This window comes from Bufo gargarizans, unplaced genomic scaffold (assembly GCF_014858855.1).
Source record: "Bufo gargarizans isolate SCDJY-AF-19 unplaced genomic scaffold, ASM1485885v1 fragScaff_scaffold_703_pilon:::fragment_4:::debris, whole genome shotgun sequence".
In the NCBI taxonomy this organism is placed as follows: Eukaryota; Metazoa; Chordata; class Amphibia; order Anura; family Bufonidae; genus Bufo; species Bufo gargarizans.
This window is the reverse complement of record NW_025334171.1, coordinates 589,871-661,959: the sequence shown is the minus strand read 5'-3', so window position 1 is coordinate 661,959 and position 72,089 is coordinate 589,871. Positions and strand designations below refer to the sequence as shown.

At 45.2% G+C, this 72,089-nt stretch overlaps 2 protein-coding genes across 3 annotated transcripts in view; both read right to left on the bottom strand.

Annotated features, from left to right (window-relative positions):
- Positions 1 to 6,453, bottom strand: part of CRK (CRK proto-oncogene, adaptor protein) — a 20,586-nt gene extending 14,133 nt beyond the window's left edge. The window contains exons 1-2 of one of the 2 annotated variants that reach the window (XM_044273519.1): positions 6,110 to 6,453; positions 748 to 1,280 (exon numbers count right to left, since the gene is read on the bottom strand). In XM_044273519.1, coding sequence (XP_044129454.1) covers positions 748 to 1,280; positions 6,110 to 6,323 — 747 coding nt within the window. In that variant the 5' untranslated portion in view covers positions 6,324 to 6,453. The remainder of the gene's footprint in view (positions 1 to 747; positions 1,281 to 6,109) is intronic. The other variant, XM_044273520.1, reaches the window with a different exon arrangement.
- Positions 6,454 to 28,819: 22,366 nt separating this feature from the next.
- Positions 28,820 to 66,557, bottom strand: NAGPA (N-acetylglucosamine-1-phosphodiester alpha-N-acetylglucosaminidase). The gene is made up of 11 exons (XM_044273517.1): positions 66,413 to 66,557; positions 63,672 to 64,154; positions 61,902 to 62,041; positions 61,622 to 61,730; positions 48,638 to 48,766; positions 37,030 to 37,235; positions 36,889 to 36,936; positions 34,940 to 35,068; positions 32,753 to 32,884; positions 32,526 to 32,607; positions 28,820 to 29,595 (listed from the first exon to the last, which is right to left on the bottom strand). The coding sequence occupies exons 1-11, from the start codon at positions 66,544 to 66,546 to the stop codon at positions 29,364 to 29,366; spliced, it is 1,824 nt and encodes a 607-aa protein (XP_044129452.1). The 5' UTR covers positions 66,547 to 66,557; the 3' UTR covers positions 28,820 to 29,363.
- Positions 66,558 to 72,089: the final 5,532 nt, after the last annotated feature.

Here is a 72,089-nt window from a genome sequence, read left to right as displayed (position 1 = left end):
CCCACTCATACTCTTGGGACTTCCTTATTTGCCTCTCAACACGCAAGACACAAAGGACTCTGCCATAGTCTCTCATAGGATCCTTTGCTACTTTCCAGAAAATCTAGTCAATAGTCGCACATAGAATTACATAGCGGCAAAGCATGAACCAAGCAGCCCCAATCCACAGCTGCAGGAATCAGTGTTTGCAGGTGTGAAGTATGGCTGGCATCCAACTGAAAAGGACATATGGGAGAATAGTATTATGCCGTCAGCTGTTCTCATTGACTTGGGAGCACCGTCACTGCCGACAGGAGGCTCACACTGCTTCTCCTAAATGTCCTTTGCCGCCAGGTGGCAGGCAGATTATACCCTCCTCCACCCAAACTCAGGCTCTAGGGCTGGGATGGCCAACGTGCGGCTCTCCAGCTGTTGTAAAACTACAACTCCCAGCATGCCCAGACTGTCTACAACCATCAGCCTATAGCAGGGCATGGTGGGAATTGTAGTTTTACAACAGCTGGAGAGCCTCAGGTTGGCCATCCCTGCTCCAGGGGCTATGTACTGGCATTGTGCTTGTGTCTATCAGGTGACCTTACAGATTTATACAGTGCAATTAATTACACAATATTAAGAACTCTGACTAATAACGAGTGGAGCCTCGGTGGTTCTTACACGTAAATACTGAATGGACAGATTATAATTTAGCCTAAAGACAGGAAAATTAATTGGAGATCATTTTCCTTCACAGCTGTACCCATTATATACCTCCAAAGCCAAGGCTGTCTTGTCGTAGGCATTGGGCACTCGCTTCTGGATAACCCTGGCAAAAATGGGCCCATTCTGGAGGTTAGGCAGCGGAGTGTTGACACTGGGCTGGGCATAGGGCCCTGGCTCCGGCCCGCCCAGCTGCTGTGGATGCGAATTTTCCTGGTTACCTCCAATCAGAGCAGACCCGGCAGTTGAGGGCGGCCTGTACTTTTCCACATAAGGGACAGGTATCATGCCCCGTCTTCCTTCGCTGTCCTCAGCATTCCACCACTGCTCCTCAGGTTTATCCCGGATTCTTAGGATGTCTCCCTTCTTAAATGGAAGATCTTCATCATCATTACCATTAAAGTCAAAGAGGGCCCGCACATACTCTGCCTCTTCTTGTCTGTGGATCACTCCGGATTGCTTAGACTTGGAAACGGGCTCTATTAAAGTGGTAGTGTCCAGATAATGGATTTTGTAAAATTCCAATAGCGCGGGTAACGATTCAAACTCTTGATCGCCTATCCTGAACCGGGACTGACTCACCCCTGGGAAGAAAGCAGAAATAATGAACATATTTCTATACAGTACCTTATGTATCAAAAAACATGCACGCTTTACCAGAAGGCTCCTGGAGCGGCCTTGCCTCCTACGGCCAGACCTCTGCCCACCCTCGTGTACCCCAAGCTGCATTACATGATGGCTGAATCTTCAAGCTTAGCCACATTATAAACCATCTGTGACCTCAACCAGCGGCGGATTTTGCTGTAGGAAGCCATGTTTAGGCAGATGGGCAGGTTAATGTGGCATTACATAGCGGACATTCAGATGAATGGCCATCCCTGTAATTCAATGACAGCTTGAGTCCACCAGAACGTGAGCCGCTCGGCTTCTGTCCCAGCACATGGAGGGGGCCCATGTCTTTCAAGTTCATATGGTCCGATAGGCACAACTTTAGGCCCCGTGCACACCACCAAAAATCCTGGATCAGATAATATGGATGCAGCCCATGTTGCATCAGTATTTTTTGTGAACCTATTGATTTCAATGGGTCCTTGGTCAAATAAGGATACTTTCACACTAGCGTTTTTTTTTTCCGGCGCTGAGTTACGTCCTAGGGGCTCAAATCTGGAAAGAACTGATCAGTTTTATCCCCATGCATTCTGAATGGAGAGTTATCCGTTCAGGATGCATCAGGATGTCTTCAGTTCAGTCTTTTTAGAAAACCGTAGCATGTTGTATTTTTACCTCCGGCCAAAAATCCGGAAAACTTCGACTGAACGCCGGATCCGGCCTTTTTCCCATTGATTTGCGTTAACGCCGGATCCGGCGCCGTATGTTCCGTCCAACCTGGATCTGGCTTTTGCGTGTTAAACCCGAAAAATTTGAAAAAAAATAAAAGTTAAAGTCCATAAATGTCGGATCAGTTTTTTCCAATGCATTTTTTCATTGTGATCAAAATCCTGGTCAGGATTCAAATGTAATCCGTTTTCACACGCTTTTCCGGATCCGGCGGGCAGTTCCGGTGTCGGAATTGCACGCCGGATTTAAAGTACAGTACATATTCTGTCTTTTTGCTAAACTGGCATACAAATGCAGAGAGCACACGGATTATCCCTGCGCTTTCCGCGTATGTATATCTGTTCCACAGAAAGACGGACTATGGGGTCATTTATCAAACTGGTGTAAAGACGAACTGGCTTAGTTGCCCATAGCAGCCAATCAGATTCCACCTTTCATTTCTCACAGCTCCTTAGGAAAATAAAAGGAGGAATCTGATTGGTTAGATAAATCTCCCCCTATATCTGCAAAATGTGGACCACAAAACCATTGAAAACAAGGGGTCCACAAATAAAATGCAGGCCGTACACGGACCACATCCTTATTTTACAGACCGCATCGATGGATAAAGTTGTGTGCATGGGGCCTAAGGCAAATAAACTAACACAGAAAGACATTTGAAATACCATAGACTTTCAACAGGCCCACCTTTTTTTGGGTGCGATTGGGCCAATCAAAGGGAGTATTCTCGCAGAAGAATCGTCCAAGGATTTCATAACAAAAATCGCCTCACACCGTTTTCAATGGGAGGCTGCACAGCGGTTCACGTGGCCGGGACAAGAAAGGCCCCATGGGAGGCAGTTTCCCTTAGGACCATGAAAACCCAATGAGTGTGAACTGAGCGTAACAGGGTAAGGACTAGCGCCATGCTTAGGCTGGGTTCACACCAACGTTCTGCTCAGTTTTAGGACAGTATCCGAAACAAACCGCACCCAATGACTATCTGAAACACCAAGAAGACCTGAGTGATCTGGACAGGGGTATACAAGATATATATCCCATTAGACATCACAAGCTGCCATACACACTGACAGAATTACAATGAAGGGCGAGTAACTGCAGTAAACACACACCTGACACATAATACAATACAAAAACGAATGAAGAAAAGCCTCAGTAACAAATCAGATCACTTTTTTTCATTCTCAAAATTCCCACTGTTTGAATACAAGGCAGTGGTGACGTGCAGGTAAGGCTACTTTCACATTTGCATTCAGAGCGGATCTGTCCGAGACGGGTCCGCTCATATAATGCAGCAGACGGTGGCTCCGTCTGCATTATATTGTTAAAAAATTTCTAAGTGTGAAAATAGCCTCAGACGGATCCGTCCAGACTTTACATTGAAAGTCAATGGGGGACGGATCAGTTTGAAAATTGAGCCATAGTGTGTCATATTCAAACGGATCCGTCCCCATTGACTTACATTGTAAGTCTGGACGGATCCGCTTGCCTCCGCACGGCCAGGCGGACACCCGAACGCTGCAAGCAGCGTTCAGGTGTCCGCCTGCTGAGCGGAGCAGAGGCTGAACGCTGCCAGACTGATGCATTCTGAGCGGATCCGCGCGTGAGCCCCTTCAAACGGAGCTCACAAGCGGACACCCGAACGCTAGTGTGAAAGTAGCCTAAATGGTACGTCACTGCTGCAGCCAATCACTGGCCTCAGGGGTGCACTGGAGAGGCCAGGGATGGCTGCAGCAGCCACTTGGGATGTCACTGGAGAGGCCAGGAGAACCAGAGCGATGGCGCAGGATCCATCAGGTAAGGGTACTTTCACACTAGTGTTTTTGTTTTCTGGCACTGAGTTCCATCCTAGGGGCTCAATACTGGAAAAAAAATCTGATCAGTTTTATCCTAATACATTCTGAATGGAGAGCAATCCGTTCAGGATGTATCAGTTCAGTCCCTCTTACGTTTTTTTGGCTGGAGAAAATACCACAGCATGCTGCAGTTCTCTCTCCGGCCGAAAATACTGATCACTTGCTAGAATGCCGGACCCGGCATTAAGTGTTCCGGCAAATCGAATCCAGATTTCCGGTCTGCGCATACCTTTAAAAATGCAAAAAAATTAATACCGGATCAGTTTTTCCAGATGACACCGGAGAGACAGATCCGGTATTGCAATGCATTTATCAGATGGATGCGCCTCACAAATGCATCCGGATTGCCGGTTCCTCTGCCGCAAGTGTGAAAGTAGCCTAAGTAATCATCTGTCCTTTATTACAGGTCAGTTCCCTGAGGCGTCTGGTTTCCTCTTGAAACCGGACAACCCATCTAATGCTGGGTTATTACATGGGGCTGCCACAACCCTGACAATCAGCTGTCAGCTGCACAAATTTGAAGGCAATGAACCTCTCATGAGATATTGGGCCTCATTTTGCCTATAGCAACCAATCAGTGCTCACCTTTCATTTTATCAGAACATCGTAAGAAATTAAAGTTGAGCTCTGACTGGTTGCTATGGGCAACTAAGACAGATTTCCTGTTAGTTTTGATAAATGAGCCTTAATATCTGATAAACCTGCACCGTGGAGACCCAGCCTAAGGCCTCATGCACATGACCAGGTTTCTTATCGACGCGTGTTCTGCATTCTCTGGCAGATAGCACACAGACCCGCGCAGTTCTTTGGGGCCATGCACACATCTGTATCTTTTGTGGATCCATCTGACCATTTCACAAATGATAGAACATGCCCAGTTTTGGCCCGTGATACAAACCAGAATAGTCAATTCTATTGGTGGGAGTGGAAGCCATCCGTATTCTGTCCATGTGCTCTGTGCAGACCGAAATATGGACACGAATGTGTGCACAAAGCCGCAGTACAGCTGAAAGGTGCTACTGACAATCAACATTTAAAGGGGTTATCCCATCACAGACAATGGGGGCATATCACTAGGACATGCCTCCACTGTCTGATAGGTGCAGGACCCATGTCGAGAACGGAGCAGGAAAAGGTGGTGGAGGGTGCAGCAGCCCTCCATTAATTTCTATGGGGCCGCCGAAAAGAGCCGAGTGTTGTCTCAGCTATTTGCGTTGGCCCCATAGAAATGAATGGGAGCGGTGGCTGCACAAGTGCGGGTAGCTCCCATTCATTTGTATGGGGATAGCGCTTGGCGGTGGTCGGACCCTGGGAAACCCGGGTTCCTCCAGGCACCACTCTCCCCACTCACCAATCTACGGCCGGGTTCACAAGACGTAACAAAACCTCTTGTATTAAATACACAGAAAAGCCAGCGGACTACACAGCTGTTCGTCATATGTGAACCCAGCCTAACAACCGCGGTAGGCATCACTGCGCGGGGGTCTTGGTTGCATTGCAGACCTGCGGGAAACGTATGTGCCGCCCCACTTCAGCTGAATGGCACATAACCACCCCATGGCCGCTGTGAGACTTAGGCCCCATGTACCCGACCATAGTCTCGGTCCACATCCGATCCACGTTTTTTTGCAGATCGGATGCGGACCCTTTCATTTCAATGGGGCCATTAAAGATGCAGACAGGAAACCGGAAAAATATAAATAAAACATGTCCTATTCTCCACTTTGAGGACAAGAACAGGCAGTTCTAACAGAGGGCAGGACATCCCAATGTGCAAAAATGCATGCGACGCTTATCTGCGGATCGCAAAAACAGCTACGTGTGCACGAGCCCTTAACTGGAAGGATGAAGTTTTTCTACCTATTGACAGCAAGCAGGGATCTTGAAAATGGTGACACACTGATGCAGAAAGTACTTCTGTCATACATAATCTTTCTGAATCGGTAATGCCCTATTACACCCGCCACATGTATCGCTCTGCTCCGGGGGTGAGCTGCCCCCAGACCCCCCTGTGCAGTCACCCCTAATCCCGCTCTGTCCCTACATCATGTCTCCAGAGGCAGATCCTACCTTAAACTGACCCGTATGTAACATGGAAGCCTGGCCCCCACATTACACACATTCTTATGTACTGGGGCACTGCAGAGGAGTCCTGAGCAGGGTGAGCCCCTCTACCCCCAGACCTCCAGGACCGAGCCCCCCCCGCAGGCCCCACTCACCGGACTGCCGGTTGTTGCTGACGCTGTTGATGATGTAGTGGGAGACCTTGGAGTTCTCGCTGACGGAGAGCACGTAGTCCCCGGGGATGGTGGCGGAGTCCCGCACCAGGAACACTCCGTGCCGCTGCCCCTGCAGCAGATTCACCGCCTCCTGTCGGTTCTGCCTGCCCCAGTACCAGCTCGCTCGGTCTTCAGAGTCGAAGTTGCCGGCCATGGCCTCTGCTCGCTCCCCGATGCGCTTTCCCCGCCTTTTAGGCGCCTACCGACGCCGCCCGCGACAGACACGGCAAACGAGCACCTCAGCCCGATCCCGACCTCACCAAACCCGAAATGGCGGCACAGGAAAGGTCTGACCTCACCTACCGGAAGTGCGTCATCTGCCCGCGACCCGCCCGTAGTCACCGCGCGCCGCCATTTCGCTAAGGTCAGACTGCTGTGGCCAGAGGATGTTACCCCCTCCTGTAGTGGGTGCTTTATGAGACTGCGTAAAACCGCTACGGTTCCCCCCCCCCCCCCCGCCAAATGTAAATACACCCTAATGACTAAAATAAAGAGTAATGATGACAACCAGTCCGTCAACACGTACAACGATATTTCGTTGTCAGAAGACTTTAGATGAGAACCTAAGCATTTTAGAAAAGCTTTGTGTGACTTGGCTGCACAATATAGAAGCACAAAAAATGTTTTGGGAAAATGGATCTGCTCTGCGCATGCGCAGATCTTTAAAAATGGGAAAAAGATAAATACCGGATCTGTTTTTTTCCGGATGACAACCGGAGAGACGGATCTGGTATTAGAATACATTTATGAGAGGGATCCGTCTACAAATGGTATCCGTTTGCACACAGATTGCTGGAATCCAGCGACGCTAGTGTGAAAGTACCCTAAGGCTCTGTTCACATCAGCGTTGTCCAATGTCGGAGGTGCAGGATCGCACCCAATGACCGTTTGGGGGACCCTACTGACTAATAGGGGTCCGTTAGGTTTCCATAACTGTGTCTGTCATTTTACCGGACAAAATAGGGATGGCTACTGTGCTAGTTAAAAGGCGGTTTCTGTCTGACCACCGCTGTGTAATAAAATTATTTATGAATAAATCACATCAAACATCATCAGAAGAGCAGGAATAAAAAAAGTCCAAAAAATGGAATCCTCTGCATATGTGTTAGGTCTCACGCCCATGAACGTAAGGTATCCGTGCCCGTGCTGCGGACCGCCCGCAATGCATTTGTATTGTGTGCTGTCCGCAACTGTACTTGCGTTCCGCTGCGTGCAGAAAAGATAGAAATGCCTATTCTTAATAGGACATGCTCTATCAGAGGACTGGTCGTGTGCGTTCCTCATTTTGCGGTTCGCACACGGGCCGGTATCTGTCTTTTGCAGATCTGCAGTTTGCAGACCACAAAACACATATGGCCGTCTGAATGGACCCTGAAGGTCCTTTTAGGGTACTTTCACACTAGCTTTTTTCTTTTCCGGCACTTAGTTCCATCACAAGGTCTCAATGCCGGAAAAGAACTGATCAGTTTTATCCCCATGCATTCTAAATGGAGAGTAATCCGTTCAGGATGCATCAGGATGTCTTCAGTTCAGTCTTTTTGACTGATCAGGCAAAAGATAAAATCGCAGCATGCTACGGTTTTATCTCCGGCCCAAAAAACTGAAGACTTGCCTAAACGCCGGATCCAGCAATTTTTTCCCATAGGAATGAATTAGTGCCGGATCCGTCCTTTCGGTCTGCGCATGACCGAAAAAAAAGGTGAAAAAAATAAATGTCGGATCCGTTTTGCCGGCTGACACCGGAAAGACGGATCCGGCATTTCAATGCATTTTTCTGACTGATCAGTCTCACAAATGCCATCAGTTGGCATACGTTTTGCCGGATCACTCTGCCGCAAGTGTGAAAGTAGCCTTACACAGACTGATGTGTCAGGCAATTATCTGGAGCGAACAAGACGTTCCCAATAATTGCCTAATTATCAGCAGAGATGAAGCTGCATTTACATACAGCAATCCCCTCCACTGTATGGGGACAAGCCATTGCTACAGTAATTGCTTGTCTCCATTGTAATTCATCGTATCTGGGCGGCAGATCGTTGTTTAGACAGCTGCACAGGAACGATGATTTTTCATGCTGGGAGAACAACATGATCACCTAATGAATGATAGTTTGCAACTGCTTCATGACCCGTAAAGGGGTTGTCTCGCTGCAGCAAATGGCATTTATCATGTAGAAAAGGTAACACAAGGCCCTTACTAATGTATTGTGATTATCCATATTGCTTCCGTTGCTGGCTGGATTAATTTTTCCATCACATTATACACTGCTCGTTTCCATAGATATAACCACCCTGCAATCCAGCAGCGTTGGCCGTACTTACACACTATAGGAAAAAGTGTCTATGCATGGTCCCACTGTCCCGGACAACAGAAAGGCAAGGCAAGCACAGGCAAAGGCAAGCACAGCCACCGTTGGTGGATTGTAGGGTGGTTGTATAATGTGATGGAAAAATCAATGTAGCCAGGAAAGGAAGCAATATGGGCGATCACTATACATTAGTAAGTGCCTTGTATTAACTTTCTCTACACGATAAATGCCATTTGCTGAAGTGAGACAACCCCTTTAATGACAACTTATTAGATCTGATATATATTAAAGATACAGGTAATTAAATATACAGTATTCCTTGCTAGGATTAGCACTGACATATTGTAGCAGACGAGCGCCATCTAGTGAACAAAGTACATTTCTTCATGGTGCAAAAAAATAAATAAATCTGCACACTAAATGAAAATAGTATTTGTGTGTTAAATGTATATAATTTGTTATAAAGTTGATTAAAATTGCAGACTTAGTGGTTTATTAAACCGCCCAGTTCACAACACGTTTTATCCATTTTGTCGTTTGATTTTAGGGTATGTTCACATAGTGGATTTTTCCAATAGAAAAACTCTGAAGCAGAAGACACTTAGACCCCTTTCACACGGGCGAGTTTTCCACGCGGGTGCAATGCGTGTAGTGAACGCATTGCACCCGCACTGAATCCTGACCCATTAATTTCTATGGGGCTGTGCACATGAGCAGTGATTTTCACGCATCACTTTTGCAATGCGTGAAAATCGCAGCATGTTCTATATTTTGCGTTTTTCCCGCAACGCAGGCCTCATAGAAGTGAATGGGGGTGCGTGAAAATCGCAAGCATCCACAAGCAAGTGCTGATGCGATGCGATTTTCACGCACGGTTGCTAGGAGACAATCGGGATGGGGACCCGATCTTTATTATTTCCCCTTATAACATGGTTATAAGGGAAAATAATAGCATTCTGAATACATAGTACAATAGGGCTGGAGGGGTTAAAAAAATAATAATAATTTAGCTCACCTTAATCCACTTGTTCGCGCAGCCGGCATCTCTTCTGTCTTCTTCTGTGAGGAAAAGGACCTTTGATGACGTCACTGCATTCATCACATGATCAATCACCGTGGTGATTGATCATGTGATGGACCATGTGATAAGCGTAGTGACGTCATCAAAGGTCCTATTGCTCACAGATGAAGACAGAAGAGATGCCGGCTGCGCGAACAAGTGGATTAAGGTGAGTTAAATTATTATTTTTTTTTTTTAACCCCTCCAGCCCTATTTTACTTAGCATTCTGTATTCAGAATGCTATTATTTCCGCTTGTAACCATGTTATAAGGGGAAATAATACAATCTACACTACAACTAACCCAAACCTGAACTTCTGCGAAGAAGTTTGGGTCTGGGTACCACAGTCAGTTTTTTTTCACGCGCGTTCAAAACGCATTGCACCAGCGCGATAAAAACTAAACAACGGAACGCAATCGCAGTCAAAACTGATTGCGTACCTACTCGCGCGGGTTTGCCGCAATGCACCAGGACGCATCCGGACCGAATCCAGACACGCCCGTGTGAAAGAGGCCTCAGGTTTCAGGCAAACTTAGCATTTTCAAAACGGTGGATCTGTCCGCAGCTTTAGCCCAATCCAGTGGTGATAATCACCGGTGTCCACGAGAAAACCATGAAGAAAAGCACCATGAATGCTTGAATGGCAGCGCAAACTCCCATTTAAAACAAGGGAAGGTGGTTTCTGCGCAGCTGCAGGTTTCTGCTACCCATTCAGTGGGTTTAATCCATGAGCAGACAACCTCCCAGTTTTCAGCGCTGCCCACATGGAAACCGTGGCAGGAAAGGTAATGTCAGTTTATGCTGTGAATTTGTGCCAGAATTTTTTTGGAGACAATATCACAGCAATATCCATGGCTGAAATTGGTCTTGGGAGAATCCACTTGGGGGTCATTTATGAATATTTTTATGCCAGCTTTTGTAGTGAGAATAGACCCCTTTTTGAGCGGGCGTATTTGCCCTGTCCTCGCTACTTGGCAGTGGTGGGGCAGGGATCTGGAAACAGGCGTAAAAGAGAAATGAAAACTACTCCAGGCGCATGGACTGCCGGCTGTGCACCTAATTTATGACGAGGCTTGAGCCACACAAGGGCTGGACAACCCCTTTGAGCCTCATGCACACGGCTGTAGGCCGTCAGTCTGCGTGCTGTGGACTGCACAAAGCACCTATTCCCTTGAATGGGTCCGCAATCGCTAGGACATACACTATATTTTTGGTGGTGCGAAGGTACGGACAGAAAGCCCACAGAAGCACTACATAGTGCTTCGGAGCTTCAGTTCCATGCCTCCGCACCGTACCTGTCAAATTGCGGACACATTCAAATTAATAGGTCTGCATCCGTAATACGGAGCGCACGCAGCCGATACTCGCACATTGTGGAGTAACCATTTGCGGTCCGCAATATGGACACGGACCGGCTACGGTCACATGCCTGAGGCTTTAATATAATGTTATACTGGGTTCTAGAGACAAATTTGGACAGTCTTGGAGAAAAATTGTCAGTTTATTTCTTATCTTGTGCTTTACAATGATCAATCCAGGATTTTATTTCAAGACACGGAGGCTCCTATTGTTTTAACCCTTTCTTTACTGTCCATCTATAGCAACAAAGAAAAACATGACATAAAGGAAAGAAAACCATGGCAACAAGCCCCTCCCCATCTTGTGCCAGTATAATAGACCCCACATCCTTAAGTCCTTCCTCTTTCTTTGCTGCTGCCACCAAGATAAGTGCACTCCAGACAGTTATTTTTCCTTGTTTGTAAGGAGGCCCGCAATAAGCTACGGGCGGAATGCCCGAGACCCCTGGTGCCTAACAAGGTCTGTGATATCCCAGCGGTAGACCCTAATATGGCACAACTTTTGGCCAAATCAGGTTGGAATCCTCGCAAGGGGGCTGGAATCAGCCTTAAAAGCCTGCCAGGACAAACTCTTGGATGTCTTTGGCCCCTTGGCCAAAATTTTCGAGCTGGCAGAAACCGCTATAGCTGAGGACAGGTAGGTGGACCCTGAGCAACTCCGGGGCTGGGTTCAACGCGCCATTTGTATTACCGGGAGAGTTAATACTTCCCTTTCTTTTGAGAGGCGCAAGGCTATCCTTTTTAAAATTAAACCCAAATTGGCCAACCTCGCCCTTACAGAGGTGGGCAGGGAGGCACAAGGTTTGCTCTTCGGAGATTCTTTTATCAAGCAAGTATATGGGCCGTTTTGTGGGCGCCTTTATGGCATTAGACAAGGCCCAGTCCTCCTTGAAGAGGGTGTTTCAGAATAGGGTTTCTACCAGGGCCGGCAGTTCCAGGAGCCGTCTGTCCGGTCAACTTTCCTGACCCGAGGCATAGGTCGAGGCTCCTTCTCTCAGAGGAACCCCTACCCGGAGGCGAGGCAATCTTCTTCTTCCTTCTTCCCCACTCGTGGTGGATCGGGCCGTTTCAGAGGCTATAGAGGTTCCTCGGGATCAAGACGTCCTTATGGTAAGTCCAACACCTCCTCTGCATTTTTCGGATATTTATGTAAGGGGGAGACTCTGTCTCTTTTCTCATGTTTGGGCTAGCATCACCTCGGACCCGTGGGTTCTTTCCACAGTTCGGGGGTTCCACATAGAGCTGGTAGACAACCCTCCTTTCCTGCCACCACCGCATATCCAGGTCCGCTCCAAACAGGCTCAATCTTTGGTGGATCAGGAGCTGTCAGACCTCTACCGGAAAGAGGCGGTGGAACGGGCCCCAGGCGGACATTCGGGAGTTGTCAGCAGCATTTTCCTAGTGGAAAAGAAAGGAGTGCATATGCCCCCCGTAATCAATATCCGGGCTTTGAATGCGTTTGTCAGGTACCGCCACTTCAAAATGGAAGGGATTCAAATCCTCAGAGATCTTCTACAACAAGATTGGATGGTGAAGCTTGACCTCAAGGATGCATATCTGACGGTTCCGGTGTCAGAGTGTTCCAGAGACCTTCTGCGTTTTTCTTCTGGAAAGAGGACATTTGGCGTTTTACATTTCTCCCCTTTGGTCTCTCTTCAGCTCCCTGGTGCTTCACCAAATTAATGCGTCCAGCTATGGCTTGTTTGCGCTGTCAAGGAGTGCGTCTAATAATCTATCTAGATGACATCCTCTTCATGGCTCAGGACCGATCCATCCTTCTCAGTCATCTAGATTTGACGATGAATCTCCTGTCCCGTCTGGGTTTTCTTCTCAACGGAGAGAAGTCTGTGCTGGTACCATCTTGCATCATGGACTTTCTGGGCTTCTCGGTGGATTCGACCACGTCTACGCTATGCCTCCCTCGGGAAAACATCCATTCCATCCACAAGGAGTTGCGCCGCGCCTTGGCGGCTCCTCAGATCTCACTGCGTCATCTGGCCCCGATTATCGGCCTCCTCTATTCAGGCAGTCTTCCCAGCCCCGCTGCATTACCGGGCCTTGCAACACTTGAAGATTGCCCACCTACATGCGGGGGCTTCATATGCAGATCTCATCTCGCTGGATTCGGATACCAGAGACGAGTTGTTATGGTGGATCCACAATCTCTCAGCCTGGAACGGCAAGGCGATTTTCAGGCCCCAACCGGACTTCACGGTGGAGTTGGACGCCAGTCCTCGAGGTTGGGGTGCTCACTGCGAAGGTGTGACCACCGGAGGATGCTGGTTGGAGTCCCACCTCCACATCAATGCTCTGGAACTTCTGGCGGGATCCTTCGCGATTCGCATTTTTGCAAATCGGGTGGCCAAAGTGTGCATCAGGCTGCGTATGGACGTCTCGGCGGTGAGGTACGTCAACTCCATGGGAGGCACTCATTCAGCTATGCGATTGGAAGTTGCACAAGCAGGTGTTCGCTGCTTTATCATCTCACTGGGGTCCCTTTTTTATCGACCTCTTCGCTTCCCGTTTGAACACTCAGCTTTCCCGTTTTTACAGCTGGCGCCCGGACCCAGACGCAGCGGCGGTGGATGCCTTCCTACAGGACTGGTCGGGGTCACTGATGTACGCTTTTCTGCCGTTTTCCGCAGTTCCCGAGTCAAGTTCGCCAGCAATTGGCCGAGCTCGTTTTGGTGGTCCCCTTCTGGGGCACCCAGTCTTGGTTTCCCCAATTGTTAGAGCTGACAGTCGACACACCCTTCCTCCTGCCTTGCTTTCTGGATCTCTTACGAGGACCGTCGGGGCTTCAACATCCTCTCATACTGGACGGCTCTCTTCGGCTCCTGGCATGCAGAATTTCGAGAACTCCTGGGAAATCCAGGGAGTTTCGGAAACGACTCGACGCATGGGCTCCTGGCACAAGAAGATCTTATAGAGCAGCCTGAAGTTCTCGGTCTAACTGGTGCCTGGCTCGGGACTTGGATCCCTTTTCGGCTCCTGTAGCAGATATTTTTCAGTTTCTTACTTCCTTGTTCGAAGAGGGCAAGGCTTACCGCACAATTAACTTGTTCAGGTCGGCTATCTTCTCCGCTCACCAAGGTTTTGACGGGCGTCCGGCGGGCCGGCACCCCTTGGTGTGTCGTCTACTCCGTGGTTCACGCCTGGCTAGGCTCCCGAGGCCTCGGGTCTACATGACTTGGGATGTCTTTTCTCTACCTGGCCGTCCAACCCATATTTCTCCTTGCGCCAGTTGTCGGCCAAGCTAGTTACACTCCTGTGTCTCATCTTTTGTAAGAGAGTGTCCGATGTCCGGGCTCTGGACTATGATGCCCGTTCGTTCACTCCAGAAGGCATTACCTTCGACATTACGCGTCGCACCAAGATGCACATACACGTGGTACATTATCCTGCTTTCCCTTCTACCCCAGCGCTCTATCCGGTACTCTGCCTCAAGGAATATGAGGCTCGTACGTTAGCATATCGCTCTCCCGCGTCTCCCAAGCTTTTTCTTTCGTTCCGTCGGCCCTTCTCCCCTGTCACCAGCACTACGTTGGCTCGATGGGTTAAGTGGGTCATGTCCTTAGCGGGAGTGGACATGTCAGTCTTCATGGCTCATTCCACCAGAGGGGCGGCGGCCACTTCTATGGCGGTAGCAGGTGCTAATCTGGAAGACGTCATGAGATTGGCAGATTGGTCCAGAGTATCCATCTTCAGGGAATTTTACTTTCGACCGCCACTTCATGCTTTCTCATCTGTTATGGGTCGGCTTTTAACTTAGAATAGGAACCTCCGTGTCTTGAAATAAAATTGCATGATTTTCCTATTCTATGACGTAAAGTCATGATTTTTTGAAAGACATGGAGGCAAGTATTGTCCCACCCTTTTTGCCCACCCTGGCAATCCTTTTAGTGTCATTATGTGATTTCTTTTGCCTTGATTAGTTGCATTGATAATGATATTTATCTTCAGGGATGTTTGCCCCTTTTCTAGGTGTAATTCCGCAATTTCTGTCTTCTTGTTTTGCAGGATAGAATCATCGAGATCATTAGGAGCTGAACAGAGTGGCTCCAGTGCCGAGTTCGCCAGGCCGTGGCGGTGTTTCCAGTTCCGGAGAGTTCAGCGGTTCGCACCGCATCGGTTGAAGAGGAATGTTCCGAATTGTTCCTGTTATTGAGTTGGTGTCACCTCGCTAAGAAAGAGGAATGACTTAAGGATGTGGGGGGTCTATTATACTGGCACAAGATGGGGAGCGGCTTGTTGCCATGGTTTTCTTTCCTTTATGTCATGTTTTTCTTTGCTGCTATTGGTGGACAGTAAAGAAAGGGTTAAAGCAATACTCGCCTCTGTGTCTTTCATAAAATCATGACTTTACGTCATAGAATAGGAAAATCATGGAATTTTTTTATAACTGTGATGTTTAGGTGTTTTCTTCTAAACACAATTTCATCTTTTAAAGGTCTTTGGAAAATAAAAGGGGTGTTCTGGTTTTGCAATTTTCAGCATTTATTAACAGGTGACAACACACGTTATCACTTAGTGATTGTTTACCTGTAATGCCCCATTTTCCTGCACTCTGTTGCGGTCACGTGACATTTTCTGATGTGTTGGTTCCCTATTCTGATGACATCACATCTACACCTGAGGTGTGGCAAAGCTCTGCCCTGTAATACTATAACCAAAAGAACCAACCAATAACCCCCCCAAAAGTTTGAAGAACACTCATAAAATATATGCAGTTTTAATAATACATAAAGTATACACAAGAATAGCATAAGGCACACAGTCATGGGGAGACGGGGAACCCTGTGTAACGGGGAAATGATCCCCACCCTCACACGTACCGCACTAACAAGGAGACAAACCAGAAAATCCCAAAATAGTCAACCACCCACAATGGGTCCAATACATAACATATGACTAGATACATGCCCAAATAAAAAAAAAAAGGCCTCATGCACACGGCTGTTGTTTGAGTCCGGATGCGGACCCATTCATTTCAATAGGGCCGCAAAAGATGCGGACAGCCGTTGCTCCATTCCGTGGCTCCGCAAAAAAAAATATAGCATGTCCTATTCTTGTCCGTCTTGTGGACAAGAATAGGCATGTCTACAATGGGCGGCCCGTTCCATTCCGCAAACTGCGGAAGGCACGCGGGCGGCTTCCGTTTTTTGAGGATCCACGGTTTGCGGTCCACAAAAAACAGCACGGTCTTGTGCATGAGGCCTAACGCATAAAAAAAAATCAATGGCCAGCCTACAATTACTGAAGAGCAAGAGGTCTGGTCACAGCTGTGCAAACATATGATCAGAACAAAGGCACGGCAATGGTAGGTATACTGTAACAATCACTGATACATAATCACACAAGAGACAAACATAGGAATGTATCAATTACCCATGATGTGTGGAAGCACCAGGTGTCTGGGCAGAGCAGTACCCCGACGTGCGTTTGGCCGGCCAGGAAAAGGCTTTGTCAGCTCTGCCCTGTAGACACAACATCATCAGCGGCCTTGTCTCTCAGGGTGGTGTTCTGCTCGCTGTCATAGGCCCTGCCTTGTAGACGTTCTGCCCCCCCCCCCCCCCTTCATTTTTATCTATACTGTTTACCACCACAAATAATATGTTCACCATATTGTATGGGATATTATGATAACAGAGATAAAAATCACAAAACAATATTTATTATTAACTAATACTGTAAGGCATAAAATTCCATTTTTACAGCAGAGCTTTTCTACAGAGGTGTGGGTTAGGCTACTTTCACACTGGCATTTTAAATTCCGTTTGTGAGATCCGTTTCAGGGATCTCACAAACGGTTTAAAACGGATCAGTTCAGCCCCAATGCATTCTGAATAGATAAGGATCCGCTCAGAATGCATCAGTTTGGCTCCGTTCCGCCTCCATTACGCTCTGGATGCAGACACTAAAACGCAGCTTGCAGCGTTTTGGTGTCCGCCTGGCGATGCGGAGCCAAACGGATCCGTCATGACTTACAATGTAAGTCAATTGGGACGGATCCGTTTTCACTGACACAATATGGTGCAATTGAAAACGGATCCGTCCCCCATTGACTTTTTTAAAAGAATAATGCAAACGGATACAGGCGTTTGCATTATAGGTGCGGATCCGTCTGTGCAGATACCAGACGGATCCGTATCTAACACAGATGTGAAAGTAGCCTAAGGCAGCTGTTTACTATACAAAATGTCTGGGGTTTAAATCTCACTAATATCTGGAAAGTTATGGCAGAAAAATAGTTTTTTTTAAAGTCTTTATTTTAATTTGCAAAGACAAAAAGAGAAAAACAGACTAAGGGTACTTTCACACTAGCGTTTTTCTTTTCCGGCACAATACAGGAAAAGAACTGATCAGTTTTATCCCCATGCATTCTGAATGGAGAGAAATCCGTTCAGGATGCATCAGGATGTCTTCAGTTTAGTCACTAAATGGCGTTTTAGAGACGGAGGAAATACCGCAGCATGCTGCGGTATTATCTTCCTCCAAAATTCCAGATCAGCCTCCGGAATTACATTGAAATGTATTAGTGCCGGATCCGGCATTAAAAATACCGCAATGCCGGATTAGTCCGTAAAAATGTGAAAAAAATATATAACGGATCCATTTCTCCGGATGACATCCAGAGATATAGATCCATTCTTGCAATGCATTTGTAAGACGGATCCGCATCCGTCTACAACTGCTTGACGGATAACTGCCGCAAGTATGAAAGTAGCCTCACAATACAAGTCTCAAGACCAGAGTCGATGGAATCGGTAATACATAAACATTAGTACTTGTCATGAAGATATATTTATCTCATATTATTATTCATATTGACTTGTGAACTACCACCCAGCTCCACTGGCTCAAGAGATACAGTGGGATGCGAAAGTTTGGGCAACCTTGTTAATCGTCATGATTTCCCTGTATAAATCGTTGGTTGTTACGATAAAAAATGTCAGTTAAATATATTATATAGGAGACACACACAGTGATATTTGAGAAGTGAAATGAAGTTTATTGGATTTGCAGAAAGTGTGCTATAATTGTTTAAACAGAATTAGGCAGGTGCATAAATTTGGGCACTGTTGTCATTTAATTGATTCCAAAACCTTTAGAACTAATTATTGGAACTCAAATTGGCTTGGTAAGCTCAGTGACCCCTGACCTACATACACAGGTGAATCCAATTATGAGGAAGAGTATTTAAGGGGGTCAATTGTAAGTTTCCCTCCTCTTTTAATTTTCTCTGAAGAGTAGCAACATGGGGGTCTCAAAACAACTCTCAAATGACCTGAAGACGAAGATTGTTCACCATCATGGTTTAGGGAAAGGATACAGAAAGCTGTCTCAGAGATTTCAGCTGTCTGTTTCCACAGTTAGGAACATATTGAGGAAATGGAAGACTACAGGCTCAGCTCAAGTTAAGGCTCGAAGTGGCAGACCAAGAAAAATCTCGGATAGACAGAAGCGATGAATGGTGAGAACAGTCAGAGTCAACCCACAGACCAGCACCAAAGACCTACAACATCATCTTGCTGCAGATGGAGTCACTGTGCATTGTTCCACCATTCGGCGCACTTTACACAAGGAGATTCTGTATGCGAGAGTGATGCAGAGGAAGCCTTTTCTCCACCCACAGCACAAAAAGTGCCGCTTGAGGTGGGCTAAAGCACATTTGGACAAACCAGCTTCATTTTGGAATAAGGTGCTGTGGACTGATGAAACTAAAATTGAGTTATTTGGCCATAACAAGGTGCGTTATGCATGGAGGAAAAAGAACACTGCATTTCAAGAAAAACACCTGCTACCTACAGTAAAATATGGTGGTGGTTCCATCATGCTGTGGGGCTGTGTGGCCAGTGCAGAGACTGGGAATCTTGTCAAAGTTGAAGGATGCATGGATTCCACTCAGTATCAGCAGATTCTAGAGACCAATGTCCAGGAATCAGTGACAAAGCTGAAGCTGCGCCGGGGCTGGATCTTTCAACAAGACAACGACCCTAAACACTGCTCAAAATCCACTAAGACATTTATGCAGAGGAACAAGTACAACGTTCTGGAATGGCCATCTCAGTCCCCAGACCTGAATATAATTGAAAATCTGTGGTGTGACTTAAAGAGAGCTGTCGATGCTCAGAAGCCATCAAACCTGAATGAACTAAAGATGTTTTGTAAAGAGGAATGGTCCAAAATACCTTCAACCAGAATCCAGACTCTCATTGGAACCTACAGGAAGCGTTTACAGGCTGTAATTTCTGCAAAAGGAGGATCTGCTAAATATTGATTTCATTTCTTTTTTGTGGTGCCCAAATTTATGCACCTGCCTAATTTTGTTTAAACAATTATAGCACACTTTCTGTAAATCCAATAAACTTCATTTCACTTCTCAAATATCACTGTGTGTGTCTCCTATATGATATATTTTACTGACATTTTTTATTGTAACAACCAACGATTTATACAGGAAAATCATGACGATTAACAAGGTTGCCCAAACTTTCGCATCCCACTGTAGAACTACCATGCACTCTCACACTCACCGCAGTGCTGCAGTTACCCTTTTCATCACTAAACAATTCGTTTGGTCATCAATTGGCGACTCTGAAATTTCTCCAATGTCTTTGGCCTTTCTTTTGCTGATGAATTTAGTTCCTAGTTCAGCCGTTATTTCCCAGAGCCGGTCGTGTTTAACACACATTCACTTCCACACCTATACCCTTCTCAACATCTCATGTTCTCTCTCATGTTAAATGACAATTGACCTAACCGCCAGCCAGGGCCCCCAATTTTCTCAAATCTCTCTGCGTTACCCCTCGCTATGAAGGTCAATTTGTACATTGGCAAAGAGCCACATCTATAATCTGAGCCCAGTGTTGGACTGTTGGGACTGCCAGAGGTTTCCAGTTTAATAGAATAGATTTCCTTGCATACAACATTAGGAGTCGATAAAGTATCCCAGTATATTTAGTTTGGATTAAATCATTTATGAACCCTAACAAACTATTTGCCGGGGAGCAAACTGCCAGCAATCCCAGTTTCTCATTGAGAAAACCATGTATCTTTGACCAATATTAGTCTATAACCGGACAGCTCCAGATCATGTGAATCAGGGTTCCCCTATCTCCACCGCATCGAGTACACTGAACACTATCCAATTTACGCATGCGTTCCAATCTAACGATGCAACCATTTGGTTTATCAACTGATCTCTGGCGCCGATGACCGTGTTTTCTTTTTCCATGCCTTCCTCCAGTTCTGGGATGTGTGCCTTCCATCAGATCTGGATAATGGTGAGGGGGCTTGCGATAAGAGCTGTATATCCCTTTGAGGACCAAGGGACGTATTTGTCCCATGTTTTTAATTGCCTGTATCATCTAATTAAGAACTTAAAATATATATTTTTTTTTTGTCAAAATATAAGTTAACAACAAATGGATCTAGCTTTTTGCCAGTTATTTCATGAAATGGCTTAGTTACAGCAACTGAAGTGTACGAACTTCAGTTGCCGTAACAAAAAAATGTAGCTTCTTTTGGCCTTCCATTAAAAGTGACCTAAATAGTCACATTTGTCCCGTGTCATAACTCCTCCCCTAAAAATGACACAAGTGTGGAAATGGTTTTATTTATTGTTCAAATACATTCTTAAATGGAAAAAATATATAATTATTTTTATATTGATGACAGTAATCTTATGGTCCTCAAAGGGATACAGAAGGAAGATACTGGCCTATATATCTCTTTTAGTCTTGCAATCTTTTCAATAGCGCTGTATTCTAGTTTAATTGGATCTTTGCCAAATTGTTTTGTGCATGCATGTCTAAGCTGAAAGTATCTAAACAAACTAGATTGTGGCAGCTTGAATTCCTCTTTGAAATCCCTGAACGTTTTAAAAGCAGAAAAATAGAATTTTTACTTTCCAGATTTTTTCTTTTATGGTAAAAAAAATTAACATTTTCTGCAAAGTTACTGTTATAAATAAATAACGAAGCAAGAACCATTAAAGTTTTTGTAATATACCTCATATGACATCACAAATCTGTATTTGGTATCCCGGTAATCATAATTAGCTGTACAACATAGTAAACATTATTTATGGTGATTGATAAATGGCACAATTTTTCCCCCTCATTTCAGTAATATTGTTTATTTAGTGATATGCCAGTAAAGAAAATAGCCCTTTAATGCTTTCGCTACCGGTGCCATATAAGTACTGATCGCTGTAATTAAAGGCTTTAGATGCCGTAATCAAGGGAGATCAAGGCATCTAAATGCGCAAAAAAAAAAAAACTTTGGCCAATGGGGATGCCGGTAATTGGTTTGAATGGGCTCAGCCTCGCTGGGAAGAGGCTGAGAACATTCAAACTACAATTCTTATTTTGGCCACCAGGTGGCAGACCAACACAAGAAATGAGCAATTCTCAATAATAAGTCCAGTTTAAAAATACATGATTGTTCACAATTAAAAAAATATATATATAATAAAAATCGATTTTGTAGGCTCATATAGGAGCTTCCAAATAAATTACAAAAAAATAAATAAATAAAAAAAATTTATATATATATATATATATATATATATATATATATATATATATATATATATATATATACACACACACACACACAAAAGTTTAAATCACCCCCCTTTCCGTATAAAAATAAAAACCTAAAAATATAAAAAATAAACATCATGGGTGTCACCGCAACTAAAAAAGCCCGTACTATTAAAATATAAAAAATTTTTTCCAATATGGCATAACAGAACAGAAGGGTCAAAATGGCCAATTTGCCTTTTTTTTTTTGCTTCTATTATCAAAAATGTTTTAATAAAAGGTGATCAAAAAGTCACACACATTAAAAAATTGTATCATTGAAAACTACAGATTGTCCCACAAAAAATGAGCCCCCATTCAGCTCAGTATTTGGAATTTTTTTTACTGATTCCCACTACATTATATGCCATAATTAATAGTTGAATTAGAAAGTACAACTTGTCCCGCAAAAAATAATCCCTGATCCAGCTTTTATGGCTCAAGGAACATAAAGGAAAAAAAATGAAAACGAAAAAAAAAAAAAATCTCTAGTATCCTAAGGGTTAAGCACAAAAAATTCAGCCCTTCTATCAGGTTACGTCTGTAGTGTAAGATTAATTCTTCTACCTGCGATACAGAAGGTCGGGAGTTCAAATCCTGATGAAGACCTGTGAAATGATTTTGTAAAAGTCTTTGTGCTGGAAGACGGCCCCTCCCCCAACACAGCTTTCTTAGTATTCACTACACTGAATACTAAGGACGCTGCGAGCCTTGCATGGATCAGAGGCAGAGGCCTGATGCTACGGACACTCCCCGTGAGTCTTGTGCTAGGATGTAAACGCAGGCTGCGGGTCACCGATTGCAGTTACAGTGGAGGAGTCAAATTCACTTTGAACGTCATCTGATTTATATAATGTAGTGGGGTTCAAGCAGCCATCTGACTTGTTGCTATGAGGAACTCCTCCATTATTTTTTGCAACAGTTTTGACAAATATCCAGTATATGGTTGACAACAGTCCTAAATTGTTTGCAACGAATTTGGCTTGTCCCGGCTTAAAGGGGTATTCCCATCTCAGACAATGGGGGCAAATCGCTAGTATATGCACCTCTAGGACCCGCACCCATCTCGTAAATTGAGCGGGCAAAGTGATGGAAGGCCCACCACACACCCTCCATTTATTTCTATGGGGCCTCCATAAATAGCCAAGCCAGCGCAGTGTGCCCTCCTTTACTTTGCTCAGTTTACGAGATGGGTGTGACCTGCACCTTTCAGACTATGGGAGCATATCCTAGTGATATGCCCCCATTGTCAGATATGGAAATACCCCTTTAAAATGAGATTGGGGTTATCTAAACACTACCCAGAGATGGCTGTTTCCAGGTCGGTATGGGGAGGTCCAAGACAGGGCTTAAATGACCCAAATTTTCCACCAAAAAGGTTGCCAAGTATGCCAACGTCGTGAATAAAGAGCAGGCACTGGTTTACAGTAACATAATGTGGTCTTTTTATTTTGTTTTTATCAAAAGACAAGCAGAGCATTTTCATACAGACAATTTCTTTCAACCTACCCTCAGCCCATTTATTACACTGCAATGTAACATGATGTGCGTATAGCTGGGGGCTGCAGTGCAAGTTTGCTTCTTTATTATGTACCGGTCTACAACATATAATAATTCACTTTAAAATATTCAGACATTCAGGTTATTAAATATGTAAAAAATAGACTGTTTTCCTTTTCAAAGCCCTTTATCACAGTCTCCACAGTTTAAAATTGTATTGCTCGTATTTCCTTTTTTTTTAAAAAAAACATGGATTTCCTAAACTGTATAAAAACTGTAAAAATAGCAGTGTGCTGTATGTATAGTAGCATTACATAAAATACATAATCCCCTTAGTGCTTTATCTGTATGTGACAGCAGTTTTGACTTTGGATAGGATCTTTTTTACCACAGATTTTGCACGCCGATCATGCTGTGGACTTCACATCATGCACTCAACATTGATCTGCAGGATTTCAGAATACGCACCATGCTCATATGCTCCTCGTGGGTGGGGTTTTGAAACCATGTCCACATGTATTGTACTGCAATTTGCCACATCTGAACACACCCATAAAATACTTAGAAAAGGGCTTTAAAGGCTCTGCTCTTTCTCCCTCTCCGCATTGTGGCCCAAAAAAAAAAACAAAAAAAAAAAAACGTGGCAGCACCGTAATTATCTGTTTTTGTGCTAACAAATATCAAAACTCTCCAGAATATGATATTTTCTGTGGCAGCTAATGGATGTGTGCAGTGTTGGAGAAAAAAAAAATCCAAATGTAAAGAACACCTACAAACTCTCGCTCTGGAAGACCTGTCCTACATTACACAGACAACCCATTGATTTAATAGGCACTGTGAATTTCCCCTTTGGTGGCAATGCAGGGAGATGACTACCAGGTTTCCACACAGATAACAGCTGATTTCTGGCAGTTCCAGCTAGGGGACAACGATCTGCTTATTTTTAAGGAATTGATTGAACAAGCAGATATTTCCAAAGTGGGGAGGACCTGTTGTATCTAATATCGGAACCACCTCTACGTGGCTTCTGCCACACTGCAGATTCCACCTCAGTTTTGGTTCTCGTTGCCACAACCTCCTCCATTTCACAGCAATCAGTGCCATTAGTTTCAGCTCCTAATATGCTATTGTGCACTGTGAACAGGGGCAGACTGGCCATAGACCCCACAGGGAAATCTCCTGGTGGGCCGATACCCACGGGGCCGCCTGAGCCCTCCTCACGGCCGCTGGCCAGGTACATAACAATGTGATGCTCTCGGCATGAATTAATACTAGGAGCATCAGTTACTTATGCACCTGGCCAGTACCCCCAGGTCCCTTACTGAATTCACCATCCTCAGAATAGTGATACAGCTGAATATCGTGGTGGCAGTATTTTGTGCTGCACTATGGTATTGCTGCCCCAACCTACATCTGTTGTACCTCTTTCTGTCAATTTGGACCCGCTTATAACATGGGGTCACTTTTAGGCTTTTTCCAGGGCCACTTTAGGTTCCCAGTCCACCCCTGACTGTCTTAAAGGGGAGTCATTCTTAATGAGGAGTGAGCCAGAGCTCTGGCACTGTCCAGGCGGCGCAGACCGCGCCACAGCTCCGGTTTACACCCCGTTGAGAGTGACGCCCCCTTGATCGCAATAGCGTTTCAGGAGCTGAAACTAAACGGCACAGACTGCTCAAGAACAGAATCTGTAGAGCCACGGGCAAGGAAAGGATGGATGATACGACCAGTATAATGATACTGGAAGATCTCAACTGTTATGTTGGGATCTTGTAAAAAGTATGGAGCCTGCGATTACGACCAACTGCCCCTGAAATCTCATACAGTTCGCATCCAGTATTGGTAGCGGGTAATGACCACATTAGGTAGTGACAACTCAAGCGGATGTCCATAAGCCAAAGCAAAGCAGAATCTTATTACGACATCACGATTGACAGTTACTACGGGTTCAGCATTATCAGCTTGGCTCACAGACGTAGTTCCTGTCCCCTCACACATCATGCCGGCTTCTATCAAACGCATTTAATACAGGTATATGGCGCATTTCATACAGGTATATTGCTTACGACACGAGTGGGCAATTACAAGAACAGGACAAAAATGAACAAATATAAAAATATAGATTTTATTTTATGTTATTCTGGCAGCATCATGTGAAATGTTTTTCCCATCCTCGCATGAACTGATCAGGGGTTGATAAAAGTTTAACCCCTTACCGGGAATCCATCGCCACACTCTTGGACTACTACATGAGTAAAACTGAAGATCAGGAGATCACTTTTTTTTTTTTTTTCTTACTGCCTCTCGTTCCCCCCACTGTCAGTGTTTAAAGCTATGCTAAAACATTGTCAGGACTGCTGTGCATGCGCACACGAGTCCACTCCATTATGTTAGTACAGCACAGTAGTCTGGACTGTGTATTTCAGGGCAGCTTCAAGTGCTAACAGCGTGGGAACGAGGGGCAGTAGGGAAATAAAAAAATTGCGGTCTGGACTCACATGCAGGACTTAAATCAGATAACAGTCCAGAAACGTGGTGACAGATTCCCTTTAAGGACAGGGCGATATTAGTTTTTTTTGCATTTTCTTTTCTTTACTGTCAGCCTTCCAGGAGCCATAAGTTTATTTTTCCGTTCACATAGCCATATAAGGACTTATTGTTTGTGGCACAAGTACTTTCTAATGGCACGATTTTTATACTACATACAATATAGTGAGAAAGGTGGGCGATATATAAATAATGCAATTCTACCAGTTTTATGCGTTTCGTTTTTATGGCGTTAACTTTGCAGTAAAACTGGGGCAGTACGATTACAGCAATACCATATACAATTTTTGGAAAACATTCTTTTTTTTGTATCACCATTTTCTGATCTTGATAACTTTTTTTTTTTTTATAGTAACAGAGCTGCGTGGGGGCTCATTTTTTTGCAGGACTGTAGTTTTTTTGGGCGCATGTATAACTTTTTTGGGGAGGTGAATTGATGACAAAGCAGTGGCCATTTAATTTTTTTTCCCCCATTACAGCGTTCACCATACTGGATATATATGTTTAGATTTTAAAAATAACATGGGTGTTTTTGGGCACGGCCGTGTAAATGATAAATATTTTTTTTATGGTTAGGGGACTTTAACAAGGAATTGTTAGATCGATTGCACCATAGACTGCAAACTGTCACCTGCAGACCTCCCTAGAACTACTGCTGTGGTAGCCTCAGATCCTTGAGAGGGACCGAGGCTACCACAAGGAATGAACAGCAATCCCAGTCGCCACATTGGGGAGCTGTTCCGGCACCAGGAGCGCAGCACTCCTGGGAAAAGCTACTTCAGATGCTGTGTGTACAATTGACCACGGCATCTGAGGGGTTAAATGTCTGAGATCTGCGTTATCGCCAATCTCGATATGTCGCTCGCTGCCCGCAGGAGCCAATTTTAAAGAACAGACATCCGCTGTATGTCCCGAAGGGGTTAAAGCACTTGTGCACAAACTATCTCTCTAGTGCCACCTACTGGATGACTACTCTATAAATGAAAGTTTGTCTCTTTTAAAACAGGACTTGGAACTTGATTTAGGAATCTAAAAAGTTAGAGCCAGAATCTTTTCCATAAGAAAAAGACCCCCATATGTAATTTCTGGGTTTATGCCCCTCATTAGAGCAGAGCAGGGTACTAGTTGGTGGCTGTGTGGGACGCTGCAGGCCCTCACACATGCATTATTTTCAATACGTGTGTTTTTCTGTCATTTAGGGTACAGTCACATGTCACATGCCATCTCCCACACTAGGGTTTCGGCTTAGGCAGTTTTAGGTGTACTGCTACTTTGGCTCCTGACGAAGTGCACGAGATATGTGCACAGAAACGCGTTGAGCCGTAGCCAAGTGTTACCAGGGACTGCTGGTTGCTGGTGGTACAACAGCCGGAACCAGCCATCACCTGTTATTGTTGTGCACCGCACGAGTGTCAGTGGTTGAGGGATGGTACAGTGCACAGCCATCCCGCTTGCTGACCATAACTGCCCAGTGACTGATTTTGTACTGGACAGTTTGGTAATGCTGTGAATGTTATCCCACCGGGCTCCTCTTTGTGAGATATTACATCTCTGAATACACCTGGTAATCCCAGTGGTTATACCATTCAACCAGCTCATAGCTAGTGCAGTGGCATCACGCTGCTCTTTGGATGATTACAGCCAATCACCAGTAGCGGTGGGATTTGTATACATTATTATCCGGGTCCGTATCAAATATGGGGTGTCCACAGTGTTCCCCCACATTATACACTGAGTGGGCATTGCGACCACATTTCTGTGCACCCTATTGAGTATTACTGGACTGGTTTTTGGCCCAACACTACTATTTTTAGGTTATTCACCTGTACATGTTTCTACGTTATGCATTGAATAAAACTATTTTTTTGCTCATTTTAACGTCCCTCCATATATTTGCTTTTTTTTTTGTTTACAGTCCCATGTGGCATAAATGCTATAACAAATATTTTGTGCAGAAAATCCACAGCATTTACAGTACAAGGAAGATTTCAGAAATGTCATCCACACACTGTGTTGACTTGTGCTGTTGGTTTTCAAGCAGTGAAGTGTCTCTGCGATGCTGGCAGAAATGCCGCTGCTAATACCAGCCCATTTCAGGCGTTTTTGTTTGCGGTAGCAGATTTCAGCCTCATCCTCTGCGGGAGCAGACTTGCTACATGTGGCACATACCAAGCCACAAAATGCATATGCTACAAATGAGAATGACAAGAAACCTGTTACAAAACCTGCATGTATGAGTGCACCCTTGTAGGCCAGTGCTGCATACTGAATTTTTCTCCCACTGCATTTAAGTTGCAGTCAATTCACAAACTTGCCGACTGTTTCCATTCTAATTGTGAATACAGCTCTGCACTATTGTAACAGGCTGTAACAGGGCACTGCAATGTACTTGCAGTATTACTCCATTTTTTTTTTATTCTATTCATCTATATGGCTAAATGGATTTCAGAAGGTGAACAACATAATGCAAGTGCCCCCTCTGAATAATCACGTACTGATGTCACCTGCTACTATGTATACGATCGGGAGAAGGCCTTGGATAATATAGATGATCAAGCATTTTGTTTGTACTGAAGCAGGGATGCCCAACCTGCAGCCCTCCTGCTGTGGCGAAACCACAACTCCCAACGTGCCCTGCTAGCCTGTAGGCTGTCTGTGAATACTGGGAGTTGTAGTTTTGCAACATCTGGAGGGACGCAGATTGGGTATCCCTGTACTAAAGCATGCCATACACACAAGATCATTCTGTCACCTACCCAATTGCTTTGCTTCAATAGCGATGAGGTAGGCGACAGATTCCCTTTAATGTCAGACGATTAATCTGACCACATAGAAGACGTACACACTTTGATCAGATCCATAAAAAAAAATTGTATTTTGCACATGATCCATCTTGCCTTGTTTTATCCAAGCCTGCTTCCACTTCAGTTAGGCTACTTTCACATTAGCGGTTTTTGCGGATCCGTCATGGGTTGGCAAAAATGCTTCCGTTACAATAATACAACCGCATGCATCAGTCATGAACGGATCCGGTTGTATTATGTCTTCTATAGCCATGACGGATCCATCATGAACACCATAAAACGTCAATGGGGGACGATTTGTTGTCTATTGTGTCAGAGAAAACGGATCCGTCCCCATTGACTTACATTGTGTGTGTCAGGACGGATTCGTCTTGCTCTGTACCACATCGCGGACAGAAAAACACTGGTTGGAGTGGTTTTTCTACCCGCGATGGGGACGCAACCAAACAGAACAGAATGCATTCTGGTGCATTCCATTGCATTCAGTTTTGTCCCCATTGACAATAAATAGGGACAAAACTGAATTGTTTTCTTCCCCTATGGAGATCCTATGACGGATCTCAATAGCGGAATTGAAAGCGCTAATGTGAAAGTAGCCTTAGTCAGGCTGTACTTACGTGCTTTGCTTTATCAACAAATTGGTCATCAAAAGCTCATTACACATGTACCTGGAGGATCCGCAAACCACAAGTTACTAAGTACGTGTTACCTTCCCGATAAAAACTCTGCAATCATACAGTGTGTGAACAAGAAAACTATTAAAAAGGACAAATAATCCAGTGTTGAAAAAAGCACAGCCTCTCTAAAAAAAATAAGGCTATGCAAATATTATTGCACTTTTTTTGTAAAAAAAAAATCAAGAATACTTTTTATAAATACTATACATTGCAATGAGTGTACTGCTAATGTACACATTCATTTCCTTCAAGTTTTACACCCATCTCGCTGGGTGCACACAAGGCACTAGACTGCTGCATAGCACAGCATGCATAGGTGGCGCGGACTAATCCCAGCCCGATTTGCAACGCATTCAATTCCTGGTTTCATTATGTGACGTGTCCACATCAATATCTGAGTGATACAAGTCGTTGGTCTCATACATATCTGGGACATCCACTTTTCCATTCATTTCTCGAAGCCGTTGGTAAGAATAATTCCATTCGTTCCTGGTTTTTCTACGAGGCCAGTGCGGTCTCACATTGAACCCAATGCTAACCACAAGCAGCACCAGGAGAGTACAGCTTAAGCCTGCCCATGAATGCCTGCAAAACACAGATATAGGATCACACATTAAAAATATGCTAAATACACGGGCAGAAATGATGATCAGCTAAGGGGGGCACCTGACACCTCCGGGAGCTCTTATGTCCTACAGAAACAAAGGGCTGGGCGTGTTGAAATATAACATGCCTCATTGTTCTCCCCCCTAGATGCCATGGGAGGGAGGAGGCAATCAGGCTTGACCCATCCACATTACAAATCGGATTATGTGTGGCCAGTTTAAAGTTGGACATACACATTAGATCCCACCAAAGTCGGCAGGTGACATTAATGTGTTTGAGGCCTCCAGACGATAAGGATGATGATCAGGCAGTTGTATTGCAACAGGCCTGATCCTTTCGTTCTCAGGGAGAGGTCTCCCTTTTTCCTGAGAAAATTGCAAATTATAGCACACAACTGATTCGCATAAAAATTTGTGACTTTTCTTGCCCCTCACAGTTCTGAAAAGTAACAAGAGAAGCAGGGGTTTAATGGGAGGGTCAGCAGGTGCAGATTTCATTTTCTGCATTTAGGAGAGTTCAAGATAAAACATTTGCAGCAATTCCCTGCAACTCCTTTCTGTCTAGGTCTTCCCTGAAACGCTGCAGTATTTCTGAGTAAGGGTACTATCACACTTGCGGCAGGACAGATCCGACAGGCTGTTCACCCTGTCGGATCCGTCCTTCCACTATTTTGCTGTGCCGTCCCATTGACTATAATGGGGACGGGGCGGAGCTCCGGCGCAGTACAGCAGTTTGCGTTGAGATGCCGCCGGACTAAAAAGTCGGACATGCAGGACTTTTAGTCCTGCGGCCTTTCGCTGTGCTGTGCCAGAGCTCTGCTCCCGTCCCCATTATAGTCAATGGGGAAGGAGCGGCGGTCCGGCGAAATAGCGGAAGGACGGATACGACAGGGTGAACAGCCTGTTGGATCTGTCCTGCCGCAAGTGTGAAAGTAGCCTCAGGCCTCTTGCACACAACCATATGTATTTTGCGGTCCGCTAAAAACGGATCTGCAAAAAATACAGATGACATCCGTGTGCATTCCGTATTTTGCGGAAACGGAACAGCTGGCCCCTAATAGAACAGTCCTATCCTTGTCCGTAATGCGGATAATAATATGACATGTTCTATTTTTTGGCGGAACGGAAATACAGAAACGGAATGCACACAGAGTATCCAGTGAAATTAATGATTCCGTATACGGTCTGCAAAAAAATAAATAAAAATACAAATATGGAACAGAAACGGAATGAAAATACGTTTGTGTGCAAGAGGCCTAAAACACAGTTCAGTATAGCCAGGGCACCTCCCGCTATAGTTCAATGTTGAAAAAAAAGCACAGTTCCTGTGCAGTTCAGCAGATACCCGGATTATGCAGAACTACAGCAGCAGATGCCCTAACCTGCGATCAGGGCAGTCTTTAACTCTGTACTAATGAAGTGCTTCCATTATAGAAGCGCTTCATTAGTACAGAAGAACCAGGAAGCAGTGAAGGATCTGTACTCACCGCTTCCTGGTCCACGGCTCGGCTATAGACTGTGCAGGGCTGCGCACGGCGCGAGGTCGCTCTGTGACCTCACACTGTGAGCCGCTATACACAGCCAGCCGACAGCAGAATGAAGAGGATCGCGATGGTGACCAGGAGCAGGAGAGGTGTTTTTATTTTATTTTATTTGCACTGGGGGCTGATGGCTGACATGAGGGGCTGACATTGGGGGAGCTTATGGCAGACATTGGGGGGGATGATCTAAGCCATTGGGGGTCTGATCTGAGGTCTGATTAACATTGGGGGTCTGATTGCTGGTCTGACCTGAGGTGTAATGAAAAATATTTTTTTCTTACTGTTCTCCTCTAAAACCTAGATGCATCTTATAGGGCGAAAAATACGGTACAGTGCAGCAGAGACCATAGTCAGTTTATATAGTGTTATATATTTTAATATGCACCTTGTGTTTTGTTACGCGCGTGAACCAGTCAGCCCCTGCCCACCCCCTAAGAGGCCTTAGTGCTATTTCTCAGCTCCCAACCAGCAGGGAACTACAAATTTATTTTGTGCCACAGGGTCCTCTAGCAATTCCTGCTAATTATCTGCTGCCCCCACAGATCATAATGTTATGACACACCCCAGATACATGCCCTAACCTTTTAAGATGGTAATACCACTTTAATTGTTACGTATATGGCTAGCTTAGGGTAACAGTCTCTAAGTGTCAGTTAAAAATTTATTATAATAAAAATAAATTCAATGTGTGATTATCCTCTTGAATATCATCTAGAATTTTAAATGGGGTTTTCTGAGATTATTTAACTTCTCTGGATAGGTCATCAGTATCTGATTGGGGGTCTGACAACCCAGGACCCCTGCCGATCAGCTGTTTGAGAAGGCACCGACGCTCGCAGTAGCACCACGGCCTTCTCGCAGCTTTGTCTAGGCCATATGGCGTCACGTTCATCGGTCACACGCTGTGCTTGGTGAGCTGAGAGAAGGCTGCAGCGCTACTTCAAGTGCTGATGACCCCCACCGATCAGATACTGGCGCCAGTGCCTTCCAGAGGTCATCGGTTGGAAAATCTCAGAAAACCCTTTTAATATGAGATTAAGTAAGGCTACTTTCACACTAGCCTTTTACATTTCCACTATTGAGATCCGTCAAAGGAAGAATACGCTTCAGTTTTGTCCCCGTTCATTGTCAACACATCGCGGACAGAGAAACGCTGCTTGCAGCATTCTGTTCCGTTGCGTCCCCATCGCAGACAGAATAACGCATAATAATAAGACATAATACAACCGGATCCGTTCATGACGGATACATGCGGTTGTATTGTTGTAATGGAAGCGTTTTTGCAGATCCATGACGGATCTGCAAAAACCGCTAGTGTGAAAGTAGCCTAAAATTCACAATGAATTACTAAACCGGAAGAGATTCTTACTCTGTTAGATACGTGACTTTGGCATCAGAGGGCACAGCGTCCCACCAGGAGGAGTTTAACAGAGATTCCATGCAGGAGCCAACTGGAATATTAGAAGAGAATTCATTTATATAGAACTAATGGCAGCAGGAGTTCACTCTTCCCAAGACGCACACGATTAGTAATCTATGTAAAAATATTATATTTATACATATAGCCACAGCCATTATGAGAATGAGAATGAAAACCTTTTGATAAAAGCTCAAGTGTCCTGGGCTCCTGGGTAAAGTTGCAGCTTCCTGTTACTGGATGGCAGTAACACTGTTTCCCACAATGGCAAATCTCCTGGCATCTCAAACCATAAAAACCAAATGGGCACACTACAGGAAAAAATAAATACAGTATTACATACAATATCAGGCTGCACATCTCAGTCGTGCTTACAGTCATACATGGAAATACAATGCAGTGCCGGATCCAACACATGAAGGACACTGGCAGTGACCAATAGATTCTACAGACTAAAGGCTCCATTCACACAGCAATGTGTGTTTTGCGGATCCGCAAAAAACACGGACCCCGGCAACGTGCGTTCCGCATTTTGCGGACCCCACATCGCCGGCACTTAATAGAAAATGTCTAATCTTGTCCGGAATTGCGGACAAAAATAGAACATGTTCTATTTTTTGGGGGGAACGGAATTGTGGACCCGGAATTCCGGATCCGGGCAGCACATAATGCTGCCCTATAGAAATTAATGGCTCCGCAATTCCGTTTCGCAAAATGCGGAACAGAATTGCGGACGTGTGAATGGAGCCTAAGGGCTCATTCACATGAAAGTAAGGGCTCCGTGCCCATGCTGCGGACCACTGGCTGTGTGCACTCTGTGTTGCAGATGAGGGCCCATTGACTTGAATGGGTCTGCAATCCACAAGATATGGCAAAAGATAAGACATGTCCTATCTTTTGTGGTGTGGCGGCACGGAAAGCGTTTCCGCGGGCTTCCGATCTGTGCCTTCGCTTTGCAAAATATAGGACATGTCTTATCTTTTGCCATATCTTGCAAATCGCTGACCCATTCAAGTCAATGTCTCTACAGCACGGAGTGCACACGGCCAGTGCCTGTATATAATGCGGACCAATAATACCACAATACCGGAACGGACCCCTTACGTTTATGTGCACGAGCCCTTAGGCCTCTTTCACACGGGCGTTGCGGGAAAAGATGCGGGTGCGTTCCGGGAACATGCGCGATTTTTCAGTGCGAGTGCAAAACATTGTAATGCGTTTTGCACTCGCGTGAGAAAAATCGGCATGTTTGGTACCCAAACCCGAACTTCTTCACAGAAGTTTGGGTTAGGTGCTGGGTGGATTGTACTATTTTCCCTTATAACATGGTTATAAGGGAAAATAACAGCATTCTGAATACAGAATGCTAAGTAAAATAGCGCTGGAGGGGTTAAAAAAATATATATAAATAATTAAACTCACCTTAATCCACTTGATAGCGCAGCCGACTTCTCTTCTGTCTTTGCTGTGTGCAGGAAAATGACCTGTGGTGACGTCACTCCGGTCATCACATGGTCCATCACCATGGTAAAAGATCATGTGACGGACCATGTGATGACTGGAGTGATGTCACCACAGGTCCTTTTTCTGCACACAGCAAAAAAGAAGACAGAAGAGAAGCCGGGCTGCGCGAGCAAGTGGTTTAAGGTGAGTTTAATAGTTTTTTATTTTTTTTTAACCCCTCCAGCGCTATTTTACTATGCATTCTGTATTCAGAATGCTATTATTTTCCCTTATAACCATGTTATAAGGAAAAATAATAATGATCGGGTCTCCATCCCGATCGTCTCCTAGCAACCGTGCGTGAAAATCGCACCGCATCCACAATTGCTTGCGATTTTCACGCAACCCCATTAATTTCTATGGGGCCTGCGTTACGTGAAAAACGCACAAAGAGGAGCATGCTGCGATTTTCACGCAACGCACAAGTGATGCGTGAAAATCAACGCTCATGTGAACAGCCCCATAGAAATTAATGGGTTGGGATTCAGTGCGGGTGCAATGCGTTCAACTCACGCATCACATCCGCGCTGAATACTCGCCTGTGTAAAAGGGGCCTTATAGTGAGGTTTGTTAGGCTCCCCCAAGCGTCTGCTGGTTTGATGGGAAAACATTTAGGGTCCTTTTACACAGGCAGATTGTCAGTCTATTCACATGCACCAATTGATGATACAGTGTGTAGACTAGCACTTTAAGTGTTGGCAATCACGCTTGGCACAGACACAAACTACTTTGGGGATGTGCATCTTTCTGCAACATTTTTGTCTTGCTGCTTTAAATGGGCAAAAAGTGAAAAAATAAATAAATGTAGATTCATTATTATTCACTCAAGTTCAGACGCAGGGTGACAGAATATAGGGCATTACCTTCCTCACAGTACAGTCCTGTAAACCCTGCTGGGCATTCACAAGTCCCATTAACATGGTGACAGGTCCCATGGTTCTGGCAATGACACACACTGGCACATCCTTCTCCATAGTGTCCATGCTTACAAGCTTAAAAGGAAAAAAATAATACATTTACTGCTGAAATGAAACACTCAACTAAGCGGTCTACATCTGTTTTAGATTGCTTTCACACAGAGCGTTTTTTGGAAAAATGGCACCTCAGTGAAAAAATAAAAACTCCAAGACAGATGCAGAAGTGTTTTTGGGTAAAAAAAAATTAAATAAAAATTTTGATACTGATGACCTATGCTCAGGATAGGTCACTGGTATCTAATCAGTGGGGTCCGACACCCGGGACCCCTGCCGTTCAGCTGAATGTGGTACCCAGACCCGAACCTCTTCACTGAAGTTCAGGTTTGGGTTCGGTGGTGTGTAGATGTAATTATTTTCCCTTATAACATGGTTATAAGGGAAAATAATAGCATTCTTTAATACAGAATGCTTAGTAGAAGGTCAATTGAGGGTAAAAAAAAAAAAAAAAAAAAAAAAAAAAAAAAAAAAAAAACTCCTCCTCTTGATCGCGTAGTTGCCGATCTCTTCTTACTTTAATCATGAGCTGCCGGCTAAAGGACCTGTGGTGACGTCACATTACATGGTACAATCACATGGTCCATCACCTTGGACCATGGACCATGTGATGATCTCAGTGACGTCACCACAGGTCCTTTGACAGGTCCTGAATAAAAATAGGAGGCCGGCAACTACGCAATCAAGAGGAGGAGGCGAGTTAATTTTATTTTTAAACCCTCAATTGACCTTCTACTAAGCATTCTGGATTAAAGAATGCTATTATTTTCCCTTATAACCATGTTATAAGAGAAAATAATTACATCTACACACCACCGAACACAAACCTGAACTTCAGTGAAGAAGTTCGGGTCTGGGTACCACATTCAGGTTTTTATCACGCGCGTACAAATCGCTTTGCACCCGCGCGATAAAAACGGAACGCAATCTCAGTCAAAACTGACTGCAATTGGGTACCTACTCGCGCGGGTTTGCCGCAGTACACCCGGGACGCATCCTGAACAAATCAGTCACGCCCGTGTGAACTCAGCCTTATTCCCCTCTCAGTGCCGACGCCAGTCTCCTGTCGATCTCTACTTCCTGCTGCGTTGATGACCTTGTGAGACAGGGACATGTGACTGCTGCAGCCAATAACTGGCTGTAGTGGGCGACCACTGTAGCCACTAGTTGGCTGCAGCCGTTAAAGGGGTTATCCCACTTTGCATTTTCATACTTACCTGCTGCCAGCGTGCCGTTCACTTCCTGGATTCTGGCTGGGGGGCGGGCTTCATCTTGATTGAAGTTTCCTCCGGGCCGGGCGCTGGACTGAATGCACACGCCGCCGCGCATGCGCCATGGTGACTTATTCCTGGCCAGTATAGTACAGAGCCGGCGTGCACGTTCGCGGCTCTGTACTATTCTGGCCAGGAAGAAGTCACCATCGTGCATGCGCGTTCAGGACAGCGAGCGGCCGGGAGAAAAGAAGAAGTCTTCTGTCCAAGCGCGGTCACTGGGATTCTGGAGAAGAGCGGTGGCCGTAACCAGGGGAGACTGAATGACAACAATGAGGCAAGTGGGATGAATTTTCTCCTAAACGGTGGGAATTGGTTAATCAAGTATATTTACAACAATTATCACTGTCAAATCATTAACAGATTTTCCAGTGATCATCATGATGGGATAACCCCTTTAAACATTCATGTGTAAGGACATCAACAGAGCAGCAGTTAGTAGACAACAGTGGGGAATGGAATCAGTGGGAGATCTCTATGGTGTCTTTTTTAGCTTATTTTCATCCTTTTTACATATATTTTTCCCCCTGTAAAATCCCCTTTGATTATGAGAAATGGAGTGAAGTTTACCACTGCTGCAGTTATTGCCCATCCAGCCAGAGTCACAAACACATCCACCTGCAGATGACAGAGAGCAAGCAGCCATTATAAAAACATTCCAGAGAGGTGACGCCTACAGTAAGTATACCACACATCGGAGGAGATACATACCTGGGGTGCAGGTCCCATGAGAACTGCAGTTTGATGGTCCACAGCTTAGAACTTCACAAGAACTCCCTGTCCAATAGTCTCTACAATGACACTCTCCTGCAATACACTGTCCGTGTCCTCCACAGTCTGAGGGATCACATGAGGGTTCATGGACACACACAATCGTAGACACGCTCCGTGGGCAACGCCACATTGCATCAAACTGACTGTGGACACAAATCAAAACTGTGTCAGATGGACAATAAATAAGAATATGTCACTACATTAATCATCTCAACATGTCTTACAGAAAACACCTACGCTAGAACACTGTTTAAAGGGGTTGTGTTGGCCACTCTTTTTTAGTTGGTCATAGAAGGGGTTTGAACTTAAAGGGGTTGTCCCACAAAAAATATTCAGCAGTTTTCAAACCAGCACATGGATCAAAATACTTTAGCAATTTCATCTAATTAAAAATGTTATATAGCCACTGAGTTACTCAATAAAATATATATGTATTGCATAACCTGCTGTTCTCTCTTTATCTTATTTCTCTGTCCAACTTTCTGAGGTGGACACACATGCTCCATTTCATCCTTCATTTGCCTCCTGATTTGCGATAGGAAAAGAGCTGAAGCAACCAGGACACACGCCCTGAGCTTCAGCAGAAAAGACACCCCCCTGAGCTTCAGCAGAAAGGACACACCCCTGAGCTTCAGCAGAAAGGACACACCCCGAGCTTCAGCAGAAAGGACACACCCCCGAGCTTCAGCAGAAAGGACACACCCCCGAGCTGCCACAGTGATATAAATCTAGCAGATCAAATGGAACAATGAATGAGGGAGCCTGGATTCATGTGCAGTACAGGGCTGGTTCTAGCTTTGTTAGAAAGAGATTATATACTATATCATTAACCCCTTAGTGCTATTTGACGAGTATACCCGTCATGGAGCAGTGTTACTTGATGCTCATGATGGGTACACACGTCATGGCTAGAAACTGTCACCATCTTTTACGTTATGGTGGCAGAGCTGTGATCATAGCTGCCATGAGACTTCATGGACCAATCAGCGCTGGTTTTATTAGAAGCGCAGCGTCTTCAGGGAGATGGGCTGTAACGGAGACTGCAGCGGCGCTCAGACACCCACAAACTGTTATAGGCTGTATGGTCCATACTGTTAGAGGCTCTGATGGTCCCTCCAATGGACCAATCAGAGCTGGAAGGCATCAGGGATCGCTGCTGTCATTGCGCTCTGACAGCCATCCCAGATGCGGATGCCATGTGAACCTTTCACCATGTAGGTGGTGACAGAGCTGTGATTAGCAGCTGTCACAGACAGCTACCAATCACAGTTTGCCAACCCAGGGCCAATCAGGAGACACGAGTCTGGGTAGGTGACTTCACCTCCTCTGATCACCTCAGTTCTGTCAGAGAGTTATTGTCGCTCAGAGCTCCTGTCAGTTGCACAAAATCGCTGAACACATCCCATCCACCTCCCATTACTTTCCAGTGAACCCCATCCTATATATATATATATATATATATATATATATATATATATATATATATATATATATATATCTATATATATATATATATATATACACACACACACACACACACACACACATATACACATATACACACACAGTTGCAAGAAAAAGTATGTGAACCCTTTGGAATTATATGGATTTCTGCACAAATTGGTCATAAAATGTGATCTGATCTTCATCTAAGTCACAACAATAGACAATCGCAGTCTGCTTAAACTAATAACACACAAATAATTAAATGTTACAATGTTTTTATTGAACACGCCATGTAAACATTCACAGTGCAGGTGGAAAAAGTATGTGAACCCTTGAACTTAATAACTGGTTGAACCTCCTTTGGCAGCAATAACTTCCACCAAACATTGCCTGTAGTTGCAGATCAGACGTGCACAACGGTCAGGAGTAATTCTTGACCATTCCTCTTTACAGAACTGTTTCAGTTCAGCAATATTCTTGGGATGTCTGGTGTGAATCGCTTTCTTGAGGTCATGCCACAGCATCTCAATCGGGTTGAGGTCAGGACTCTGACTGGGCCACTCTAGAAGGCGTGTTTTCTTCTGTTTAAAGGGGTTATCCCACTAAGCGTTTTCATACTTACCTGCTGCCGCCGCGCGTTCACTTCCTGGATTCTGGCTGGGGGCGGGCTTCATCTTGATTGAAGTCTTCTCCCGGCCGTGCCGCGCGCTGGACTGAATGCGCACGCCGCCGCGCATGCGCAATGGTGACTTATTCCTACAGAGCCGGCGTGCGCGTTCGCAGCTCTGTACTATTCTGGCCGGGAAGAAGTCACCGTCGCGCATGCGCGGCAGCGTGCGCGTTCAGAACAGCGAGCGGACCGGCCGGGAGAAAAGAAGGAGTCTTCTGGGCAAGCGCGACCTTCCGGCTTTTGGAGAAGAGCGGAGGTCATAACCAGGGGAGACCGAGTCACAACAATCAGGTAAGTGGGGATGAATTTTATCCTAATCGGTGGGGATTTGTTAATAAAGTATATTTACAAAAATGATCACTGTCAAATCATTAACAGATTTAACAGTGATCATTATGATGGGATAACCCCTTTAAGCCATTCGGTTGTTTATTTACCTCTATGCTTTGGGTCGTTGTCCTGTTGCAACACCCATCTTCTGTTGAGCTTCAGCTGGTGGACGGATGGCCTTAAGTTCTCCTGAAAAAGGTCTTGATAAACTTGGGAATTCATTTTTCCTTCAATGATAGCAATCCATCCAGGCCCTGACACAGCAAAGCAGCCCCAAACCATGATGCCCCCACCACCATACTTCACAGTTGGGATGAGGTTTTGATGTTGGTGTACTGTGCCTCTTTCTCCACACATAGTGTTGTGTGTTTCTTCCAAACAACTCAACTTTGGTTTCATCTGTCCACAGAATATTTTGCCAGTACTGCTGTGGAACATCCAGGTGCTCTTGTGCAAACTGTAAACGTGCAGCAATGTTTTTTTGGACAGCAGTGGCTTCCTCTTTGGTATCCTCCCATGAAATCCATTCTTGTTTAGTGTTTTACGTATCGTAGATTCGCTAACAGGGATGTTAGCATATGCCAGAGACTTTTGTAAGTCTTTAGCTGACACTCTAGGATCCTTCATCACCTCATTGAGCAGTCTGCGCTGTGCTCTTGCAGTCATCTTTACAGGATGGCCACTCCTAGGGAGAGTAGCAGCAGTGCTGAACTTTCTCCATTTATAGACAATTTGTCTTACCGTGGACTGATAAACAGCAAGGCTTTTGGAGATACTGTTTCTTTAACCCTTTCCAGCTTTATGCAAGTCAACAAGTCTTAAATCATAGGTCTTCTGAGAGCTCTTTTGTTGCAAGGCATCATTCACATCAGGCAATGCTTCTTGTGAAAAGCAAACCCAGAACTGGTGTGTGTTTTTTATAGGGCAGGGCAGCTGTAACCAACACCTCCAATCTCATCTCATTGATTGGACTCCAGTTGGCTGACACCTCACTCCAATTAGCTTTTGGAGATGTCATTAGTCTAGGGGTTCACATACTTTTTCCACCTGCACTGTGAATGTTTACATGGTGTGTCCAATAAAAACATGGTAACATTTAATTCTTTGTGTGTTATTAGTTTAAGCAGACAGTGATTGTCTATTGTTGTGACTTAGATGAAGATCAGATCACATTTTATGACCAATTTGTGCAGAAATCCATATCATTCCTATGGGTGGGGGTGTATATATATATATATATATATATATATATTTATATTATTATAATATTTTTTTTTTTCAGAGCAAATATTTTTAAATATATATATTTAGTGCCGTTTAGTTTTATAACTTTGTTAGCGGCCCTTTATTGTCCCCTTGATCATCCTCACTGACTAGCATCCACTAGTCCCTGACCCAGTGAGCCCCAGTACACCCAGGGCTCCTGCCAGTCACACAAAGCACTACATATCCCCACCCCGCCCAAATCGACATCCACATTGGCCAACGGCCGCCAGTCACTGACACAGTTTTAGTGTTATTTTAGTAGGTACGCCCAGCACCCCTATCAGAGTCGCATCAAGAACTACATATTTTCTAGAGGGCCTCACCCCCCTTCCCATTGACTAACGGCCATCAGTCACTGACCCAGTGAACCCTAACCCGATCCTATATAAAAAAAAATATTTACAGTTTTTCAGTTATTTTCTTGGATACACACAGACCCATTGCCAGAGTTACACCAAGAATACACACACACACACACACACACACACACACACACACACACACATATACTATTTCATCTTTTACATTTACTGGACTGTTTACTAAAATTCAAATATGGCGCATTGCAGGCGTGTACACCATGATTTGTTCAGACACGGAGTCTGCAAATGAAGGGGAAATTAATTTTATTGCATCATTTTCTTCAAATGAATCCGATGAACCCCCAAGAAGGCGCCAAAGGGTTGATGATCAGTCATTAACCCAATCAAGTGCACCTATTTAGGCACTCCCAGATAACTATGTGGCCCAGATACCCAACTTTACTGCTGATGCAGGTATACATGTGAATACGACTGGGTTTTGAGAAGTTGATTTTTTAAAGCTTTTCTTTATATTATCTGATAATTTTATTTTATTGATGGCTGTGCAAACCAATTTGTATGCAAACCAATTCATTGCCATGAATCCTACAACATTTCATGCCTAGAAAAGGACCCCTATCGACGCTGCGGAGAGGAGTACATTTTGGGGCATTGTATTAAGTATGGGCCTGGTAAAAAACAAAAACAAAAAACACCATCTATAAGAGCATATTGAAGTGAGTACAGATGTACTTTACTACACCCCAATGTACCGTGCAGTCATGTCTACAATGAGATTTGAAGCCATCATGAAATTTATACACTAAAATGATAATACCGGATGCCCACCCCAAGATGATCCCAATTTTGATAGATTGTATAAATTAAGGCCCATAATCACCCATTTCAATTCTAGGTTTGCAGAAATATATACCCCTAAAAAACATTGTTGTTGACGAATCCCTAATAAACTTCAAAGGAAGGCTGCAACTTGTGGTGCACCTTACACAGGTTGCTTATATAATGCATTTATACTTTACAGAAATGCATGCCAAGAGGCAACTTTTCTTGAATTTTAAGAATATGTAATACAGGTCCTCATATATGGGGACCGGGTGGAGGCCAGCTCCAGTACCACTTCTACATGTGCGGCAACAAGGATAGTGCCAGGACAGCACTTCCCCAGTGAAACTTCTCTCACTGCAAAAAAGAGCAAACCGCTAAAACATTGCCGTGTGTGTTGCAAAAATGGTATAAGAAAGTAAACCGGCTATCAACGTGAAACATGTCCATCAAAACCTGGCCTTTGTATGAAAAGATGCTTCAAAATTTACCATACTACTTTTGATGTATAATTTTATACTTTTACTTTCATGAAACTCTTTTTATTCTTTCCTGTTGCCCAGTGAGAATTTATATTGTCGAAAAATTTTAGTCCACCATGCCTAAATTATTCCAACTAAATTTAATGTACAAATTATAATGAAACTAAAAATCCACTATACCTCTAGATGAATACACCCTATGTGTGCTCAAAAACTGATGTATGGGCGCACAGCAGGCGTATAATTTTATACTTTTATGAAACCCTTTTTATTCTTTCCTGTTGCCCAGTGAGAATTTATATTTTCAAAAAATCTTAGTCTACCTTGTCTAAATGATTCCAACTAAATTTAAAGATGTACCCCCCTGCTGATGCTGCCACCCTGCCTGATTTTTTAAAATATCGCCCCTGCACCCCGTTGTGGCCCCCCGCAGATTTTGCGCTCAGTATGCCAATACTGAGCATCGGAACAGGGAGGAGGAGACGCCAGGGTTTCTCAATGGCCCCGCAAGTCCAGGTATTTATCTCCGATAATCCAAACCCAGGAAAGGTCCTCTTTAATGTACAAATTATAATGAAACTAAAAATCCACTATACCTCTAGATGAATACCTTAATGAGAGTAGTTTCCAAAATGTGGTCACTTATTAGGGGTTTCCACTGTGGGGGTACCTCAGGATCTATTCAAGTGAAACAAGGTGCTTGAAAACCATTCCAGCAACATCCGTCCTCCAAAAACCATATGGCGCTCTTTCCTGTCTGAACCCTGCTTTGTGCCAATATATTAGTTTACGAACAAGTACAGGGTGTTGCCATATTCAAGAGTAAACGGTTAAGAAATGGTGGTGCATTTTTTTGTTTTGCTCCATGGGAAATGTAAAAAGCCGGAATTAGACTTACCGGTAATTCATTTTCCACAAATCCACCATGACGGCCCAGAGAGATTGACCCCTGACCTCTGTAGGGGCAGGAACAGAGATAGGTTTAAAAGGACCCCTCCCACCACCATTCACCAGTGAGTTACAGATTATAGTGCTACAACCACCAGTTACAAGTGAGACAACTCAAAGTGTTTTTTTTTTTCCTATATTTTTTTTCTTTCTGGTATTAACTCATACCAAATTTTTTTTTTTTTTTTTTTTTTTTTTTTTTTAGGGCGGGATATCATGCCGTCAAGGTGGATTCGTGGAAAATGAATTACCGGTAAGTCTAATTCCGGCTTTCCACTTCACCACCATGACGGCCCAGAGAGACATAACAGATTATATACGTCTTAGGGTGGGGCAACGGCCTGAAGGACCTTGCGACCAAATGCGAGGTCGGAAGACCTGGATAAGTCGAGCCTATAATGTTTAATGAAGGTGTTAACATTAGACCAGGTTGCAGCCTGGCATATTTGATTTAGGGAAGCTCCTGCCTTTTCAGCGAAAGAGGCAGATATAGCTCTTGTGGAGTGAGCCCGAATGACCTCTGGACAACTGATGCCTTCGATCTTGTAGCAGTCTGTAATAGTCTGTCTTACCCAACGGGCAATGGTAGATCTGGAAGCTGCCTTCCCTTTATTTTTACCACAGAAGAGCACTAGTAAGTTGTCCACCTTCCTCAGGTCTTTAGTGGCCTCTAGGTATTTTAGTACTGTTTGTTTGACGTCTAGCATATGGAAACGTTCCTCTCCAGAATTTTTTGGATTTACACAAAAGGAGGGAAGAATGATCTCCTGGTTTCTATGGAAGTCTGTTACTACCTTTGGGAAAAACGTAGGGTCTAGCCTCAAGGTAATACGATCCTCCTGTATCGTGAGATTTGGTTGTCTTATTGACAATGCTTGGATCTCACTCAGTCTTTTTGCTGATGTTATGGCTATAAGAAAAGCCACCTTCTGAGAAAGATTCTTCAGGGAACTTGCGTCCACGGGTTCATAAGGTGGACCTGTGAGTCCTCTAAGGACAATCAGATTGAAGATCTCGATGTTTAAGGACCATTCTCCCTGGTCTATGGTAGTCCTGCTGAGGAAGTCTGCCGCACAGTTTAGGCTTTCTTTTAAATGAACTGCCGATATTGATCTTACATTTTTTTTTTCCCCAGAGGAAGATTTTTCTGGACAGACCTTCCAGCTTCTGAGACTGTGTGCCCCCCTGATGCTTGAGGTAGGACACGGTCGTTACATTGTCTGAATAGACCTTTATATGTTGGTTCCTTAGTTTTGGAGCGGCTGTTCGTATTGTCTCCCAAACTGCCCTGAGCTCCCTGTAGTTGGAGGACTGAGCTGCAATCTTCGGAGGCCAGTCTCCCTGGTAAAGATCTGAGTAATTTTTGCACCCCATCCTTTTATGCTGGTATCGGTCTGAATATGTACTGCTGGGGTCTTGAACCAGACCATGCCATTTTTTTATATTTTTGTTTGAAGCCACCACCGGACTGAAGATTTTATGTGGCCCGGGATCAGGATCTTTCTGTCCAACGAGGTCAGATTTTTGTCCCATTTTCTTAGAAGCCAGGACTGAAGGGCTCTGTAATGGGCCTGGCACCACGGGACTGCTACAATGCAGGCTGTCATCTGACCTAAAAGGCTCATCGTTTCTCTGAACGAGAAGGAGCAACGTCTCAGGAAGGCCCTGATTGATGACTGTAGGTTCTGGATTCTTTCTGCTGGGGAAGGAAGGTTGTTTGTTTTTCCGAATCCAGCAAAACCCCCAGGAATTTTACCCTGGTATTCGGAACTAGGGAGGACTTCTTTAGGTTTATCACCCAACCTAGATATGTCAGAAGGGAACAGAAGATTTCTCGATCTGCTATAGACTGAACCACCGTGTTTGAAATTAGTAGAAAGTCGTCTAGATAAGGGACGACCGTCACCCCCTGAGGTCTCAGGGAGGCGACCATTTCTACCACCAGCTTCGTGAAAATCCTTGGGGCTGAGGCCAGCCCGAAGGGGAGAGCCACGAACTGGAAGTGGTGAACAGACCCCCTGTGATCCTTTACTGCAAAACGCAGGAACTTCTGAGACTGGGAGTGAATGAGAACATGATAGTATGCGTCCTTCAGGTCGATTGTACAGAGGGACGCATCTTTTTGAATTAAGGGGATGGTAGAATTTAAAGATTCCATCTTGAACCTTTTGTAGATCACAAATTTGTTTAGCCTCTTTAGATTTATGATCATGCGGAAGGAGCCCCCCGGCTTTTTTACCAAGAAAAGGCTGGAGTAGAACCCCCGCCCTCGTTGAAGCTCGGGAACTGGAAGGGGACGCATCTCTGGGTGAAAAGGACCCGCGAGGGAGGCAAAGAATACCACCGATGCGGTCACCCAGGTATTCCAAAATAATAAAACGAGGTCCACTTCACCTCCCTGAAAGCCAGAGAGGACTTTTCTCTGTCCTGGCCACTATAGGGGCAAGAACACACTGGTGAATGGTGGTGGGAGGGGTCCTTTTAAACCTATCTCTGTTCCTGCCCCTACAGAGGTCAGGGGTTAATCTCTCTGGGCCGTCATGGTGGTGAAGTGGAAATGTGGGCCTTAAGCGACATTTTCATGAAAAAAAATTCAATTTTTCATTTTCATGGCCAATTGTTTCTAAATTCTATGAAACACCTGTTAGGCCAAAGTATTCACTACTGCAGAAAAGAGGTCACTTTTTGGGGGTATCCACTGTAGGGGTACCTTAGGGTGTCTTAATATGAGACATGGCACCTGAAAATTAATCCACTGAAATCTGCGATCTAAAACATCATTTTTTTAGCATATATGGGGTGTTAGCGCATTCGGGGGGGGAAATGGGGAACATTTTGTCCTGTTACCACTTGTGAAAGTGAAAAATGTGGGTGTAAAGCAACTTTTTCAGGAAAAAAAATGTAAATTTTAATTTTTCACAGCCAAGTGTTTCCTAAGGGCTGCGATCCCCATGCGCCTGCCCCACGGACCGTGCATTGCGGACCGCAATTTGCGGTCCACAGCATGGGCTTCACACGTTCATGTGAACGAGCCCTAATTCTGTGAAACATCTGATGGGTCAAAGTGCTCACTACACACCTTGAAATATTCCTTGATGGGTGTAGTTTCCGGAATGGGGCAACTTTTTGGGGGTTTCCACTGTAGGGCTACATATGCGACATAGCTCCCAATTACCATTCCAGCTGAATCCTCTCTCCAAAAGCCATATGGCGCTTTTGAGCTTTGTTTGGCTGTTAACCCTTGATGTGTTTCAGAAAAAGGATTAAAATTTAAAAACTACAAAAAAAAGTGAAATTTTAAAATGTAATTCCCATTTTCCTTTATTTCTCGTGGGGCACCTAAAGTGTTAAAGTTTGTAAAATCAGTTTGAATAGTTTGAGGGGTGTAGTTTCTAAAATGGGTGGTTTCTAACATGTAAGCCTCAGAAAGCGACTTCATAACTGAACTGGTCCTGAAAAATTTGGGTTTGGGAAATTCTTTAAATTTTAAGATTTGCTTCTAAACTTCTAATGTCCCAAAAAAATAAAATGTAATTTTCAAAATGATCCAAACATGAAGTAGACATATGGGGAATGTAAAGTAATAACTATTTTTGGAGGTATTGCTATCTATTATAAAAGTAGAGAAATTCAAATTTAAAAATTTGCTAACTTATCCAACTTTGGAAAATTTTGTATTTTTTTTTTAAATAAAATTTTTATATTTTGACTAAATTTTACCACTGTCATGAGATACAATATGTGATGAGAAAACAATCTCAGAATGGCATTTTAAGTTATTACCACATAAAGTGACATGTCAGATTTGCTAAAAATTGCCTGGTCTTTAAGGTGAAAAATGGCTGTGTCATGAAGGGGTTAAAGGGCTTTTCTCACTTCACCAAATGTAGACAAATACAAGGCAATTAATAAAGTATTGTTATTATCCATACTGCCTCCTCTGCTGGTTCGATTTTTTTCCCCCATCACATTATGCACTGCTCGTATCCATGGTTATCCTCTAATCCAGCAGCAGTGGCCGTGGTTTCACAATTTACAAAAAAGTGCCGGCTTATCTGGTGGCTAAGACCTGTGGAGTCCGCATAGCCAGCAATTTTTCTATATTGCGTAAGCACAGCCACAGCTGCTGGATGGTCGTAACCATGGAAACGAGCAGTATATAATGTGATGGAAAACGGAATCCAGCCAGCAAAGGAGGCAATATGGACAATCACAATACATTAGCAAGTGCCTGGTATAAACTTTCTCTACATGATAAATGCCATTTGCTGAATTAAGACAACCCCTTTGGTACATTATAGCGACATATAAAGTGTTTTGATCAGTGTGGGTCCGAGTGCTGAGACTCTCGACGATCTTTTAAACAAAGCCTTAGAAGCACACAGCTGACCACTGCCTCTCCTCGATGATGAAAACAGCTTTAGGCCGTTTTCACATGAGCAAGTTTTGTGTCCGGATGTGATGCATGGTGAACACGGACAGCATCCGTACTGAATCCATTCATTTCAGTGGGTTATGAGCACGAGTGTTGTTTATTACGGATCATCTCTGTGTTCAGGGGGAATAAAAAAAAATAAACGCTGCGTGTTCTATATTGAGTCTTTTTTACGCAGCTCTGGCTCCACAGAAATGAAGGCTTGCGTGAAAACTAGAAGGCATCCAGATGTGTCTGTTTGGTATGCTGAATGTATAACACTGCCCTATTAGTCACAGTAACAGCGGATAACCTCTAGGTAGTTGTAACTGTAGACTGAATAACACAGAGGATGACAATTAGAGATCACAGCGTGTAAGTATAAGAAGGGGTTGTTCGGGTTCAGAGCTGAACCCGGACATACCTCCATTTTCACCCAGGCAGCCCACCTGACTTGAGGTAAATCGTGCAGGGCAAAGGCATTTTCAGGAGTTTTGGTGACAAAACGGGCTCTCCGTGGGGCTGCCAGGAAGCCCGGTGATGTCACCGGCACTGATAAGCAGGCTTTAGCGCTGCTCTGGCCAGTAAAACGGCTATGGCAGCACTAGAGCACGCCTATCAGAGCCTGTGATGTCACCGAACACCGAAGCCTCCGCCCGGCAGTGTGTTATTGAGAACAAAATAGCCCTTGCCCTGCGCGATCTAGCGCAGGGCAAGGGAGCGCATCAGAGCATGAGATGCTCCGATGCTAACATCAGGGGGGCTGCCTGGGTGAAAATATGGGTATGTCCAGCTTCAGCTCTAAACCCGGACAACCCCTTTAAAATCAGATCTTCATACATACCAATGATCGGATGGATAGCTGGCAAGTGTCCCATTAACAACCAGAGTAGCAGATCCTCCACCGTCCAGATTTATGGCATTAACAACTCTTTGCTTCTTTAGAAATTCAGCGACCTCCCACAGGTTCATGCTAAAGAATGGAAAGATATTGAATCCAGAGGAAAATAAAGCAGGCTGAGGTTTGAGAGCTGCATTTATACAGGCAGGCAAATAACGCGAGTTTGGGAGCGTTTGCGTGTTTGAGTTCCAGTGTGTGTTTGTATTAAGTGTGTGACTTTAGATTACGTGACTTCAGTAAGTTAGATTCTTATCACTGCACTATATTGTATTTTTCTCCCTATTAACCCCTTAAGGACTCAGCCCTATTTCACCTTAAGGACTTGGCCATTTTTTGCAAATCTGACCAGTGTCCCTTTAAGTGCTCATAACTTTAAAACACTTTGACTTGTCCAGACCATTCTGAGATTGTTTTTTCGTCACATATTGTACTTCATGACACTGGTAAAATGAAGTCAAAAAAATTATTTTTTTTGCATAAAAAAATACCTAATTTACAAAAAATTTGGAAAAATTTGCAAATTTCAAAGTTTCAGTTTCTCTACTTCTGTAATACATAGTAATACCCCCAAAAATTGTGATGACTTTACATTCCCCATATGTCTACTTCAGGTTGGAATTATTTTGGAAATGATATTTTATTTTTTGGGGATGTTACAAGGTTTAGAACTTTAGAAGCAAATATTGAAATTTTTCAGAAATTTACAAAAACCAAATTTTTAGGGACCACTACAGCTCTGAAGTCACTTTGCGAGGCTTACATAATAGAAACCACCCAAAAATGACCCCATTCTAGAAACTACACCCCTCAAGGTATTCAAAACTGATTTTACAAACTTCGTTAACCCTTTAGGTGTTGCACAAGAGTTATTGGCAAATGGGGATGAAATTTGAGAATTTCATTTTTTGCCTAATTTTCCATTTTAACCCATTTTTTCCACTAACAAAGCAAGGGTTAACAGCCAAACAAGACTGTATCTTTATTGCCCTGACTCTGCCGTTTACAGAAACACCCCATATGTGGCCGTAAACTACTGTACGGCCACACAGCGGGGCGTAGAGTGAAAGGTGCGCCGTTTGGTTTTTGGAAGCCAGATTTTGCTGGACTGGTTTTTTGACACCATGTCCCATTTGAAGCCCCCTGATGCACCCCTAGAGTAGAAACTCCCTAAAAGTGACCCCATCTAAGAAACTACACCCCTCAAGGTATTCAAAACTGATTTTAAAAACTTTGTTAACCCTTTAGGTGTTGCACAAGATATAATGGAAAATAGAGATACAATTTCAAAATTTCACTTTTTTGGCAGATTTTCCATTTTAATATATTTTTTCAAGTAACAAAGCAAGGGTTAACAGCCAAACAAAACTCATTATTTATGGCCCTAATTCTGTAGTTTACAGAAACACCCCATATGTGGTCGTAAACTGCTGTACGGGCACACGACAGGGCGCAGAAGGAAAGGAATGCCATACGGTTTTTGGAAGGCAGATTTTGCTGGACTGGTTTTTTTACACCATGTCCCATTTGAAGCCCCCCTGATGCACCCCTAGAGTAGAAACTCCAAAAAAGTTACCCCATTTTAGAAACTACGGGATAAGGTGGCAGTTTTCTTGGTACTAGTTTAGGGTACATATGATTTTTGGTTGCTCTATATTACACTTTTTGTGCGGCAAGGTAACAAGAAATAGCTTTTTTGGCACCGTTTTTTTTTTTGTTATTTACAACATTCAGCTGAAAGGTTAGATCATGTGGTAATTTTATAGAGCAGGTTGTCACGGACGCGGCGATACCTAATATGTATACTTTTTTTTTATTTATGTAAGTTTTACACAATGATTTCATTGTTAAAACAAAAAAAGTTTTAGTTTCTCCATAGTCCAAGAGCCATAGTTTTTTCAGTTTTTGGGCGATTATCTTATGTAGGGTCTCATTTTTTGCGGGATGAGATGGCTGTTTTATTGGCACTATTTTGGGGTGCGTATGACTTTTTGATCGCTTGCTATTGCACTTTTTGTGACGTAAGATGACAAAAAATTGCTTTTTTTAAACCGTTTTTATTTTTATTTTTTTACGGTGGTCACCTGAGGGGTTAACTCATGGGATATTTTTATAGAGCCGGTCGATACGGACACGGCGATACCTAATATGTATACTTTTTTTTATTTATGTAAGTTTTACACAATGATTTAATTTTTGAAACAAAAAAAATGATGTTTTAGTGTTTCCATAGTCTAAGAGCCATAGTTTTTTCAGTTTTTGGGCGATAATCTTGGGTAGGGTCTCATTTTTTGCGGGATGAGATGCCGGTTTTATTGGCACTATTTTGGCGTACATGCGACTTTTTTGATTACTTTTATTACCTTTTTTGGGAAGTAAGGTGGGCAAAATTTACATTTTCTCATAGTTTTTATTTTTTTATTTTTATGGCGTTCACCGTGCGGGGAAAGTAACATGACCGTTTTATAGATCAGGTCGTTACGGACGCGGCGATACCAAACATGTGTAGGGAATTTTATTTTTTTCATTTTAAATTAGTGATAAATGTGTTTTTGGATTTTCACTTTTTTTTCATTTTTTCTTACTTTTTTTTTGACCCAGACCCACTTGGTTCTTGAAGATCCAGTGGGTCTGGTGTCTGCATAATACAGTACAGAACCTATATAGGGTTCTGTACTGTATTTTACTTACACTGAACAGATCTATGCTTTCAGCACAGATCTTTTCAGCACCATGGACAGCAGGACGCCTGAGCAGGCGTCCTGTTGCCATGGGAACCTTCCCCGTCTGCCACAACTTCGCAGACGGGGAAGGGTAAGGACTGGGGCTTCGGGGGGCTGTCTGGGGGCTCTCTCCCTCTCCCATCGGGGGGCTGCAAAGGCACAGCAGCCCCCCGATGGGAGAGGGAGGGAGCCGCATCTTACTGTTAACTCTTTCCATACAGCGGTCCGTACGGACCGCTGTATGGAAAGGGTTAAACGGCTGACATCCATTCACAGATGTCAGCCGTTTATACCAGGGTGCCAGCAATGTGCTGGCACCCTAGTATACCCACTAGAAGCCAACGATTATTCGGCGGGAGGCGGGCGGGGGATCGCGATCCCGCCTGCCGCACCGCCCGCCTCCCGCACCGCCCACAACACCCCCCCTGCACCTCCCACCAGGCTAAAATCATGCAGGGGTGCAGGGGGGGTGATCACTATAGATTTGTGCCACACTAAAGTTTCTGATCGCCGCGGTCCGGGACCGCGGCGATCAGAAACAGCAGGAATAGCAACAAACCGCAGGTCTGAATTGACCTGCGGTTTGCTGCGATCGCCGATACGGGGGGGTCATATGACCCCCCCCAGGCGTTGTGACAGGATGCCGGCTGAATGATTTCAGCCGGCATCCTGTGCGGATTAACCCCCGAGGCGCCACAATCTCAATTTAAACTCATGACGTACCGGTACGTCATGGGTCCTTAAGGACTCGGGAAACATGCCGTACCGGTACGTCATGGGTCCCTAAGGGGTTAAGTATGTGTTCCATTATTGACAGCACAGTCCAGTGCACATCTTGTCTAATGTATGCAGTCCTGGAACAGCCGTTTGAGGGTGCATATCTTTGTTCAAAATGTGAGCAAATTGCCCGTTTGGAATCGCACATCGAGTATCTAAACAGGCGAATTTCAACACTGAGAAGCGTAATTTGTAAAAGAGTTTGCTGCTCACTGAGCAAGCACTCTATAGGGTAGATGTGGGGGAGGATGGTAGCAAGGAAGCTCAGGAAAGTGAGGTAGCTAGCTGGGTAACAGACAGCGGGGTAGAGGGAAGAGTGCCAGGGAGGCTAGCCCTGATCTGACACACCCCAACAAGTTTGCACGGTTGGCAGATGAGGGGAATGTCAGTCCAGGGACGGCACTGCTGAAGCCGGACACTTCCTCTGCCAGTCAGGGGAATGTCAGCTCCAGTAAGCAGGGGACCAGGAGAGCAGGGCAGGCCAGACAGGTGCTGGTAGTGGGAGACTCAATTATTAGGGGAACAGATAGGGCAATCTGTCACAAAGACAGGGATCGAAGGATGTTGTCTTCCTGGCGCTAGAGTTCGACACATCGCAGATCGGGTTGACAGACTCGGAGGGGCTGGAGAAGATCCAACAGTCATTGTCCATATCGGAACCAATAAAAAAGTTAGAGGTAGGTGGAGCATCCTTTTTAGGGATTTAGGTCAAAAGCTTAGGGCAAGGACCTCAAAAGGTAGTATTTTCCGAAATACTGCCTGTACCACGAGCCACACAAGAAAGGCAGAGGGAGATTAGGGAGGTTAAACAAGTGGCTCAAGAACCATTGTAGGAAGAAGGGGTTTGGGTTCCTGGAGAACTGGGCCGACTTCTCTGTTGGCTACAGGCTCTATCGTAGGGATGGGCTGCACCTCAATGGGGAAGGGGCAGCTGTGTGGGGGAGAAGATGGTTAGAAGGTTGGAGGAGTGTTTAAACTAGGGACCGGGGGGTAATTACATTATAGGATGGGAAGCTAGTGCAGCTAGAGACCGGGGCAAGGTAATGGAATTAGGGGAAAAATGGAAGGAGAGACTATAACAGCACAACAATGGGCCAAGCGTACATTGAATTGCTTCACCAATGCCTCCCAAAATTTAAAATACAAAAAAAACTGATCCCCAGGAAAGGGACAAAGGGAGATAAAACGTAACATTTATTAAATATGCTTAAAATGCAAAACCGCGCTAGCCACGGATAAGTACCCTCAAAATCAAACAATAGAAGAGCCCTGTTTGGGCCAGAACAAACACTGAATGATACAAGTATATAACACCATAAAATAAGGAACGCTCTCGCCCATCAATGGCTGTAGATGTTGGTAAATTATCCCAGTTAGGCCTCATGCACACGACCGTTGTTGTGCCCCGTGTCCGTTGTTCCGTTTTCTGTGATTTTCTGCGGACCCACTGACTTTCAATGGGTCCGTTGAAAACTCGGCTAATGCACCGTTTGTCATCCGCGTCCGTGATCCGCGTTTCCAGTCCATGAAAAAAATACGACCTGTCCTATTTTTTTCACGGACAACGGTTCGCTGACCCATTCAAGTCAATGGGTCCGTGAAAAAACACGGAGGCACACAAGATTGTCATCTGCGTCCGTTTTTTTCCTATCATTTGCATGGCAAACTTGACTTAGATTTTTTTTTAACTTTTCTTCATGTCTGGTGATCCTCCAAAAATAAAGGAGGACACACAGAAACAAAAACGGACACGGATCACGGAGCCCCTTTTTGTGGACCGCAAAAAAATACTGTTGTGTGCAGGAGGCCTTAAGTAGGCTTCCAAGCAGCGGGTTCCCCAGATTGATGTAGAATGCAGGATCAAGTGGACTGAAGTACTATTCAGAGGAGGTGCCAATTATGCAGCTATAGCGTAGATAGGAGTCAGGAATATATGTCCCTAGTACACCCTATCTGAGGGGCGGGGACTAGTGTCAACCTACCCATCTATTCACAGTGCTTGCCCTGCAAGGGGCGACCCCGTCCGGATACCTTTCCCTGATACAGTGTCCCTAGTACACCCTGACTCCTATCTACGCTGAAGCTGCATGATTGGCACCTCCTCTGAATGGTACTTCAGTCCACTTGATCCTGTATTCTACATTAATCTGGGGAACCCACTGCTTGGAAGCCCACTTTGAGAGCGTTCCTTATTTTATGGTGTTATTGTCACGGTCATATTGGTGTTTGACAGTGGCGCTGTTGCCGTGCAGACTGGTTGCCAGGGGCAACGTATGGTTTGCATGTGCACTTCCCCTTTAAGGTGTGCCTCCCTGCTGTTTAGTAAGCAAGGGGTTAATCTTCTGGCTAGTGGGGATTAAGGTGTTTCCTGGGTGTGGCCGCAAGCTTGATATAAACCTGTGGATTGCTGGCTAGGTGCAGTGGTACTACAGCCTTGCTTGGTGTTGGAGCTTTGCTCCATGCCTGGGTGTTCCAGCCCAGTCCTTGAGGGCCACCTTATAGAACATAAATTGTCCTCCCTTTTGTACCCTCCTTGTACCTTCACCCTCACTTGTATGTGTGGTGTGGGTTTATGTTCTGGGTGTGTGTAGCGTATTGTTGGTTGTTACATGCAGGGCCGTTTCTAGGGGCGGGCGGGACGGGCGGCCGCCCGGGGCGCTGTCAGCAGCAGGGGGCGCCCGTTGAGGTAAAAAAAAAAAAAAAAAAAGTCGTCATGAAGGTAAATGATCGGGCGGCCGGCCGGCGGCGCCCCTCATGCTGAGCCTCCTGAGCGGCCGGCTCAGTGCTGCGCAGCCTGCCTGCGCTGCAGACTGCTGAGTTGTTAGTGTAGCGTGGCCGAGCTCTGTTCGGTCTGGCCCGGGGTACAGGAGCATTTGTTTCTTGTACCCGGCCGGACTGAAAGGAAGTGCACACTAAGTGAGCACTTCCTGTCAGCCGGGTACAGGAAACAAAAGCTCCTGTACCGCGGAGCGAACAGAGCTCGGCCACGCTACATTAGAGGTGACAAGGGGGAGGAAATGAGAGTGAGGGGGGGGGGGGGGGGGGGGGAGTAGAATGAGACTAGTGACAAGGGAGGGGGGGAGTAGAATGAGACTAGTGACAAGGGAGGGGGGGGGGGGGAGTAGAATGAGACTAGTGACAAGGGAGGGGGGGGGGGGGAGTAGAATGAGACTAGTGACAAGGGAGGGGGGGGGGGAGTAGAATGAGACTAGTGACAAGGGAGGGGGGGGGGGAGTAGAATGAGACTAGTGACAAGGGAGGGGGGGGGGGAGTAGTAGAATGAGAGTGACAAGGGAGGGGGGGGGAGTAGTAGTAGAATGAGAGTGACAAGGGAGGGGGGGGTGTAGTAGAATGAGAGTGACAAGGGAGGGGGGGGGAGAAGAGAGTGACAAGGGGGGGGGGGAGAAGAGAGTGACAAGGGAGGGGGGGGGAGAAGAGAGTGACAAGGGAGGGGGGGGGGGAAGAGAGTGACAAGGGAGGGGGGGGGGAAGAGAGTGACAAGGGGGGGGGGTGAGAAGAGAGTGACAAGGGGGGGGGGGAAGAAGAGAGTGACAAGGGAGGGGGGGGGAAGAGTGACAAGGGAGGGGGGGGGGAGAGAGTGACAAGGGGGGGGGGGAAGAAGAGAGTGACAAGGGAGGGGGGGGGGAAGAAGAGAGTGACAAGGGAGGGGGGGGGAAGAAGAGAGTGACAAGGGAGGGGGGGGGGAAGAGAGTGACAAGGGAGGGGGGGGGGGGAAGAGAGTGACAAGGGAGGGGGGGGGGGGGAAGAGAGTGACAAGGGGGGGGGGGGGGGGAAGAGAGTGACAAGGGAGGGGGGGGGGAGAGAGTGACAAGGGAGGGGGGGGAGAGAGAGTGACAAGGGAGTCCGCAGAGCCAGACTGCAGCCAGAGACCAGATCATCTAATTGTCCTGGTGGTAAGTAGACAATGCAATATGTGTATTATTTAATTGTTTAGTTATTAATACTACATTTTGCGGACCGCACATTGCCGGCACTAAGAGAATATGCCTATTCTTGTCCGTTATTGGGGACAAGAATAGGACATGTACTATTTTTTTTCAGGTTCGGAATTGCGGATCCGGGTCCGCAATTCCGGATCTGATAAGGGGGGGGGGGCGGGGGTGCCAATTTTTATCTTGCCTAGGGCGGCAAAAATCCTTGCACCGGCCCTGGTCAGACTTACTGACGTCACGCGCCTGCTCCTCCCACTAGGCGGCGCAGGCGCGTGACATACAGTGACTGAGTGAGCGCCGCACTGCCTGCCTGTTACCGCCCGCCCTGAGCCCCTGAGCAGTGCTGATGCCTGCTGTGAGGCGAGTGATGGTCTGGGGGGGCATTAATTACAATGGGGGGGGGGGGCATTAATTACAATGGGGGGGAATTAATTACAATGGGGGGAATTAATTACAATGGGGGGGCCACTGTGGGAGACATGAAAATGGGGGCCACTGTCACTGTGGGGGACATTAAGTTTAATAAGGATCACTATGGACATTATTTAGAATGGAGGCTGCTGTTGGTGTCATTACTCATTATAACTGTATGATGTCTGATAGGCCTAGTCCTGAGCTGAGTTATATTACCCTGCCCATGCCCTGTATAATAATGTACCCATCCCTGATACCCCATAGGCTACTTTCACACTAGCGTTCGGGCGGATCCGTTCTGAACGGATCCGATCATATTAATGCAGACGGAGGCTCCGTTCAGTACGGATCCGTCTGCATTAATAACTTTAAAAAAATTCGCAAGTGCGCAAGTAGCCTGCGCGGATCCGTTCAGACTTTCAATGTAAAGTCAATGGGGGACGGATCCGCTTGAAGATTGAGTCAATTGGTGACATCTTCAAGCGGATCCGTTCCCATTGACTTACATTGTAAGTCTGAACGGATCCGCACGGCCAGGCGGACACCCGAACGCTGCAAGCAGCGTTCAGCTGTCCGCCTGTCCGTGCGGAGGCGAGCGGAGCGGAGGCTGAACGCCGCCAGACTGATGCAGTCTGAGCGGATCCGCTCCATTCAGACTGCATCAGGGCTGGACGGCTGCGTTCGGGTCCGCTCGTGAGCTCCTTCAAACGGAGCTCACGAGCGGACCGACGAACGCTAGTGTGAAAGTAGCCTTAAGTTATATTACCCCGCTGGAGTAATATAACTAAGGGGTATCGGGGTACATTATTATACAGGGCAGGGTAATATAACTCAGGACTAGGCCTATCAGACATTATACAGTTATAATGACATCCACAGCAGCCTCCATTCTAAATAATGTCCATAGTGATCCTTATTAAAAATAATGTCCCCCCACAGGCAGGCAGTGCGGGCGGCGGCGCTCACTCACTGTACCTCACGCACTGCGTGACGTACAGTGAGTGAGGTCAGCACTGCCTGCCTGTTACCGGGGGGGGGGGGGGGGGGGAGTTTTTTTGACACTCGCCCTGAGAGAAATTTTACCTAGAAACTGCACTGGTTACATGTCTGGGCTGTTGTTGGTGTTGGTCCCTGCATGTATGCTATACGTTACCCTGTATGTTGATACCTCCGAAAGGGGGCTAATTTCCCGGAGGGGTTAACCATAAGTCTGGATGCAGTGCTGCCTGGGGCTGCCGTGCTCCTTGCGGCATGGGATCCAGGCAGTACCAGGAGTGCTGGATACCTGTGTTTGGTGTTGTTTGTACGGTGTTCTATTTGGTGTATGGGCACCTGTACTTATGCATGGGTTCCAGTCGTGGTCCCTGCGGCAGGTAAGCGAGTTTCTGGTGTTCTTACCTGCCGATTCAGATGCTGCATATGGTCATCTCCCTTTCCCTGCTTCTAGGCCTTTAGAGACTCCTGTTCCTCCGTGTTGTGGATGAACAGGTTGACTCTCCCCTGCTCCTAAGTGAGGGTTTTCCAGGGCGACTCAGGATATTAGGTATTCAGGGTATGAGCCGTCCCGCCATCAGGGTCCGCTCATACGGTTAGTAGTTAGGGAGAGGATTAGGGACGCAATTAGGAGGTGACCTGATCCCAGCGTCCTGGCCTAGTTGCCACCTTTATCCCTTTTCATTGTATGGTGGGGGGTTTCCCTCACTCCCCACTGTGACAGTATGTTCCATATAGACATCTCTGTTTTGCCTTTGGAAGAGGGCGCAGCATGTGTCGCCTGCCGTTTTCTGGCGCACATGCTGATCCTCAGGAGGGAGGGTGAAAGGGGAATCCTGTTAACAGTGCGGTTCTCTGTAACAGTGGTTGCAGTTGGTGTGAACCAGCACTTGATTTTGGGACTCCCCTCGTCCATGTCTCAGTGGTTCTGTTGTGGTAGCTGGCTGCATTCCTTGTTGAACTGGCTTTGGTGTATGCTGGAGGGGGATGCATGCTGGCAGCGACTTGGTGTGAACCGTGTCTGAGTGTGGACGCAGTGATCAGTGCGGTCTCTCCTGGCTGTTTGGTGGCTGGCGCCCTGGTTCCTGTGTGTTGCTCCAGGGGCTGGCAGCAGTTCTGGGGAGACTCTCTTGCGCCGACACCGATTCAGCAGCTTTTTTTTTCCCTTCCCCCATCCCTGTTTGTGGGTTCCTCACTAGCTTCCCCTTTTCTGTTGGGGGGGGGGCTTTGAGGGGTGGGAGTGTCACAGTCATATTTGTGTTTGGCAACGTGTGGTTTGCACGTGCACTTCCCCTTTAAGGTGTGCCTCCCTGCTGTTTGGTGAGCAAGGGGTTAATCTTCTGGCTAGTGGGGATTAAGGTGTTTCCTGGGTGTAGCCGCAAGCTTGATATAAACCTGTGGCTTGCTGGCTGGGTGCAGTGGTACTACAGCCTTGCTTGGTGGAGCTTTGCTCCATGCCTGGGTGTTCCAGCCCAGTCCTTGAGGGCCACCTTATGGAACATAAATTGTCCTCCCTTTTGTACCCTCCTTGTACCTTCACCCTCACTTGTATGTGTGGTGTGGGTTTATGTTCTGGGTGTGTGTAGCGTTTTGTTGGTGGTTACATGTCTGGGCTGTTGTTGGTCCCTGCATGTATGCTATACGTTACCCTGTATGTTGATACCTCCGAAAGGGGGCTGGTTTCCCGGAGGGGGTTAACCATAAGTCTGGATGCAGTGCTGCCGTGCTCCTTGCGGCATGGCGTCCAGGCAGTATCAGGAGTGCTGGATACCTGTGTGTGGTGGTGTTTGTACGGTGTCCTATTTGGTGTGTGGGCACCTATACTTATGCGCAGGTTCCAGTCGTGGTCGCTGCGGCAGATGTGTTTCTGGTGTTCTTACCTGCTGATCCAGATGCTGCATATGTTTACTACTGTTACTAGGCAGCTGGAGACTCCGGTTCGTCTGAGTCCCTGAGGAACCGGTTGTCTCCTAATCCTGACCCGTATGCCAGGGACCGTCGGGGTCAGCAGGATCCAGTGCATGAGCCCTCCCACCTTCAGGGTTTGCTCATGCTGTCAGGAGATCAGGGTCAGGATTAGGGTGGCTGTAGGTAGTGGCCTGCTCCCTTCATTGTTGTCTGGCCTAGTAACAGCTCCCATTATACGGTGGGGGGTTTCCCCCACTCCCCACCGTGAAAGTTATATACTGGTATCATTCAGTGTTTGTTTGTTCTGGCCCAAACAGGGCTCTTCTATTGTTTGATTTTGAAGGTACTTATCCGTGGCTAGGGCGGTTTAGCATTTTAAGCATATTTAATAAATATTAAGTTTTATCTCGCTTTGTCCCTTTCCTGGGGATCAGTTTTTTGGTAGGGACATAATTTTAGTGGACAGCAAACGAAGCTGTAAAAACCAGTGTCAGGCAGCTGCTGCCAAGGCCAATAAGATAATGGGTTGCATCAAAAGGGGCATAGATGCCCGTGATGAGAGCATAGTCCTACCACTTTACAAAATCATTAGTCAGAGCACACGGAGTACTGTGTACAGTTCTGGGCTCCTGTCAACAAGGCAGACAGACATAGCAGAGCTGGAGAGGGTACAGAGGAGGGCAACTAAAGTAATAACTGGAATGGGGGGGGGGGGGGGGGACTACAGTACCCTGAAAGCTTATCAACATTAGGGTTATTCACTTTAGGCTCCATTCACTGCCCGGCACCCCTATAGAAATGCCTATTCTTGTCCGCAGCTGCGGACAAGAATAGGACATGTTCTATCTTTTCCGGAGCTGCGGACCCGAAGTTTGAGGCCGCACTCCACAAATGCGGATGCAGACAGCACAATGTGTGCTGTCCGCATCCATTCCGTCTCCATAGAAAATGAATAGGTCCGCACCCGTTCCTCAAAACTGCGTAACAGATGCGGACCCATTTGCGGACGTGTGAATGGACCCTTAGAAAAAAAGACGACTGAGGGGAGATCTAATTACTATGTATATATCAGGGGTTAGTGCAGAGATCTCTCCCATCATCTAATTATCCCCAGGACTGTGACGAGGGGACATCCTCTGCGTCTGGAGGAAAGAAGGTTTGTACACAAACATAGAAGAGGATTCTTTACGGTAAGAGCAGTGAGACTATGGAACTCTCTGCCTGAGAAGGTGGTGATGGTGAGTACAATAAAGGAATTCAAGAGGGGCCTGGATGTATTTCTGGAGTGTAATAATATTACAGGCCATAGCTACTAGTGAGGGATCGTTGATCCAGGGAGTTATTCTGATTGCCTGATTGGAGTCGGGAAGGAATTTTTTTTCCCCCTTAAGTGAGGAAAATTGGCTTCTACCTCACAGTTTTTTGTTTTTTTCCCTTCCTCTGGATCAACTTGCAGGATAACAGGCCGAACTGGATGGACAAATGTCTTTTTTTGGCCTTATATACTATGTTACTATGTATTTCCTGTGTTGTAAAATTATTTTTATTGTACAACACTATGAACAATTTGCAAAAACAAATATGCCGCAACACATGGCAATTTAGATAGTCAGTCAAAACATTACACTTTTACAGAATAAAGTTACAATGCCGTATCAAAAATCAGTTTCTCAGATTTGTGAAATACCAAGGAGCAAGGCATAGCTACATAACAGTAGATGAGGAACCTTCGTAACCGGGGAAAGGGAGGGAGAAGGAATGAGGAACCTTCGTAACCGGGGGAAGGGAGGGAGAAGGGAATAAGGAAAGGAAGTGGGTTATAAAATTAATTGGAACCCCTCAGGTTTCATTCATTATCTTGCTGGAATGTGAAGATATAGCATAACTGTAGCACTGCACTTAAAAGGAATACGTGGTATGTATTTCCTGTGAAATTATATTACAATAAGTGTTTTTGGACATTAGGGACAGGTTAACAAAAATGTATACAAATGTTTGTAAAAGGAAATACATTTTTTGTTGTTGTAATACAAAGATAATCTTAATAAAATTTAAAAAAAGCAAACATGACATGCTTTTAATACCGACTACCAACTGTAAACTATACAAGAACTAAAGGTCGAATTATTATGTATATGATATTATCAACCCTAAAGACTTACCCTCTGCTTCCGGTCTGCCCATCCACATGGAATAGAATCAGTCGGCCGTCCTGGTCATGACCAATAGCTGTCCTGGCGGAGGTCACATTCAAAAAATAATCAAAAGTACCTAAGGAAGAATGCATAACTAATAAAGTAGCCTGGAAAATACATACAGCAACAGCTTCCATCAGGTTTACACAGCAAACATAGCCGAGCCTTCGCCTCAGAACAAGCCAGCAATCTATCCTCCGTGACCCCATGCAGGCACAGTCGCCTGGTCAGACGGGTTCCCACCTACCCGTATTCTGGGTCTTGTCACATTCTACAGTCTTGCTCTGTTCAATGTAGACTTCACCATTGCGCAGCAGCCACATGACCCCGCTCACCAGCTGCACAAAGGGGTTCTCCCGGCTCAGCACCTCCTCCTCGGACAGATATCTGCAAGACACGAGCGAAACCTGGAAATCCTTCTACACAGGGGCTGCGGTGTACAAAACCCGCACTACAGGGGAGAGAGAACCCAGTATGGTTTGTATGTACAGCTGACCCTCCCCAGTATCTCTGGGGACCCCAATAGGGTTACATGGCCACATCAAATTTTGCATGTCACATGTTATAATACAAAAAAAGTGCAACCTTACAACTGCAGAGAAAATTCACTTTGCATATTATTGTTGTGCACATGACATTTTCTCAAGCAACATCCAAGTCATAAGCATATAGAAGACTGGAGGGAGGTTACTTACATGGGACTGGATGATACAGAAGACTGGAGGGAGGGGAGTGATGTTATTTACATGGGACTGGATGCTGCAGAAAACTGGAGGGAAGTTATTTACATAGGACTAGATATTATAGAAGACTTGAAGGAGGTTATTTATATGGGACTGGACGTTACAGAAGACTGGAGGGGAGTAATGTTATTTACATGGGACTGGATGCTGCAGAACACTGGAGGGAAGTTATTTACATGGGACTGGATATTATAGAAGACTTGAAGAAGGTTATTTACATGGGACTGGACGTTACAGAAGACTGGAGGGATGTTAACATGGGACTGGAGGTTACAGTAGACTGAAGGGAGGTTATTTACATGGGACTGGATGTTACAGTGGACTGGAGGGAGGTTATTTATAGAGATGAGCGAATTTCATGTTTTGAAATTCGTTCACGCTTTGCTGGTAAAAACAGAACTGCGTTATGGATTCCGTTACCACGGACCATAACGCAATTCTATGACAGAATGCATAATGGAATGCCTTTAGAGACATTCCGTTATTCATTCCATCATAATAGAAGTCTATGGGGTGCATAACGGATCCGTCCTCTTCTGCATAACGGAAACGGGACGGATCCGTTATGCAGCCCATAGACTTCTATTATGATGGAATGAATAACGGAATGTCTCTAAAGGCATCCCGTTATGCATTCCAACATAGAATTGCGTTATGGTCAGTGGTAACAGAATCCATAACGCAATTCAGCCTTTACCACCAAACGAAGCGTTAACGAATTTCATAATGTGAAATTCGCTCATCTCTAGTTATTTACATGGGACTGGAGGTTACAGAAGGCTGGAGGGAGGTTATTTACATGGGACTGGAGGGAGGGGAGTGATGTAATTTACAGTTAATGTGAGGGTTAATTCAATAAGCATTTTATGGACCTTATATATAATTATTTTGGCCAAAGTATCGATTTTGTATCGGGTATGATGATATTTTACTTGGTATCGAAACTGAAGGTCAAACTGTGGCACTCTACATAGCACGTGGAATGCCTATGGCCCTGCTGTATGGCGCCTCCTGCACTGGGCTCTGGAATAGTGCAGCCCACTGGTGACAATGCTGGACCTCCATGCCCTGTGTGCTTTCAGTGATGGGACAGTATGGGTGGCATCTATTCCAGATGCACTGGCAGCCAGCAGCGAGCTATATGTTGACTTGTTTGAGTTTGCACGTAAAGTCTCACTTTTACACTATGGAAAGGATTTATGACCCTCTTAAAGCTTTCGCTACACTTTATGGCTGATTGATGTCACATATAGGTAGGTAATAAAGGTACTCACCCAAAAACCATGGTACCATCCGCCTTGATGCCAAACTGTGCATTCTGGACCCCTCCAGAATTCTGCACCAATCTGCCATTACTCACAACATTCCCCAGACACTGCCTAGTGTTAGTATCAAAAAATCCTCCATTTTGGGCTACGATGCAATTCCCATATTTCACAGTTTCTTCCACGGTTGCTGTAAGGCGTCTACTACAACTCCCAGGCTCCCCAGGCTCCAGCACGGACATAGTCCTCAAGGGGTTATTTATAAAAGTGATATGGCCGGAAACAGTCTTTGTCACGCCATCGGTAAGGACCGATATAAACGTTCTAGTCGTAGCCGCAGGGTGCACGGTGCCATTATTACTGGGCCACGTTTCATGGGTCGTATTTCCATGAGCAAGAGGGAGGCAGCTTCTGGTCTCCCGATGGCTGCGGCTTGGACCATGCTTAGCAGAGACGTCATAGGGCAGCAGCAAATCATCAACCATGGAGGTCCTAGCAAAGAACAAACACAATTTTCTACTTTAGTGGATGTGCAGTTATGTAGTGAAAAATGGTCCTCTACATAAATGGTCTTCTCAAAAAAATAAAATAATAATAATAATTTAAATTCATTACGGCAATCTCTTAACCCCTTCAGGACACAGCCTTATTTCACCTTAAGGACCAGGCCATTTTTTGCAAATCTGACCAGTGTCACTTTATGTGGTGATAACTTTAAAAAGCTTTTACTTAGCCAGGCCATTCTGAGATTGTTTTTTCATCACATATTGTACTTCATGACACTGGTAAAATGGAGTTAAAAAAATTCACTTTTATTTATAATAAAAAAATACCAAATTTGCCAATTTTTTGGGAAAAATTAGCAAAATTTCCAAGTTTCAATTTCTCTACTTCTATAATACAATAAACAAGAGAACTAAAGCTCATAAACGACCAATAATGAAAAATAGTATACTTTATTAGTTACAAAAAAATCTATAGATAATAAATACCATAAAAAGGGGAAAAAAGGGAGCAGAAAACACCATCCCAGAGTCCAAATATATAATATCACATTGACATATACAAAAGTTGATGAAGGCGAGTCCTAATATGAAAACATCATAGTAAAATTGCCAAATAATATAGCTGTGGCAGGTAGTGACTCCACATATGTTATACACAGAGATGCAGCCAGTGGCTGCTATATAGACCTACCAAAGTTCTATACTGACTATATGTAACAGACCATAAATTTAGATGAAAATAACACAGACTCGCCTAGAAATAGCACGGACCTGAATACCTGGGATGGCGTTACCCCGACGCACATTTTGGCGTACCTTTGTCAGGGGTCCCCTTGACGAAGGTACACCGAAACGCGTGTCGGGGTAACGCCATCCCAGGTATTCAGGTCCGTGCTATTTCTAGGCGAGTCTGTGTTATTTTTAACTTTCTCTGGTTAAATTGTTCAAATATAATTACATTTCTATACAAGTTTGTGTCACAATTTATTGTGCTACATGTCTTTGATTAAAAAAAAAAAAAATCCAATAAGTGTATATTTATTGGTTTGCGCAAAAGTTATAGCGTTTACAAACTATTATACAAAAATGTGAATTTCCGCATTTTGAAGCAGTTCTGACTTTCTGAGCACCTGAAACGTCGCTCTGTTATGATGTTACTTGGTGAATAAACGCACTCCCTGTTTGGAACTATAAGGAGTGCTGCGGATCATTGAGAAAGTTAATACCAGGCACTTACTAATGTATTGGGATTGTCCACATTGCTTGCTTTGCTGGCTGGATTTATTTTTTCTATCACATTATATACTGCTTGTTTCCATGGTTACGACCACTTTGCAATCCATCAGTGGTGGTCGTGTTTGCACACTTTCGGAAAAAGCACCAGCGTATGTGCGGTCCCACAGTCCGGGCCACCACAGAGGCTGGGACTTTTTCCTATAGAGTGTGATTACGACCACCACTGGCGGATTGCAGGATGGTCATAACCATACAGAGGAGCCGTGTGTAATGTGATGAAAAAAAATGAATCCAGCCAGTAAAGGAAGCAACATGGACAGTCACAGTACATTAGTAAGTGCCTTGTATGAACTTTCTCTACAGGAGAAATGCCATTTGCTGAAGTGAGACAACTCCTTTTTGTGCGGACAGTGCGCTAAAAACTGCAGCAGGGGCCGCACAGAAAGCAATAAGAGGCGCGATTGCGGTTTGCCGGTTGGGGTTGGCAGTTTAAAGCTGTGACCATGCCATTTTGAAGCAGCTGTGACCGGCTGGCGTTCAACATGAACAACCGTGGCAGAAACCAACGTGGTTTCAGCGGGAGAGTACGTGGCGTATTCAACAGCGCCAAAATCCACCGTGTGAACAGACCCTTAGGGTTTATCCCACAGATAATATTTATTAACTATACAGGTAAAAAATGTTGGCATGTGACATGCAGAGTGCTGCTCCATGGACTTGGGGCCCCTGCTCTGAAGGACACTCGGGCCCGGCATTTGTCACCTAGGCTGCTGATAAATATTAGTGGGATAACTCCTACCTACCCCACAATGGTCCACGGAAGCGTAAAAAAAAGGACTTTCATAATGCGGTAATAAAAATAAATAAAACGAAAAAAAAAGTTTTCTCCTAAAGGCTCAAACAGGCTTGATCAGGAAGGGGTTAAGCGCCCACCAGACTTCAGTGAGAGCTGTGACAGGGACCCCGGAAATCCCACCGTGCACGCTGCCCGCTCCCCTCACACTGTACCTGGCGCTAACGTGGAGCCAGCAATGCACAAAGAGCGCGATCCGCAGCGTCGGCCCGTCCCACGGCCGGTACCGGGGGCTGAGCCCGTGCAGAGCCGGGAGAAGCCGCTCTTCTCTACTCCCGGGAGCCGACATGTTCGACACTCAGGGCGGTCACATGACTGCTTCCTGGATGACGTCATCACTCAGCAGACCCGCGGCTGATGTGTAGATTACTATCGGCTGCCTAATATAGTAATACTCCAATGTGTGTCAGTGCGGCCAGTACTGTGCAGTACAGTAACCCCCATAATATAGTAATACTCCAATGTGTGTCAGTGCGGCCAGTACTGTGCAGTACAGTAACCCCCATAATATAGTAATACTCCAATGTGTGTCAGTGCGGCCAGTACTGTGCAGTACAGTAACCCCCATAATATAGTAATACTCCAATGTGTGTCAGTGCGGCCAGTACTGTGCTGTACAGTAACCCCCATAATATAGTAATACTCCAATGTGTGTCAGTGCGGCCAGTACTGTGCAGTACAGTAACCCCCATAATATAGTAATACTCCAATGTGTGTCAGTGCGGCCAGTACTGGGCTGTACAGTAACCCCCATAATATAGTAATACTCCAATGTGTGTCAGTGCGGCCAGTACTGTGCTGTACAGTAACCCCCATAATATAGTAATACTCCAATGTGTGTCAGTGCGGCCAGTACTGTGCTGTACAGTAAGCCCCATAATATAGTAATACTCCAATGTGTGTCAGTGCGGCCAGTACTGGGCTGTACAGTAACCCCCATAATATAGTAATACTCCAATGTGTGTCAGTGCGGCCAGTACTGTGCTGTACAGTAACCCCCATAATATAGTAATGCTCCAAAGTGTGTCAGTGCGGCCAGTACTGTGCTGTACAGTAACCCCCATAATATAGTAATACTCCAATGTGTGTCAGTGCGGCCAGTACTGTGCTGTACAGTAACCCCCATAATATAGTAATGCTCCAAAGTGTGTGTCAGTGCGGCCAGTACTGTGCTGTACAGTAACCCCCATAATATAGTAATACTCCAATGTGTGTCAGTGCGGCCACTACTGTGCTGTACAGTAACCCCCATAATATAGTAATGCTCCAAAGTGTGTGTCAGTGCGGCCAGTACTGTGCTGTACAGTAACCCCCATAATATAGTAATACTCCAATGTGTGTCAGTGCGGCCAGTACTGTGCTGTACAGTAACCCCCATAATATAGTAATATTCCAATGTGTGTCAGTGCGGCCAGTACTGTGCTGTACAGTAACCCCCATAATATAGTAATACTCCAATGTGTGTCAGTGCGGCCAGTACTGTGCAGTACAGTAACCCCCATAATATAGTAATACTCCAATGTGTGTCAGTGCGGCCAGTACTGTGCTGTACAGTAACCCCCATAATATAGTAATACTCCAATGTGTGTCAGTGCGGCCAGTACTGTGCAGTACAGTAACCCCCATAATATAGTAATACTCCAATGTGTGTCAGTGCGGCCAGTACTGTGCAGTACAGTAACCCCCATAATATAGTAATACTCCAATGTGTGTCAGTGCGGCCAGTACTGTGCTGTACAGTAACCCCCATAATATAGTAATACTCCAATGTGTGTCAGTGCGGCCAGTACTGTGCAGTACAGTAACCCCCATAATATAGTAATACTCCAATGTGTGTGTCAGTGCGGCCAGTACTGTGCTCTACAGTAACCCCCATAATATAGTAATACTCCAATGTGTGTCAGTGCGGCCAGTACTGTGCAGTACAGTAACCCCCATAATATAGTAATACTCCAATGTGTGTGTCAGTGCGGCCAGTACTGTGCAGTACAGTAACCCCCATAATATAGTAATACTCCAATGTGTGTGTCAGTGCGGCCAGTACTGTGCTCTACAGTAACCCCCATAATATAGTAATACTCCAATGTGTGTCAGTGCGGCCAGTACTGTGCAGTACAGTAACCCCCATAATATAGTAATACTCCAATGTGTGTCAGTGCGGCCGGTAGTGTGCAGTACAGTAACCCCCATAATATAGTAATACTCCAATGTGTGTCAGTGCAGCCAGTACTGTGCTGTACAGTAAGCCCCATAATATAGTAATACTCCAATGTGTGTCAGTGCGGCCAGTACTGTGCTGTACAGTAAGCCCCATAATATAGTAATACTCCAATGTGTGTCAGTGTCGCCAGTACTGTGCAGTACAGTAACCCCCATAATATAGTAATACTCCAATGTGTGTCAGTGCGGCCGGTAGTGTGCAGTACAGTAACCCCCATAATATAGTAATACTCCAATGTGTGTCAGTGCGGCCAGTACTGTGCTGTACAGTAACCCCCATAATATAGTAATACTCCAATGTGTGTGTCAGTGCGGCCAGTACTGTGCAGTACAGTAACCCCCATAATATAGTAATACTCCAATGTGTGTCAGTGCGGCCAGTACTGTGCTGTACAGTAAGCCCCATAATATAGTAATACTCCAATGCGTGTCAGTGCGGCCAGTACTGTGCTGTACAGTAACCCCCATAATATAGTAATACTCCAATGCGTGTCAGTGCGGCCAGTGAGCCCCATTGGGGACAGCCCGATGCTAATGTCTGTAAAGCGCTGCAGAATATAGTAGCGCCATATAAGTGTGTGTGATAAATTAATAATAAGTTCAGGGAAATCTTGTATCTTTACATTTTTTAAAGGGACTCTGTCACCTCTCATAACACAAATTCAGATTTTAAACCAGTCATGCTCCACAGATTACCTTGAATCGGCTTTGCTGTTCTATACTGTAATCCGTCCAGTAGTTTTGCTGAAAAACGACTTTTATAAATTATGCTAATTAATCCTGAAGGTGCCCAGAGGGGCGTTATGTTCCACTTTGTGTGCCCAGTAACGCCCACAGCGTCTCATCCCTCTCCTCCCCTTCCCTGACGGCCGAGCGAAGTCTCGCGCAGACGCAGTACCCCCTGAGGGCTGCGCCAGTGCGATTTGCTGGAGACTGAGGGCAGGAGCTTCATCGTCGTCACTGGGCATGCGCCGAGCCCAGTGATTCTACACTAATTGAGAAGACTCCTCTCGAGTCCTCTGCATTATGTGTGTGAGCACAGGAGTCCTCTCACTGCTGGTTTGTGGGAGCACTGATCGGGACCTTAGGCCTCATGCACACGACCGTTGTGTCTTTAGCGGTCCGCAAGTGAGCATAAAGAAAAAAAGGACATAACCGGACTAAGTGTCACACTATAAACCACTTACTCTACTTTGAAGGATGTTTGAAAGGTGACATATTCCATTTAGGGGGAATAGTGCAGAATGATGGAGGGAAACTTTATTTTATTTAAATTTTTGTACAAATCCTCAACAAACAGTTGACAGACTTTCTGAATGCACTGTATACCCTAGTTGCAAGTTATTGGCTCCATAGGCAGCTCCATTTTTTTCTCCTGGTCCTTTGGGGCCACTATGGTATCAGAGCCTGGGCCCACCAGAGTATACGCCAATACTGCACTCCTAGAAGTACTGAAAACAAACAGTTTTGTTTGAGGGGTACAGGATGCCACTTTTTTATTTTAAGATTCTATCAGGAAAAAGGTCTTAAAGGGCATAGTGAAAGGAATTGTTCCCCATGAGGCATAGATATTTAGCACAGATTTCCTTTTGTATTCTGAAACAAAATCCACCCAACATTGTTTTCAATGGGAATCCGTGCTTTCATGTGAACGTGGATTTGCAAAGAAAGGATGTGATCATTCCTGGCTCAGTTTCTGCGCAAACAGCCTGGAAATCATGGCAGGTGTCTGCATGTGGATTAGCCCTAATGAATACGGCTAAATCCAGGAGGTGGATCTGCGGCATGCAAGATCGCATCAGAAATTTGAGGTTCAGTCTTCAATTTGTACCATATATCCTGGGGAAAAATCTGCCGAACACACACTTAGAGATAAGGGGGGAGAAGTAGATTGGATGGGTGCAAGAGAGAGTGTATAAAGCATGGCCACATAGAAGGATATTGCAGTAGTCTAGGTAGGATATGATTAGGGCATATACAAGCATTTCTGAATATGGAGCCAATATACATGTACGTGAACACACAAGAGAATCAAGGTCAAAATCCAGTTTCAGATGGATAGATTTTAACATCAGAATTCAGGCCACAAAACCCGGATCTACTCTGTTCTACCAAGCTGAACTTAGGTTCCATATGTTGGATCCAAGTTTGGTTCACTGTGGGCTTTAAAGGGCACCTGTCACCGGGATTTGATGTTTAGAGCTGAGGACGTGGGTTGCTAGATGGTCGCTAGCACATCCGCAATACCCAGTCCCCATAGCTCTGTGTGCTTTTATTGTGGGGAAAAAAACAGATTTGATACATATGCAAATTACCCTGAGCTGAGTCCTGTCCGTGAGAGGAGCGTGAAGGTCCGTGAGAGGAGCGCAGCATCGCCCCGTATCCTCAGAATCTCCTCCTTGCACCCCGACGTCAGACAGCCAAAGAGCTGTAATCTCGCGATCCGCGAGCTAGCGCATTCACAGTTCCTTCCCTGAGGCTGATGCCAGCACAGGAAAGGAACACTATGAGAACACTGCACATGCGGCTAGCTCTCACATTGCGAGATTACGGCTCCCTGGCTGTCGGACGTCGAGGAGCAAGGAGGAGATTCTGAGGATGCGTGGCGGTGCTGGGCTCATCTCACGTACAGGACACACAGGGTAATTTGCATATGGATCAAATCACTTTTTTCCCCACAATAAAAGCACACATAGCTATGGGAACTGGGTATTGCAGATGAGCTAGCGGCGATCTAGCAACCCATGTTCTCAGCTCTATACATCAAATACCGGTGACAGGTTCCTTTTAATATGAATGCTATCGTGCATTTGTATTAAAGTGAGAGTGTCCGGTTTTCTGATATTGATGACTTGTCCTCACGATAGGTCACCAATATCAGATTGGCGAGGATATCCGACTCCTGGCCGATCAGCTGTTTGAAGGTCAGCAGTACATTTACACCGCACCACAGCTACAATGGCAACAGCTTGCAGGTGAACATTGAAGAGGATGCAGCAGTCGCAGGACTCTTGTGGCCCCTTCAAAGAGCTGTCGGGCCCCCACCAATCTGATATTGATAACCTCTCCTCAGGACAGGTCATCAGTATCAGAAAACCAGACAACCTGCCAGAAGGCATGTGCCCTCCTGTCAATAAGCCGTTTTGGTCAAGTTGTCTCCATAGACAACTTATTAGTCCAAAGAAATGCCTCATTATGATAAAAATATATAGTTGATGTCTCTGCGCATCGCATATAAGGTCAAGGAGGTAGAAATAAGGCCAAAAGAAGTCAAGGTCTCCACCCAAATCCCCCCCCCCCCCCCGCCCTTTCTGGCTTGATTGAAGTCCCCGAGTCATTAAAAGTTGGGACAAGAGAATGGCCCACATTTACTGAGGTGTCTGCACCTAGACGCCGTCTGGCAAATTGGCACAATTTTGTCCAACAAGGGTTTCTTCAATTTTTTACTCTGTCAGAACGGATGTGTTTAGCAAGAAGGAGCAGACCTAAGATGCAACTTTTTGCGCCCAAACTGCATCAACAATTATGGCGGAAAAATATGTCTCAAAGAAAGCCAACCAACAGCTGGTATAGAGGTACCGAAGTGTCTGTCCCTGCATCACATATCTGATT

Bases quoted from the DNA above. Each gene is read 5' to 3' on its own strand.
- NAGPA (XM_044273517.1), bottom strand. From the start codon at position 66,546: ATGTCGGCTCCCGGGAGTAGAGAAGAGCGGCTTCTCCCGGCTCTGCAC. The intron at 61,731-61,901 runs GTAGGTGGGAAC...ATTCTTCCTTAG, and splicing joins TGACAAGACCCAGAATACGG to GTACTTTTGATTATTTTTTG. The intron at 32,885-34,939 runs GTAATGCCCTAT...TTTTTCCTGTAG, and splicing joins AGGACTGTACTGTGAGGAAG to TGTGCCCATTTGGTTTTTAT.